At 41.6% G+C, this 72,089-nt stretch overlaps 3 protein-coding genes and 1 pseudogene across 3 annotated transcripts; 3 read left to right on the top strand and 1 right to left on the bottom strand.

Moving 5' to 3' along the window:
* Nucleotides 1-14,279: 14,279 nt before the first annotated feature.
* Nucleotides 14,280-28,080, bottom strand: LOC124269588 (leucine-rich repeat-containing protein 74B-like). The gene is made up of 14 exons (XM_046704612.1): nucleotides 27,237-28,080; nucleotides 26,092-26,279; nucleotides 24,834-24,941; nucleotides 22,231-22,324; nucleotides 21,577-21,626; nucleotides 20,690-20,771; nucleotides 20,141-20,226; nucleotides 19,426-19,620; nucleotides 18,883-18,975; nucleotides 17,835-17,952; nucleotides 17,045-17,181; nucleotides 16,218-16,315; nucleotides 15,329-15,899; nucleotides 14,280-15,252 (listed from the first exon to the last, which is right to left on the bottom strand). Exons 1-13 carry the CDS (start codon nucleotides 27,427-27,429, stop codon nucleotides 15,422-15,424), a joined length of 1,920 nt encoding a protein of 639 aa, XP_046560568.1. The 5' UTR covers nucleotides 27,430-28,080; the 3' UTR covers nucleotides 14,280-15,252; nucleotides 15,329-15,421.
* A 10,097-nt stretch (nucleotides 28,081-38,177) lies between these two features.
* LOC124269587 (xaa-Arg dipeptidase-like) lies at nucleotides 38,178-47,127 on the top strand. Its single transcript, XM_046704611.1, has 6 exons — nucleotides 38,178-38,623; nucleotides 42,296-42,444; nucleotides 43,400-43,542; nucleotides 44,193-44,347; nucleotides 45,584-45,830; nucleotides 46,525-47,127. Exons 1-6 carry the CDS (start codon nucleotides 38,261-38,263, stop codon nucleotides 46,656-46,658), a joined length of 1,191 nt encoding a protein of 396 aa, XP_046560567.1. The 5' UTR covers nucleotides 38,178-38,260; the 3' UTR covers nucleotides 46,659-47,127.
* Nucleotides 47,128-52,442: 5,315 nt separating this feature from the next.
* LOC124269583 (xaa-Arg dipeptidase-like) lies at nucleotides 52,443-59,586 on the top strand. Its single transcript, XM_046704607.1, has 6 exons — nucleotides 52,443-52,858; nucleotides 54,340-54,488; nucleotides 55,478-55,620; nucleotides 55,928-56,082; nucleotides 56,665-56,911; nucleotides 58,944-59,586. The coding sequence occupies exons 1-6, from the start codon at nucleotides 52,499-52,501 to the stop codon at nucleotides 59,075-59,077; spliced, it is 1,188 nt and encodes a 395-aa protein (XP_046560563.1). The 5' UTR covers nucleotides 52,443-52,498; the 3' UTR covers nucleotides 59,078-59,586.
* An 8,427-nt stretch (nucleotides 59,587-68,013) lies between these two features.
* The window catches only part of LOC124269586, a 7,366-nt pseudogene continuing 3,290 nt past the window's right edge, over nucleotides 68,014-72,089 (top strand).

Here is a 72,089-nt window from a genome sequence, read left to right as displayed (position 1 = left end):
GTCTACAAGGGCAGTGAAACAGCTTGTTTTGTATCACAGTTTATACAGATCATTAGCTGACTGAGAGCACTAGATAGTACAGTGGATTCCCTCTAAACCGGCATCGTTCGGGACCGGTGAAAACTGTCGGTTTAGAGTGTGAGACAATGCTCATGCTAAATTAAGATGATCTCTATGTCAATGTCAACGGATCAGAACAAGCACTTGACCGGTGATTTCACAATCTATGAATTCATTGAACAAGTAATTAACAGATAATCCTATTACGCCTTGGAAGGCCACCTCTCGCTCAAGCGTGTTGATTGCTAAACATACACCATGAGTTGGCTGATGCAATCTTTTGTAAGGTTAAATGTCGGTTCAGAGAGAGTCAATTGTCACTAAAACATTGAGTTTTTTGACCGGATTTGAGTGCCGGAATTCGGAATAGAGGGATGTCGCATTAAAGGGAGTTTCTAATAATGATATTATATAGGGACACATTCGGGACCAAATAAATATGTCGGTTTACAGGGAATGTTGGATTAGAGGGGTGTCGGTTTAGAGGGAGTCCACTGTACTACTGTCATGTTGACATAGTATGTCCAGCATCTAGCTCTAGCTGGTTCAGTCTGTACACAAGTCGTTCTGTTTGTACATGAGGGAGATAAGTGGTGAGCTATGTGATACGGGTATCATAAACAATCAGTGAAGTTTGGATCTATGTACGTCCAAGGCAAGACCTCGGGTCACAGCTGGGATAGGTCACGTATTTAGGTCATGTAGATAATCAGCACTTACTGTTTACTCTCAATCGGATTTATACATGTTTGGCTTCTTGTGCCAATCCATATTCATGTTATGTTTATGTTTCATGAATAAAATATATTTATAAAAAATACATGTTTGGGTTTTTTATCGACAACATTATGAAACCTTTAGTTTTTACTTTGTATGATATATATCGGCATTTGTGAACAATGTCCTTGACATTCATCTGGAATATAATGTGATTGATTTGTTTGAAACTGGCTTGTTTATCATATTTAATAATGTACGCATAACTAGAGATTTTACGAACTTATCTGTCTGTCAGTATGATCACACCGAATATACGCTCGGCTAGAGATATATTGCTCAAAGTTGGTGCCGTTTTAATGATATACAACAATAAGACAACAAACAAACATTGAAACAATTTGGTATGTAATGATCACAGAGGACATACATTAGCATCCAGAGGACCCGATGTTACAGGTAGCCTCGAAACGTTTTGGTTGAAGTTCGCATCACTTTGGGTATGAAGACATTCATTGTTGTATATTTTACGCAGTGTATGTGGGTTGTTCGTTGTAGGTTATACCCAGACTGAGTAAAATGTGTGTGTGTGTGTGTGTGTGTTGTTGTTGTTTTTGTTTTTTTGTGCGTGTGCGCATGCGTGCATGTGAAGGAACTGCCATCAGACTATTAGCGACTATCATTGGAAAGCTGTTATTTAGTGCTTATTTGGTGTCGTTAATTCTTTAATCTGCTGTTCTGTGCTATGCTGTGTTCCCGTGCCGTAAATTTAATTGAGTGAGTTTTGACAAAACAATCACTGACATCATAAACAGAGCAACAACAGCGTTTGATACTCGCTGCTTGATCCCCAGAAACTGCTACAGCGGCTATCAGATGAGTGTGAAATTGGAGAGACCGTTTTGTCTTGGTTTCGGCCCTATGTGACTGACAGAAAACAGTCAGAAGTCATCAAGACGTCTCATTCCTCCACTGTCACAGTTGACTACGGAGTACCGCAGGGTTCTGTGCTGGGATCGTTACTTTTCACCCTGTATACCAGGCAGCTAGAGCAGGTTATCAGCAACCACCAGGTACTGCATCATCTATATGCTGACGACACCCAGATTGTTGACAGCTTTCTCCCAGCCAGTGGCACATCACCATTGACCAATCTTGAGGACTGCTGCTCTTAAGTAAAGTCATGAATGAATGACAATATGCTTAAACTAAATGAGGACAAGACAGAGGCTTTGCTTTTAGGTCCTAAAGCCCGTGTGTCAAAGGTGAACATCAGCCACCTCACTATTGGGGAAACAGATTTACTTCTCAACTTCTGTAAAGACAAGACAATTGATTTGTAACCCAGTCACACAACACGAAGGAACAGCATTTCTTACATTTAACCATGTTAGGAAATAAACGTATCATCTGAGGCTTATGTGACCAAAGTTTGAAATATGGCCAAATTTGTATTTGTCACGCGGGACATGAAACAAAAACGCATCTGAGTGACTATGAACAAAGATGCCTCTGGTGTGTCCAAATGATCATAGAATTCATAATATCATACTGATAGAATGTGAACAGATGGTTTGTTCGTTTCTTGTTTAACACCGCACTCAGCAATATTCCAGCTACACGTATAAGACGGCGGCCTGGGACGAGACAGATCTTCACGGGTCTCTGAAAAAATTTAAAATGCTGTTCATTGATGGCACAAGTTTTGATACCTTTGAAAACATGCATGACTTGTTTTTAGATTTATCCTATATCTCACCTAAAGTCTCGGTCATAGATGAACGGGTTATAATCATATTGACAAACAAACCCAGCATTTATTTCAATGGTTCGGTACTACAACTGCATTATATTGACAATACTAATCCGTTTGCATGCAGCATCCACGGTGAAGTAAAGGAGGGGAAAGTCACATAGAAACTTAATACCCAAAAAAACATCATTCAAATGGGTTTTTGTACGTACACACACTTTGAGGATAGTGTGCACCTACATAAACAGTGAATGGGAAACATGTCAGTTAACTGTGTTTACCATACATGACCCATTCGTATTGTAAAAGCTGATTTCATGACGTTCGGAACAGTATTGGTATTAATGTAAATGCAATCAGCCATGTCAGACCACATAGCAACTCATCCCAATCACCAAATCAACATGACTGACTTCACCATCCTCGTTACAAACCAATCAGACTTTACCAAACGTAAGATAGCTGAAGGAATTAACATCAAACGATACCGACCACTGATTAATAGAGATCATGCAGGCTACTTTATCCCCACAGCATACGATGAGCTCATCCATCAACCCTAGCCGCTTGTGTAAACATTACTGGCAAACACTACTGGCCTCTACTGGCTTCCATTTGTATCCCCGTTGTCCTCTGCTACCCTTTATTCACTATCATCATATTGTTAATCGTGTATACATTCTATGCTCTGTGTATCATTGGCTTCCACAGGCCTCTATTTATTACGAGGGAGGGGTGCAAAGAGAGGAACAGCCAGGTGTACGTGGAGAACGTGCACAAGTGCCGACAATGTTAATGAACATTACCTGTGCTGTGCTGTCTCCATCCTTTCTCGCACACCTGGCTGTTCCTCTTTTTGCATCCCTCACTCGTAACAAATAGTGAACTGTGTCAAAATTTTAATGATAGTTTGAAAACAATTTTTTTTTATTTTTAGGACATAAATTCTGCAAAAGACTCACAGAGTTGGCCTGATGGTTTGATTATTATCAGTGTTTCACTGAGACATATATGTTTAGCAGTTTTCGAGTTAGATTGCAATTCATAGGTCCGATTTTTAGCCAAACGGACTATATCATCGATATCCATCAAGACAGAAATTTGTAACTCTTATGTCAACAGGAAATAGCAAAATCTTAGAAGGATTAGCCATCTTTCTGACATGCTGTAGTCATATGTTGTAAACCACGCATCACCATGCACTGTCACTAATTGTACCTGGGCCAGGGGGTGGGGGGTTGGGCACCAGCATTGAACTGTCTGTCTTTTATACCATTTAGACCGTTTTCAATTTCAAACATTATTCCAAACGTTAAAAGTAAAACGTTGCCATTAATTACTACTAATTGATGAAGAACCATTACGCCAGAAACGTACTGGTTTAAATGCAAAACATTAAGTATCTAATTTCACGGACAACTCAAAGATAGTCCTGGATAATATGTAAATAAACTGTTTGCTTCTACTATAACGTTCATAAAAATGTGTAGGCCGCCGTCTTAGTAACATCTAATGATACATACATAAGACTAACACTTAACATGGTACATGGCACCATGAACATCGATCTTCGCAAGTGAGATGGCATTCACCAAACAATGAGTCTGACCACCATTTTCCGTTAGTTTCCTCTTACGACAACTGAGTTGCCGAAGAGAAACCTAACCCTAATTTGTGTTCGAGTCCAACATATTTGTGGACCTGTGAGAAACGTTAATGAATATATGTAATTGTCAGTCTCACGATATGGGTTGTAGACAATCCCAAGTACAATTATAGACAGTTAGGTTAACACAAAGTATGTCGCCATTATCGACTGGTCACTGCATAAGTTAGACCATATAGCGGGAATTATTACATGTAATCACTATCAGGTATTCAATACATGCACACAGATTGGTACAGACATTGGCAGATGTGTTAGAAATAGGTTTTACGCGGAAAACCTTATATTCACCTTATACGTATTGACAGAAGTGGATGGTTTCTAGGTTTCAGTATGTCGCGTGATTGTGTTGTTAATCGAGCGTAGTTAGTAAACCGTCAATATTTCGCGCATCATGGAATTTGCTCACGTGAAGCACTGGCTTCAACAGCTGATGTACGTCAACAAAACAAGTTTGTTAAATATTGACAGTAACGGGTGACCTCGCGTACATGACCATTACTAGCTAGCTGTCGTTCCTTGGATGACTAGTCGACTCAAAATGCACCGAAAGTTCAGAGCACGTCCATATTAATCCCTTTTCAGCATCAACTGGGTCTGAATGTCATTCCAGATCCAGGTTTACTGGGTGTATCATTCATTTGAAGTGAATGGAGCCGCAGTTTCGTAACGTTGGTAACGTCAAGCGACGTAAACCCGATTGGACTTTTTAGGACGGATGACGTCACGGCAAAAACAAATCATGGCACGCTCCTAGAATATATTTTAGCATAAAATCCCGATTGGAACTTATAGGATGGATGACGTCACGGCAAAAACAAATCACGGCATGCTCCTAGCATATATTTTAGCATTATCCCTTTCCTTTCCACTTTTTGTCTGTTTTCCTGGTGGGGCGGAGGGGTAGCCTTGGTTTAAGGGTTCGCTCGTCACTCCAAAGACCCGGGTTCGATTCCTCACATGGGTACAATGTATGAAGCTGAGTTCTTGCATATCCCGCGCCGTGATATTGCTGTAATATTGCTGAAAGCGGCATGCAACTAAACTCACTCACTCACTTACTCACTCCTTTTCTGGTTATGTAATTATTAAGTTCTTCAACTTGCAGGTTAAAGAACAAAGAAAACAAGCACGAGGAAAAATACTGTTCATTTTATCACACTGCAATTCATGCAGATGCTTTCAAAACGCTGAAACTCAAGAAATGTTTCATAAGGATTTGTATCTCCGCAAGCTCGTGCGTTTAGTTCATTCCTGCCCTCATAATTATGAACTTCTAATATGAATATCTTTTTCGTAATTCATTTGTCTTTTGATACAAAGATGAGTATGAGTGGAATCTCTGGGCTCCAAGCATATATTTTGACATATAGCTTACAATAAATATCGTTTCATTTCAAAGACTAACCAACCTTTTGATTCATACAGTAAAGTCAAATTGTCATTGTATCCAAATTGCGTAGATCGATGCTGTGGATAACTGGATTGTCTGTTTCAGACTCGATTATATACAGACTGCTGCCATGTAGCTGGAATACTGCTGAGTGCGGCGTTAAACAACGAACCAGCCAGCCTATGTGTGGTTAACATTCACATTTTCCCAGCATCCTCTCTGAGACCTGTTGCTGAAGCTTTAAATCATGGAGGCTTATGCGTGTCAAGATCACAGTTAGCATTATGTATTAAGTAGTGAACGGTTGTCCGTGTCGTAGATATTTGGTTTGGTATGAGAGACCATTTTATTACCCACGTGGTCAAACGTATGGGTAGTTGCATACTAATCTCGTACGTCACACGAGTGTCGTATCGCGTTGACCTGTGCCGCAACGACTTGACCTGACATTCTAACGATTTGATTGGATAACCGATGACCTCTCAATTAGGTCACGCTGTAACGGAACTACTTTCTCATTCATAACAACACGTGAACACATTCATTCTACAACTTATAGTACACGTTATAATAGTTCAGGGCAAACGTGTACTTTATTACACTATACATAGATATAGAGCGAACTGTATATCTTTAATACTTAACGACGATAAATCAATGGCAGAAAACAAATAGAAAAGTGACGGTGTCGGTGACCTAAATTAACAAGGCTAACTGAGGCGCTGTTCTATTGACGTGACTCCCCGTGACCTTCCTACTCGTTTCGTATAATACGTATGTGATGAGACCTGTAGTAATCTCTGTGTATGTATCTGTGGAGTAAACTTGGAGACCTGTCACGTCGTGTAATATAGCTTGAGGGTATAATATGAACTGATTTAAAAGGTGAGAGTTTGCATTTAGTTTGAAATTATATACTAGCCACATAAAGAAACTGTGCACACAGAGAATTCCTTCAGAACTGGAATACAACACAGAAAAGACGAAATGATGATCTCGACACTTGATAAGCTGAAGTATCGGGCCACAACAACATGTCGTCTGGAACCTGTGTCTGAGATGAGTCTCCCGAATCCATCTGTCCTGTCTTGGCGTCGTTACTCGGGGACGCCCAGAACGTGGGTGGTCGGCGACGCCATTACTGTTTCCATAACGCCTGACCAATGCAGATATCCTGTTACGATGGCATTGGAAATCTGCTGCCACCTGTTGTTGGCTCATGCCTGCTCGAATCATTTCAATGGCTTCATGACTCATGACTTTGAGCAGATGTTAATCTTGGCATGATGTGCATGTGATTTCTCATGTGAATTTGTGAACGTTTGAATGACCAAAGATCAAGCTTTCGACAGTGACAGCAATTTCTGAGTTTCACATGTTGTGTGCAGGTGCACAGGATGTACGTGCAGTAGCACATTACAAGTCCATAGGCCACCATCAATGACGTCACGTCGCCTGGCACCTTCATGAGCGTTTGATTGTCTCCAATACTTGCTATGTTCACACCTTTATTTATGTATGAAGACACTGCCTGAATATCATTATATTTTCTGTGTGCACAGTTTCTTTATGTGGCCAGTATATGTGCGTGTCAGGCTGCTTGTTACTCCCGTATCTTCGACTGGTGTGGGTATTATTGTATAGAATATGTCACTGGAATATGTATACGTAGATTCAATATTAAAGTATTCACATTAAAGTATGTAATGATTAAGTCGGGTGAAATATATTTAATATTATCGTTGTAGAGATATGATGGCAATGCCATTTATGTAAAATCATGCTATAATGTCACCGATGTGGTATACTGGAGTGTTAATGCTATTCTCTTATCAGGCCACTTGTACTGTACAGTTGTAGTAACGCAGCCATAAGGAGGCTCTGTGAACTTGTCCTGTGTGTCTGAAAAGTATAACTATGAAGATGTCCATCTGGTACGTGTAAGGTCACTGAGCACATAGTGTGTTTTTGTATCTAGTGTCCGGAATAGTTGATTACCAGTGGGTAAGGCTGCCCCAAGAGGAATCGAACCCTACATTCCGCCCAATGGTTTTGGACTGTCTGACATGTCAGGTTTTCACGTATGACAATGTATGTTGTTTATTAATAATAGCATTTTTTACTAATGATTCTAAACGCACTAAATGATGAATGGTACTTTTTATGCATGTCAATAAGTAGATTGTTGGTTCCCAAGTACAAAAAGAATCAATTATTGACAATGCGTTCCAAGGTTTTATAAACGCAGCTTGTTAGTGAATTTATCGATAATTTGAAGGATCGGCTTAGGTTTAGGTTTAGGTAATATGGCAATTAGAGCATCATGCCACGAAGATGGAAATTTCCCCGACGTGCAAATGTCATGAACAATATGTAAAATGGTCTCCAAATGCTAAGTGCTGCCTGAGTGAATACTGACTGACTGACTGACTGAGTTTAGTTTTACGCCGCTTTTAGCAATATTCCAGCAATATCACGGCGGGGGACACCAGAAATGGGCTTAACACATTGTGCCCATGTGGGGAATCGAACCCGGGCCTTCGGCGTGACGAGCCAACGCTTTAACCGCTAGGCTACCCCACCGCCCCAGAGTGAATACTGACTGAACGTAAGTATCCTGTATTTAAGCGGACAAATGTGTGACTATCTCGTGTGATTAATGATAATTTGAGCATATAAAACCGTTCAAATTCATAGCCCTGTTATCCGGAATGATACACAAGATTCCAAGGCATGAAAACGTTTGGAAATATACAAATTTAGAAATGTTTACCCATAACGGAAATGTCCATATTTCCAGCCCTACTACACTTTGAAAATATTAAGAATTTTCAGCACCTATAACAATTAAAAATAATGTTTTTGAAATACTCTATGATGAGATGAAGAGTATATGTATCAACGGTTGTAATCATGCTTGGACATGTCTGCAAATCCTGTCTTAGCATACATGAAAAAGGTGCTTGTACATACGGCAGTATGCGATGAGCATATGTTTCATTGATGTATATTCGTATGAAATAAGCGCCCAACGTTCGGAAATATCATGAAACGTACGCAAATACGGTTATGGCATGTAAGGATGCCATATTTGCGTTTGTTTCCAAAGTGTATAATTCGTCTTTTTGTCCGTTGTCAGCGACATTGTTCTCCCGACCCCGTTAGTTATCCTTTCAGTACATTCTCAAAGTAATCTTTATAATCCGTCTTTATAGCTAATCATATCATATATGACAACGAATGGGATAGAATAAAATTGGTTGCTATCGAATTTCGCCAACAGAAGCAACAAACAGACATGGCTGACCGATATCTGTTGTACTGCAAGTTCTCCATTAGTTGTACTAAATAAAACTTTCAAAAGTAGCTATACACCGGTATTTTAACGCCGTTCTGCATGTTCTGAAAGAATTGTCCGGGAGGTGTCCTTCACCTCCCTGACAGAACAAGTAACATGTTTATGGTGAATGTCCATAGCCCAAGAAATAGCAGTCCTACAATAACCTGAAAACTCATTCTCCAATTTCAGCGATTCTGCGATAATCCGGTACCTCTCCTCCCGGACCATTATGGAATGGGCTTCGATTATCGAAACATTTGTTTATCCGGATAATTCACAATCGACATATTGTTGAGTGAGTGAGTGAGTTCAGTTTTACGCCGCACATAGAAATATTCCAGTTGTATGGCGGCGGTCTGTAAATAATCTAGGCTGGATCAGACAATCCAGTGATCAACAGCATGAGCATCGATCTGCGCAATGGGGAACCGATGATCAAGTCAAAACATTGATTACAGAACAGTCTCGTTTCCTGTTGACTGGGTTCCGTCCTATTGTGCAACTTAGTACAATAACTAGTCCAGAATTTTGAGACCAATTCTTTTAACTGGATACATACATATTAATCAGTATTATTTGATACATCTAAGCACTTGTATATTGCAACACTATGCTCCTTCTAATCCTTGCAAACACGTCGTTCAGCGTGCTCTGTCGTACAGCGAGCCCTGACTAAAATCGTGGTAATCTCAAAACGAGGCTCCGCCGCTAGAAAAGTTTGGCGGAATTGATATTATATCAATCACATTGTGCGTTACAGAACTACCCTGAATAAGCGCAAAAGCCACATAACAGGTGTAACCAGTGAGCCAGATGCATTGTGAATCATTGTGACGGATCTGCTGAAAAGTAGGTCATTGTCTGAATAGGTTAATGAGACTCAGGTTTCGGTTTGCGTGTCAACCCAGTCAGCGAACCTGACCACCCGATCCTGTTAGCCGCCTCTTACGACAAGCATGGGTTACTGAAGGTTCATTCTAGCCCGGACCTTCACGGGTCACACACTGTTTGGATTAGCGAGGTGTAACTGTAAATCTGATACTGTTTGGATATATAGAATATATGGATTTTTCCGTATTTAGTAATTACTATGGCATTTATGTCAGCATGTATGTCTTTACAGTTACCTTTTGATATTTTGAATGCAGAATCTCATAAGTCGGTCCAGGGTAGTATGTCTCATAGTCCCTGAACTATATTATTTTCCCTGCTGCCTAGCCCTCACTGCAATGTTAAAGCCCCAAATGAAGCAAGTCTAGATTTCCTCACTCTGAATCTCTGGTCTCCCTGGGGCTCCTTTTCAATTTAAGTGGGTCTATTTGTCTCAATCCAAATTATATGTATTCAGAGACTAAGCCTTAGTCTAGTCCAGGGGCAGCTACTGTGTAAAACCTTTTCCGTGAACGTGACATTCAGATCCACTCGGCTATTCCGTTACCAGCGTAATATCTAGGGGAAGACTGTAAACCACAAATGGATACCTTTCATGCTCGCGGATTATCGTTCAGAGAAGAGGATGGGAGAAATATTCGTTTTCTGGTTAAGCCACATTCGGTACACTTTGAGTGAGTGAGTATAGTTTTACGTCGCAATCAGCAGTATTCCAGCTATATGGCGGCGGTCTGTAAATAATCGAGTCTGGACCAGACAATCCAGTGATCAACAGCATGAGCATCGATCTGCGCAATGGGGAACCGATGACATGTGTCAACCAAGTCAGCGAGCCTGACCACCCGATCCCGTTAGTCGCCTCTTACGACAAGCATAGTCGCCTTTTGTGGCAAGCATGGGTTGCTGAAAACCTATTCTACCCGGATCTTCACGGGTCGGGTACACTTTGATATCGAGCAACATATGGTTAAGGGCCTCGAGTTCAGTGAGCATACGACACTCACATAGTTCATTCAGTGTGGTCAGATAATCAATAAATTGTTTGTACTTTTAATGCTTCAACCTGGCAGTATGAACATGACAAGTACGTATTCAATGTAAAATCAACATAGGTGTTGGTTAACGATGTATTGAATTATCGACCTGTCGATGCATCTAAATTGTATGTGTACTGACCTAAATACATCAATACTTCACACAGACCCATGCTAGACGATCAGTGTTGACAGACTGAACAAAACGAAAAAATCATTTACCTTATTTGTTTTAGATAATTCATTTTTATCCAAAGTACACATATCGGTATCGATTGGAAAAACATTCCTTGTTAGATCTGAGACAATAACCAGAGATAACGTTCCAAGGACATTGTTGTACCTCGGACGTGGCCGAAGTGTTTGTGTTGTTCATGATGCTGCATAACGAGAGATTGGAGGGCAGTACGTGTATTTATCGAACTATCGCAATAGTTGTAACAGTGAGTCAGTTTAGTTTTACGCCGCACTCAGCAATATTCCAGCTATATGGCGGCGGTCTGTAAATAATCGAGTCTAGACCAGACACTCCAGTGATCAACAGCATGAGCATCGATCTGCGCAACTAGGAACCGATGACATGTGTCAACAAAGTCAGCGAGCCTGACAACCCGATCCCGTCAATCGCCTCTTACGACAAGCATGGGTTACTGAAGATCAATATTCTAACCCGGCCCTTCACGGGTCTGTAGTTGTAACAATGCACACTAGTGTTGTAACAACTGCACTACTAAAAGCGTCACAACTAGTATTGGTGAAATGGTATTTAACGTCGTGTTAAAAAGTGCATGCGTGCGTTCGTGCGTGTGTATGTGCGCGTGTGTATATACATACGGATGTATCAGAAAAAAATAGATGAATTGTATATACATTATGGACTAACATTTTATATGCCTAATTCTGCAATTTGTTTTGAGAAATATCTGCCAGCTTTTACCCAAATCCCACCCTGTTCCAAACAAAAAGGGATAAGATCACTCTACAGCCACCTTCCAATCAAAGGGTTTACATTAGGGGTAGCTGGGTAGCCAAGTCGTATATCGTACGCTCGTCACACATAAAAAAGGCCGGAGTGGCGACGGGGAAGCCTAGTGATTAAAGATTTGGCTCGTCACGCCGAAGACCAGGTTTCAATTCCCCACATGAGTACAATGTGTGAAGCCCCATTTCTGGTGTCCCCCACTGTGATATTGCTAGAAGTGGTGTTAAAAAATCTAAACACACTCACTTAATCACTAAACAAGGCTTGATTCTGTGTAGTGGTACTCTGTGAGAAACCAATTCTATCCCGCCGTAATGTGCCCTGGATTCTTGCCAAAATGGCGAATCACAATCACCATTACCCCCAAGTTCGTTCCCTAATGGAGAGTCCAAGTTATCCTTAAATACACAACAAAAAGATAGACATCAACATTGGCCTACATGACATAGTGTAAGCCCAATGTCGGTATATGGGTTACCTATTGACTCTCTCTGGACATTGCACAATGGATTGAGGTCAAGTACACACTGTCCGCTCTACAATACTGAAAGAGTCATTTTAGCGGCCCAGTGTAAACCATGCCTGAAGTCTTAATGTATGCTAAATAATAAATCAAGGTTCTTTAAAGATGAAAATGTACGTGATATTCATGTTTACACTGAGTGGTGACAAACAAGCGTGAACAATGGATTGCTTCTTTCTTCGTCAGGCTTTGATTTGTTGATTGATGATGTCAACAAGTACATCCGCATCTCCAATAGAGTATCGTATAAACGCGTAATTCTCTGTGGCGCCTAAAATCCTACCATTTCTTTGATTTGATTCCGTCTCTTGTGACATTCTACTGAGTTGATCTGTTAAACGATATTGATAGTGCAACAAATAACGGGATCGTCAACGAGTGCGAATATGGTTTTACAGCTTTTAGCAATATTCCAGTGGGGGACACCAGAAATGGGCTGCACATATTTACCCATGTGTGGAATCGGACCATGGTCTTCAGGGTGACGAGTGAACGCTTTAACCACTAGGCTACCCCACCGTCCCCAAAGTACTGATTGACCACATTGCACTATACATTGTTAACCAGGCCTACCAAAGAAAACTTTCCCACTGTGCAGAAAAGTGCAGAAAAGTCCACATTAATCGTGGAAATAGCAACATAAACATAATACCTCGCTACTGTAACAGTAAAAACGGCAACTTTAAATCGCTAAAACCGGATAAAAAAACGAAGGGCCTGCAACTTCGATTTTACCGCATGCGCACATGGAAGAGGAAGTCTCGATCGCATGTTGACATTTTCCAGCTTGGACAAAAGTTACATTCCCTTTTCAAAGTATTTCTGTTTTGCTATTTGGCATTTATCACCGTGATACATCTGTGCACACTTGTTTAATTTGCTTTCCATTCGTATGAAAAGATTGACAACAATTATTTCGACATATTCAATTCTTTTTCTAGGCGAGGCAATTCACGGTTGCTCGGAAATAGTTTTCCAGGTCAGATCTTAACGCGCATGCGCAGTAGAGGTCAAAGTTCGCTGATATAAAAATGTTGCGGTTTTATAGTCTTTCGTTGTCGTTTTTACTGTTTCAGTAGCGAGGTAATATTATGTTTATGTTGCTATTTCCACAACATAAACACAGTGGGAAAGTTTTCTTTGGTAGGCCTGTTAACGTAACAATTAGAAATTAGGTGATTGAGTGAATATGGTTTTATACCGGCAATATTGGCAATATTCCACCATCATCACGACGGATGGCACCAGAAATGGTTTGACAGTGTATATTCCACATGGGCAGGCCCAGGCCTTACCAACTGCCTCCATTTACACCAGCTAGCAGATGACACAAAAGTAGGCACTATCCAGCAATTGTAAACAGCAAATAGCATATTCAGTAAGCACGTGTTATATGTATGCACAGTACGGCCATATTTGGAAACCACCTACTGATACCCGTGTAGATCCGGGTTAGAATTGGTCTTCCTAACCCATGCTTGTCGTAAAAGGCGACTAACGGGATCGGATAGTCAGGCTCGCTGACTTGGTTGACATTGTATCTCAGCTGCGTAGATTTATGATCATGCCGTTGATCACTTGGCTGTCTGGTCCAGACTCGATTATCTGCTCACTCGCTTTAAACAACAAACTTGTGTATACAACCAACTACAGTAATAGGCCAATACACTTGTTCGCTTTGCTATTCCTTTCCGTTGTCCCGGCTCACTAACTACGATGAGATACCAATGTATCAGCCACATGTAACTGTAAGTTTACACGCAGTGATATACTTAGTAATGTTAAAGCTCCATTACGCAGAACTCACTTACCAGAATTGTGCCCCAATAATCTTACTGTTTGGTGTAAGCATATTTGTATACAAAATTGTCTTTCCAGAGAACAAATTCTTATGGTTCATGTTCTCAGAATGGCGAAAGGTTAGAGTTATGTTCTCTTTTATTCAATAAATAAAAAACACATAATCGCATTTACATATTCCGTGCAAGGATATCACATTTTACAAATCGAAAATCCATAAACTAATGGCAGCTATAATAGTTCCCTCAGTGTAATAATGAAATACTGCAGTAACCCAAAGCAGTGTAAAATTCCAAGTCACACGCTCCCTGCACAGTAGCGCAGTCGTTGTAGTTGCCACTAAAAAACCCCGGAGCGGTACATGATATGCGATACTGAGTGGTTATGGTGGTACATCCTTGATGCATAGTTTAACCCGTTGTCCATGGTTGACACTTGCTCCTGCGATTGAGGGTTCGAATCCCAGATTTACCGTTATCATCATTACTGGTTTGCAGACCCATGTACTTGAACGAAGTGAAACAAGTTGATGAGAACACAAACCTGAGTGGTAAATACTGTATAACATTGCTGTTGGGTTGATGTAACTCAAACATGGCATCATGACGAACGAACACAAAATGTTACAGAAATCCACAATGCAGTACTGTAGCCACTATACTGTAACCAGTCTTGGTAGCTGGTGTAGTCAAAGTGTCTTTCCTATCTGATGAGCACACAAGGCCATTTAGAAAGTGACGAAATGTAACAAATGTTTTATCTGTAATTACACTTTACTGATGTAGCTCAAATTCTGGGACTGGTATGGAATCCAATCCGGAATTCGAAGTGACACATCGCAATGTGTCCAAATGCAATCTGCGAACGTCTTACACTGTAACCCTGTCCGTCTGATCCCGCAGTGATATACTTGTAGCTAGAAAAATAATCTCAATACTGTGCTACGAAAGGCCGAGGGAATAATACTGAGATAAGAAGTTCAATACGCTTACATTAAAGCTGGCCGACGTAAGCGAGGAACATTTTTCAGAAGTTCCAAATGCATTTTTGAGATCCATAGGGCATTAACTGTGACCCCTGTTTTCCATAGGATATAATAATAAATAATAATAAGTACATTTATAATGCGCCAAATCCAGACACAAAGTGTATGCTCATAGCGCTATGATATCCATGGAACGATATCACATTTGGGCATACAAATGTAAATACTCTGTATTTCCGTTTCTTAGTTAATCCAGTTCAGGTAGCTGTTGATGGCATCAATTTGATTTCGAGATCCATGTTTCTACGTGTGTTTTAGACTTCGACTTCTTTTTTCGAACTGATTTGGACTTCTTTTTCTTCTTCTTTTTCCCTTGATCACCCAGATCCGCACACATTGATATCGCCTTTGGTTTTGGAGCAGACGTATTTACGGTCTTCTTTGGCCCAAAGATCAATGAGCTCTCAAGGGATTGGATGTTCTTGTTGACATCGGGTACACTAGGTAAAGACGTATAGGACATGGTGCCAAGATTAAGTTGGCTGAAGTTTATTGCACTCATGGATGACGAGCCGCTGGTTCTGGAGGTGCGTTGTTTGCTGTCTGTTCCATTACCTCGGTCATATAGTACCTCTGGCAGTCCGCTTGCCAGAATCCTTTTGTGGTGCTGTTTGGTCTTTCGAATCTTGCGCTTTTCACTTTTAATGCGGATTCTGTCCTCCAGTATTTGCTCAGTGACAGACTCAATCAGTTTCCTGAAAAATTGGAAAATGATTAAGAATCATTTGTTCCGTTAATGATGAAGTAGTAGCAGTCTTTAAAGTCTTTGATTTTTATGCTATAGGAATAATCCACTTCAGTATATATACACACTCACAAACACCATTGTGTCAATCGTACGATTGTCTCGAAGTGAAAGCGTGTTGTGCGTACAAGCGTGCATTCCTTCTTTATTCCTTGTTGTTTCGGATGTATCGAACCTAGGATACCTCGAATAGTCCCTACAAATATCTATCACACACTATATATTAATAATATCCATTCAAATAGAGAACCGATGAAGAAATACATACACGTAGTCGATCTTGTCTTTATTTTCGCTGCTTTCATTTTCCGTTATAGCCCTGGCTAATGCTCGCATCTCAAACTTGTGAAGAGGCACATTCGCACGCTGAAAGATGCATATCATTATATTATTAACATTAACTTTATCTTACAAAACGCAAGTGAGAATTAGGACATGGTGATTCAAGCAGATCCCATTTGACTGGAGTAATAATCGGTTGATAAAATATCCGAATGTGGAAAATGAACGTGAAAACGACTGCCATCAACAGCTCATTCGCTGCCATGGCACATTGTTGAATAGGACCCATACTTCGCGAGACCTTGGTACTTCCGGTGACAATGTTTCATACCTTTTCGAATGGTCTCATGGTTGTCAGTTGACAGTAAGGAACCGACAATCCTTGCAGGAATAACAAATTCCCGATCTAACCATCCCCAAATTAGCCAACTATTACGACTGCCAACAGCTGTGACAGCCAAGCATGGATGTACACTTGGTCCGGTCTAGTAATGTCATATTTGGCGATGGCGCAATTTGGAACCAGAACTTGTTCTTGAATATATTACGCTTGTCACCGGAAATTTGGTACCGGAAGTACGCTGGGCCCCGTCTCACATATCGCAAGTTGACGCGCGTAAACGGAGCCGGGAACCAGCTTAGTACCGGAAGTAGCGCCTCGCGAGACTTACAGGCCCTGTTATTACAGGCCCTGTTATAGGGGCAATGTTATTGATCTGTCTGCACATGAATGTATGGCATGAATTGGATGTCATTGTAAACCCTTGCCATGTTGTGGTAGGATACAGAATAGTGGACAGAAAATGATCTTACCACAAGTCTGTCGACAAAGTTGTCTTGGGCTACTTCGAAGTTGACCGACTTGTCGTAGTCTCGGATGATTTCCATTGGCCGGATGCAAGTCTTTCTCATGTACTCCATCAACACCTCCATGTGGCTCTTCTTCCGAGCTGCGAATCACAATAAGTGCATCGTTATCACCATTGCCTGACTGGGAATGAGTGATCATTACCCAACATTTTCCACCAAAGTGAACAATCACGGAAATGGGGCTCCCAAAGATAATAATAACCAACACAACTATCAGCGGATCGTGACGCAACTAAGGGATGCAACTCTACAAAGAGAACTGAAACGCATTATAATTGGGGCCAACTGATGTTACAGTGAAACCTCCTGTATTCAATACCCTAATATCAAAAGTGTACAGAACGTCGGGGCAATCGATGTGTAGTCATTGTGCTGCTGTCGCGATCAATGTTATTTCAAAAATGATATTTTTAGTCGAGTGACCTCGGGTTTTGGATGTTGCTGTATATGAAATTCAATTTATTACTTACTCTCTTTCTTATTACTACTTTATGTAGTGGTACTGTATTTTAGAAGAACGTTTGGAATCTATTACGCCAAAACACACAAATCAAGAATATCGTTCATTAGAACCTATAATTAAACATCCAACAACTGTCCCCTCGAACATGGTAATGCAAACGGTTTCCTATTGAAGCTTTATTTAAATACATAAACCACACCAAGGATGTTTTATACATGTATTACTGTATATTACGGTGAAAAAGGCTTGGTTATCATCGTGTTGTCTAACCTTTTCGCTCCCCAAACTTATCTGGGGTCATGACTATCCCTCCGTGGAGAAACCGGAATCCCTTCCTCATTCTGACAGCGTCAGCTAACACCTCGTTCTCGGCGATGATGGAGACTCCCTGTTGACAGAAATGAAATGTTCTAATACCATTCTGTTTTCAAGAATGGAGACACTCGATAGTGACAACATTCTGGATATCTTTGAGTGGTCAACATACTATAAGCCCTGTTAGGCGGTGGGGTAGTAGTGGTTAAAGCGTTGGCTCGTCACGCCGAAGACCCGGTTCGAATCCCCACATGACCTTTCTGGTGTCCCCGCCGTGATGTTGCTGGAATATTGCTAAAAGCGGTGTAAAACCAAAAACTCAGTCAGTATAAGCCCTGTTAGTTGTTGCTGCTATATTTGACCTTTCATGTAAACATACAAGTGTGTGTCTTAATACAATCGTTTGATCCTTATCTGATTTCACAAATAGCTGTACAGGGACCGATTTCGTGGTTAACGTTCAAGTTTAAATTGGGAATCCCCCAGTAACAATGTACAAATAGACATTGACCGATATGTTTTAAATGTACTTGTGTGTACAGTGATTAAGAGCCAGTGAAGCCCCATTAATCTGTACTGTTCGAAGTACACATGTCTGTGTATGTATTCGGTTTAAGTTTTTCAAGATTACTTGCGCTGTGGGAATAACGGGCTGGACTTTGTAATACCCTTGCTTCGACTTATGGGTCGGGTTGGCATCCTTTGTTGATGCTGAACATAACAGTCGCTGGATTGTCTTGTCAGAATTTGGGCGGTGGAGTAGCCTAGTGGTTAAGGCGTTCGCTCTTCACGCCGAAGACCCGGGTTCGATTCCCCACATGGGTACAATGTGTTAAGCCCATTTCTGGTGTCCCCCGCTGTGATATTGCTGGAATATTGTTAAAAGGCGTAAAACCAAACTCACTCACTCACTCACTCGTCAGAATTTGAGTCCGTCACTATGTAGTGTGAATATTGCTATGTCGGCTTTACCAACCAACACACATTTCCAATCAAAGTTTACCGTTAGATCCAGGAACTTTACTTTGGAGTCAGGATACGTTATTGCCTCTGTGATGTCCATACATCCAGTAGTCGAAAGTGGGTTCTTTCCAAGCTACATGATGAAAACGACTTGTAAACAGAAAGCACCTTCTGTGAAGATCGATAACGACACATGTCAGATAGACTCACATCTGAATAAATCCAGTTCAATCATTCAACCATTTAGAAACCTAGGTAAAATATTTACGGATACATTCAACCTGTCAGCAGAGTAACATATATCACCTTTTTTTCAAAAGAAGGTGTTGAAAACTGCAATGTAAAGTAACCTTGTTTGACACTATTGAATATTAAAATTGAAACATTTGGAATTCATACATAAAAGTTCAACATTCTTGTAAAAAACGACGCTTCAAAAATATCTTTGTTATATTTCATCTCAAACCAGCTAAAGCTAACGGTTACATGTCGGATGATAATATTTGTCGCGTTAATGATATGAGCCATTAAGTATTCTCAATGCACGACGTTAAATCCAATTTCACCTCACCTCACCTCTTACCCTGAGTATCTCAAGGCCAACATTATCCTTGAGACCCCTTGACATGATGAGGGCCCCATTCCATGTGATCCTGTTGGAGGACATGTCCAGCTCTCTAAGGGTCGTGTTGACCTTCAGAGCTTCTGCCATGGCGACCGAACCTTCGTACCCGAATCCATTCATGGACACGTCGAACAGCTTCAGGGTTTCGTTGTACTGATGATGAAATGTTCAAATCATTGCATCAAAAACAATCTGGTGTTACTATTATAGTTCTGAATGTCAGCTCAGCTGAGTGTACACATTTGACCTGATGATTGTCTTCTGATCACCCAATTGTATACGATGTCGTATGTAACAATTGTTTCGGTATGACTAATTGAATAATCGCGACAGTAATAGTTCATGTAGGACATAAACATTCGGTGTTTCCAATTAAGACGACACTGTAGGGATCTGAACCCTCTCGTCTCCCGAGAACCAATCATATTGCTGTTTTCTAAATGTCTAGGATGAATGGCTCATTACGCTGACATATTGTTCCAGGGATTTGTCATTATATGGTAGTAGGCATATATGCTAGCAACTATTATGTTCTGTAACACATGTTACTGTAAGGACATGGACCATCTACATTTACCGCAGTATTTTATTTCTTACGTTTTATTGCAAATGACTCGGGCAGGATTATTTGACCAACTCTTCCTTACAAGATGCAACCTTCACACAAACCTACCTTCAAACTCTGACACATTGCCACAGCTCCCTTTCCTCTGACGTGGTTCCAGCTTATTCGAAACGTTTCCAAACCTGTGTTGAGACCTGGAAGATGCAGATAAACAGTTATCACACCTATCTGTTTGCTATCATCTCTTATTTAATAGCATGAAAATCTATTGTGTCTCTTCCTTCACATCATCAACTCAACTCATCAACTCATACAGCTTATTTCCATCACCCTCGCGATTAGAAATGAACACCGTTGAGAAATGTACCGTTATAATATGACCATTTAGTAAGAGGCCGTATTGCAAATGCTGTTAAGTCTCGATGTGAACACAGGTTAACTCTCAAATATACTGGAAATTTTCACGTTACTTGAAGCCGTTTCAGGAGTAAGAAAAGTTGTGTCTCCGGTTTTCTTCGATACGGTCTGATGACAAGGACGAATATTTTGTATTAAATATATTGCTGGGCGGATCATGTTACCTTTAAACCGGCTACCGTTACAAGAAGTGGTTACCGTTACAAGAAGTAAAGAGAGAGATATAAACAACGGACTCACCAAGTGCTGCTGCTAGAAGCTTTGCTCCATTGTCGCAGAATTCGTTGTGGCTTAGATCTAAAATACTCAAACTAGTGTTGTGCTGAAATGTAAGAGTGCCGTTAACTCATAAATTCCTGTCAGACTAATCATCTGCTACCCAGTAACATGAAACCCTAATTAAGCAATATGTACATGCATTGACTTTAAGTTCGTTTATGTAAAAGTGCTTTCACAAATTTACAATCATTCCACTCCACTAAAATAATTAGCACAACGGGCATATGATTAACTGTGTTTGGCGAACAATGATGAGTTGCGTCCCACTGTGATGAGTTGTATCGCAGTCATGATAGTTGGCCCTGCACATGCGTGTCAATCAAGTGATTCGACGTTCATAACATTAATATGACCCTTCCGCAATAATCCTTTTGGGAAATCAACAGAAACCCTTGTTTGCCGAAGAAAGCGACAAGGAAATTGGGTGATCAGGATCGTTGACTTGGTTGATGCATGTCATTGTAAATTAATTACGTATACTGAAGCACATGTTGTCAATCATTGTTTTCTCTGGACTGCAACATTTACAGACCGCCGTGAAGTAGTTGGACTGGGGCTAAGTAAAGTTAAATAGCAACCATAAAGTCCCTTAGAAAGCTCACACGACATAATAAACTTAAGTACGGCTCAAAGCGACATGGGGCGGTGGGGTAGCCTAGTCGTTAAAGCGTTTGCTCGTCACGCCGTAGACCCGGGTTCGATTCCCCCACAAAGTGTGAAACCCATTTCTGGTGTCCCCCGCTGTTATATAGCTGGAATATTGCAAAAAAGCGGCGTAAAACTAAACTCACTCACTCACTCAAAGCGACATTATTGCTCCCACACATTCAAACATTCAGTTGGCTTACTTCAAGCACCATAGCGAGGTGAGGAGCGGCATTGTCCGTGAGTTTGTTTCCTGAAACGTACAAATCCTTAATGCTAATCATCAAATATGACAGGCGTTTGTTTCCTGAAATTTACAAATTTTAATCCTTAATGCTAACCAGCAAATATCAAATGTCCTTTTTTTAATCCTTAATGCTAACCAGCAAATATCACAGGCGTTTGTTTCCTGAAATGTACAAATCCTTAATGCTAATCAGCAAATATCACTGGCATGAAATTCAAATGATCTCATGCCCGATCCATTTGTATGAATATATGTCGATTGAAATCTAAACAAAAAATAAAGTGCAGTACATCGGAACAAACAGACTGTACAAGACAGGGAATATTAACAATATACCAAAACGTTCACTATGGATTTTATGCCTGAATTGATATTTCCTTTGTTTAATATTCGTGACCATCCAATGTAAATGATGTCCATTGTGAGAGTGTCCTTGACATAATATCATCAGGAACAGTAAAACGCAATTAATATTTGCTCATTCATGCTGATATGCAACATGTACAGTTGGCATGGCTACACGAAAAGTGTTTGTCATGTTCTTAATCCGGGATTGTCAAGCAATCACTGATATATGCAAAAAATGTAGATAACGTGTGATTTAACATACCTTCTATATTCAGGTGTTTTATCAGCTTGTTCTTCAGAAGCAGATATGCGATCCACTTTGTCCCGTCTGTGCCGATGTCATTGTTTCCAAGGTTCTGAAAGAGACAACATTGTGCAAAGTTAAGGGTAAGGGTAACACGCTTGGATTCTTTCGGATACTTTATACACATGGAATTATTATATATTAGACGTCTATGGAAGCTCATTAGCGCCACTTACAGATAAAACTAACCCTATAGATAACACATACACGATGATGCAATATGTCGATATTGTGTCGATATTATGGGATGGCTGAGGATAATAACGAACTCTAAAAGCTACAATAACGACTTAGGAAGATATATACGCAAGGTTTTAGGTATAATTTGACATTGACGGAGCTTTATGTTTCTGCTGATGATAAGTAGTTGAAATATCGATATGTATTATGCCACACAAATATATGAATTACGTTTTCAAATTCTTCAATTAAACAATGTTGTTGTGTTTGGTATAAGCCCTTGTGGAATAAAGGTAGTGGTGTAGTGGTTAGCATGCTTGCCTCTCACGCCAAAGGCCCGGGTTCGAATCCCGGTGGATACACCAACATTGTAACCTGGGTGTCATACTGTGTTGTGTCCCTGGGCAAGGCACTTCGTCTACATTGCACTCAGTCCACCCAGCTGTTTAAAATGGGTAACTGAGAAGCGGATGTACCGACCTATACGGAAGCTGCTTTGAAAGTACAATTCCGTCAGATTAATAATGTAACGCCAGAGAGCAGCATCGTGTTGGATTCTAGGCGCACAAATTAGCATTATTATTATCATTTAACGATCACAACAATCTATGCTCGTATATCGAGTTGGAGGCCATTGCTGTTATTTAAATAGGTTACGTTGGCTTTACTGGATTCGTTCTCGCCCTGTATTCTTACACTCCTACAAGGTATATGAATTATGGATATCATTTCCTGCGCTTTGACTTGTGTCAAATGAAGCAGCACAAGAGACAACAATACCCGATACTGGCGTTTTTGTCATCACAACAAGAACAGTGACTGATCCCATCGATTGCAGACTTAAAGGCAAATGTAACAACTGACATGGAAAGGGTGTGCTAATGTTTGTCACGATACCAGAACAGAATACTGATACCTGCGAGTATAACACCATTCAGGCAAAAGCTGCATGAATTATCCATGGAAACGCAAATGTGTATTTTAACGAATATACTCTGCTAACTTCAAAGTGTGATGACGTATGCAATTCTGAATCTTTTTAGTTCACTCGGTCGGTCTCGGCATTCGACCTTGGGGAATTCTGGCCTGTTTATCACGCAATGCCTGCGGCAGTTGATCTAACGTCATGGGTGCCGTATGACGTTCAAGAGCGTGTCGGCCGAGGTCATCCCACAAATGCTCGATGGTGTGGTGGTCTGGCGATTTGGAAGGCCATGGAAGCACTTCGTTCTCTCATTCTAAACATATTGAGTAGTGGCATGTACTGTGTGAGGCCTGGCATTGTCTTGCTGGAACTCTCTCTGCCGGGAACCATGTGCATATTTAAGATTTGCTCTGTACCCAGTGGCAGTTAAATTGCTGTGCAGATTATGGAACCAAACAACATGACACTCCCATCACCACATCGGTGAACCTTAGAGACAAATTTCTCGGCGAAACGTAATCTTCCGTCACGGCACTGAAGCAGAAGCCGCGATTCGTCACTGAACGCAACATGTCGGAAGTCAAGTCTCGAACGTTCTTGCACCATTGAACCGGTCCACGTCCATGAGTCGTTTCAGCACTGGGCCGAAATAGGGTCTTCCGGCTCGAAGTCTGCGAATCGTTTGTGCCGTCTCGCTTTCCAAACCAGGAACACCACATACAAAATCGTTTGCTGTGACCGTTCGGTTCCGCAAATGAAGTTCTCGGATGCACCTATCTTGTATTACAGTGGTAATCCGAAACCTTCCGTAGAGTTGGTTTGCTATGGTGGCTCACATATCGCAATATCGTGTCGTACTATCGCTTTGTCGCAATATCGCCTAGATGTTTCTGGGCGATAAAGCGATGGCTCGAATGTGGCTCGAATGAGCCACCATAGTTTGCTGATAAATAAATAAGTGACTGATCAACAGCACGACCATTAAGCTACAAAATTGCGATACGATGACACGTGTCAACCAAGTCAAGTCAGTCTGACCACCCGATCCCGTAGTTGTCCGTTACGACAAGCGTGGGTTGCTGAAGGCCAATTCTAACCCGAGTATTCACGGGTCTTACACAAAGTAGAGTTATAATGGTTACATTATCACAACCTAAAACTAATTTCTGAAAAAAATATAATTTAATGTCACGTTTGCGTTTCTTTTGGGGATGAGTATATCTAAATATCACTCCTCCAACCTTCAGTAACACGGTCATAATTGCCATGATCCAAAGTCCATCTGAACTTGAAGTCTAATGGGAATAACGTTTCATTCACATAGTTACATTACCATTTTCCCTTTACGCCAAATTTTATAATAGCAGATTATTCTCTTGTGCTGACGTATCAAAGGTTTAGCTTACAGATGACCATCCGCACACGGCTGCCATACAGCGCACACCTTAATACCTACCAAGTAAGACACAGTGATGTTGTCTGAGAGCGCCATGGCGAGGTCCTTCACGCCTTCAGTCTTCATGTCTGCGTATTGGAGATCCAGGCGTTCCACACGCAGGTTGTTCTGGAAGAAGGTCCAAGACATTGATGGTGTGATTTTCATTTGTAACAATATTTGTTTTAGTGATCTCCTTCAAACTATATAATGGTGGCCTGAAAACAATCGATTTATAATCTGGAAATATATGGAACCTGTCGATACAAGTTGCAGTTACAGGCAGCAAGAATGGTGATACTTGTAGTTACCCTGGCTTGCACTCAGCATTAAGTGGAAAAGGCAACTAGTTCGGGTCGGTGAGAGTATACTGTGTGTGAGTGAGGTATCAATTTCAAACTAAGCCATGGCATCTCAGAAACCAAGCGTTATAGAACCCGAGTAGTATAAACAGATACACGCACGTGCACATAAGTCGCTATGTACGTGTAAGAACTCTTTGAACTCCAATTCACCTAGTTAATTCGGAAATGTAAATACATGCGCTGATTAGTGAGGGTTTACTGTAAAACGGGACTTTACTCCCGAAGGAATTTCTGTTAAAGTTTCACTATTTCGATTATGTCGTGGTTTGATCATTCAACACTTGATTCGACAAGGAACCAATCTACAGGAAGCAAGTATGCCATGCACGAATAGCGTCGTCTTCTGTTGTTTTAATGCGACATATGGACAAGAAGCTGGTGTTTTTTTCAGGACAATCCTATCGCAATTGAGCGAGTAAGTGAGTTTGGTTTTACGCCGCTTTTAGCAATATTCCAGCAATGTCACGGCGGATTACACCAGAAATGGGCTTCACAAATTGTACCCATGTGGAGAATCAAACCCCGGTCTTCAGCGTGACGAGCGGACGCTTTAACTACTTGGCTACCCCAACCGCCCCCTGTCGCTATTGATGACATAACTGATAATAATGTCACTTAAAGACATTATATGCCTTGAGATCATCATAACGAGGCACAATATGTTGTAAGTGCTGCAGGTGTATTTATCTATTCCAACATGGCAACATGTTTCATGTGATGGCAGAGGAAGGTAACCAGGTGTTCAAGTGTGTATCCAATTTGCGATATTCTCCACCGAGGTATAGTATTGCTTGATTACTATTAAAAGCGGTGTAACACCGAACTCGTTCAGTAAATTGATGGCGGTTAGACACATGTAAATACATTTTACACCGCGGACATTTTAATATGTGCCTTAACATATGTGTACTTACCGTCAGGGCAACTGACAGAGGTCGCGTGGCGTTACAACCCAGTGTTCGGTACTTGAGATGCATGGTCCTCTCGGCCAACCCGTCATCTATCCTGCGCTGTGGGTACGTCTTGGCAGGGGTCTGGCGACTGCATGCCCTCCGATACACCTTCCTACAGATCACGTCCAGTTTGTCTTCGTCTGGTGTTTCTGAAACGAATAATCCCATATTATAGTTACTACCCTCAACAACAGTATACCTATATCGCGGTCTGTAAAATCGAGCCTGGACCAGACAATCCAGTGCCTGGCATCATTGGCATCAATCTTTGCAATGGTGAAACATGGCATCAAACCAGGTCAGCGGGCCAGTCCACTCCATCCAGTTAGTCACATATGACGACAATGCTTGTCATCAGATGTGCATTGCACGCCTATTTTACTATATTTTCCACACAAACCTTGTGTCCGCAATGCTTTAATAGATCCATTCGTATATTAGCCATCACTCGTTTGTCGCCCTACTAAATTTATGCAACGACTGTAACACTACACGAGTATAAAACGCCTTGTTGTCGATGCATTATTTGTGCGTTAGAATGACATCCGACTCGATTACTAGACATGCGCACGGGGTCAGTTATGACGTGACAAGCAAATGACAACATCAAGCATTATGACGTCATGATGACAGAACATGGTGATTCGCTGACATTAGATATTTTTCAGTACCGCGACGGACCAATGAGACACATGTTTGATCTGTTTGACTGGCATTTTAGAAGATGGTGAGTAATAATTAAGGCAAGGTACTTTTATGGATGACAACTTTTACTGATGGTTTGTAACTGTTATCCATAAAAGTACCTTGCCTCAATAAAGATACATGTAATTAGATAATTCATTATAGTTTTAATGTTCTTTTGTGAACATAACATTCAAAAGGAATTCATTCGTCTCGCCATCAAACAAATGATAATTTCAAAGCTGTCAACTCAAATCGAAAATCACATATTTGTCGGTCCATTTAATTTAGATTGATGCATATTAAATCCTGACTATCTGATTTCCAATTTCGACAGTGAGATTAATCTTTAGGGAAAAAATGTGCCCTGAACCTTGTCGTTTTGTAATTATGAACAAATTCCTCAGATGTTTAATATTTACCAGGAGGCGGCGATCTGGCATGCAGCGGTAGATCCAGATCTGTGTCATACTCGTCCGAGGAATCAAATGGTCCTTCTTCAGAGAAGTACGTCGTGTTGGTCATCCTGTCATCCTCGTCGGGACTGCCACAACATATAGTCACGGACTTGGCCGCAGAGCTCACACCACTGTCCGTTAATACCTGGACACTCATGGTGACTAAATCTGCTCAAGGGACCAGTCGCCAATATAATGTATGTCCGTATGATCCAGTGTTGTTCAGATGTCAATAACGTCGATGTAACCACTCCACAATGTCCAATCACCAACACAGTAGATTCATCAACAGATATACAACATCTATAATTGTGGTATCAATATGTGATAATCAGTCTTCAAAATTCCTATTTCGTCCAGACGAATAGTGGTTTTCTGCTGTCCCATACAAAAGGTGTTTGGACAGATGAAAAGTCCGAAATAGGAATCAATGTATCTGTTTTAGAAATAGACAAATGCGATGTTCAGTTGTCCTTTTCTTTGACGTCCCATCTCGCTGCTCTCATTTTCGAGGCATTCACGGTGTCACGTAACGATCATCATTTCTCGCGGAACATCACACGTGAAATGGCACATTGATGGCACGGAAACATACAACTCAATGTTGAGTCTTTCCTTTAAGACGATGTTCACTGTACATCAAGGGGCATGCATCAGGAAATGTTCTCAATAATTAATTTGGGATGTATATAATCACCCAAATGCTACCTTGACAACAAAAAGCAACATCCAAGAAAGTTCCAAACAAATTTGATCGATATTTCACGCTGTGTTGCTTTCCAATGGATGTCGTCTGCCTTAGCAATGTCATCTGCTGAGTGACTTGTCGTCTGCCACCCACAACACGAGTGCCGCCATGACAACGCCATTGAGCGGAACCGTTGTGTTTTTGTGTGATTGCAAATCATTGCGAATGTATGACATAACACATTTTATTATATGCATACAGTTCTTGATATGGAAAAATTTAGAAACTGATCATTAGGATTGATTCATTTCAGCACGGACTATTTTCTGAATGTCATATGCTGGATAGTAATGATTTTGTTGATCTTTGTTATAGAGAAGGATTCGCACGTTACATTCTATTGTTTCTTCTATCGAACCTGAATGCATATACAAAATATTGAAGTTACGTTTCAATGTATTAAATTTCAAAACAGTAACTGTTTCTAGATGTGAAACAGTCTGGTGCCATTTCATGGTAATAGATATATATTTCCTTCTCAATCAATATAATCTATGTTGACTGTAATGTCCCTGTTCGATTATTTCAATTTTTATTTGATTCTGTCGTAATGGTAATGTACGGACACGTTTATGACTTTGAAACTAGATGTCGAGTATTTGTTCCAACAAGAGGGGTTGAGGTTTTTGTTTTAGGCTAAAGTACTGAGTCTGGCAAAGTTCTATTAATGATTGATTAGATACATGTAAGTGTTCAGTGACTAATAGCTAAACTAAGTAACCTTTTAAAGTTCTCAACGTTCCACACATAAAACGGGTGGTGGTTAGCCCAGTGGTTAGAGAGTTCGCTACGCCGAAGACTCGGGTTCGATTCCCATCTTGGGTAATATTAAATTTGTAAAGCCAATTTCTGGTATCCCTGTCGTAATATTGCTTGAATATTGCTAAAAGCGGAATACAACCAAACTATTTCCAACGTTCCACACGTTAAATGGGCGGTGGTGTAGCTCAGAGTTCGTTCGTCACGCCGAAGACCCAGGTTCGATTCCCAACTTGGGTATAATTTGTAAAGCCCATTTCTGGTATACCCCGCCGTGATATTGCTAGAACATTGCCAAAAGCGGGATAGCAGCAAACTCACTCATTCATACATGTAGACGTTCCAAAGAATTCCGGGTTTCCTGACTGAGGAGGAATCACTCAATACACACATTTCCTTATGCCAATACCTCAAATTTATTTAGGAAGTTAATATGGTTGCCACGGCTGCAGTAGCGAGGGCAAAACGCATTGGATGTACTGACAGATTATAATCGATACTTGTGTGTTCCCACGTCTGGTTGTCGTGGATCTATATTGATTTAATATCAGTTTAATGCAGCCTGGGAATAAACAGGATGCTTGTAGAAGTTGGGTACTGCACGATGAAAGTTTAATGTTATCAGCAGAGCGTGACAAAAGCCTACCATCACCAACTGAACATATCGACAGACATTATCCTTTGTGTGCAGTGAAGAAAGAACTCACTTACATTACAATAGCTCAAGAGACAGCAAACAATGTGAAACAAGTGTGCTAGTCACTGAATCGAAGTTTACAACAATCTGTCATCTTCCCGGTTGCCTCAGCCACCACTAAGTCCGTTAAGAATCGATCCATTATCTATATAAAATGGGGTTGTATTAAGTTTGAGTGACATTTACATGAATAAGAGAAATATGGCACTCGTTCAGGTCATAATCTTTGGTAAAATGCCTTCAAGGAATGAAAGTGAGTTCTTAATTTCGTCCACCTTTTGTTTCATTGATTGAAGGAGGTGTGAAGGAGACTGTAATTCAGTATATGTGGACACGCGTCGACTATTGTCCTCTGCATGCTTCATAGATGCCACTGTGAATAGCTACTGATGATGCTAACCTGACAGGTTTGTATGGTACAGAGCATTGGTAGAATCGATCGTCCTCGGGGCGAGGATGTTGGATCACCCGCATGCACGTATGCTGCCAACTGCCTGGAGCCCTGCTGTTACGAGTACCTGCTAATGAAACATTTCTAATGAATCCAATGTTTGTGGACAATTGTTGAAATACAAAAACCCGTCTATACATGTACACGTGATTGCATCAGTATAAAATGCCTAAGCTATTAGCCTTGATCGATTTGTTATTGCAACTTTATTTTAATGGAAATGTACCTTGGCACCGAGGACTGTAAATACGACGATTATCATTGTCTGACGCAAGTGCTATTCGTTTCATGCAGTGGAAGGTCGGAGATCAGAAGGTCGGTGTTCGATCCCCGGCCACGTCATGCCAAGAAGGAGTTAGGCGATAGAGCAGTACTTGTCGTTAGCCCACCCGGCGCAATTAAAGCAATAATCGAGTACTGGTCCAATCGTAGTCAGAAAACCGCCAGAAAAGATCTCAGTGGGATAACAATATACATTTGGCCGCACATGCAAATAGACGGATAGAGAGACAGACAGATTTAAAGGATTTTGTAATTTACATCCAGTTACGTCTACGAAATCAGATATTATTTATTTGAAAGTTATTTATGTAAACTTATTTGAATACCTGGGGAACAATCTTTCTTGGATAGAACCCGAACAAGTACTCCACCTTCTCTTCATCACGTGGTCGTCACTAATCTTTCATCTCTTCGTGTACATCTTTAACTGAACAAACGTCATACCGGAATATACCATTTGAGGTGTCAGACTTCAGAATACAACTACATCTTCGGTCTAGCTAAGTGCAGGGGTTAAGGGACAGAGTTGATTACCAGTACCCAATGTTTACCAGGGCAGAACAGATCCCATGTATCCCATGTTTGTCTCCCTACAGGAATTCCAGGACAGACCAAGTCTCCAGTACCCCATGTTTGTCTCCCTACAGGAATTCCAGGACAGACCAAGTCTCCAGTACCCCATGTTTGTCTCCCTACAGGAATTCCAGAATAGGCCAAGATCCCCTTGCTGGTCTCCTTAGAGGAATTCCAGGAGAGACCAAGTCCCCAGTACCCCATGTTTGTCTCCCTACAGGTATTCCAGGACAGACCAATCCCCCAGTACCCCATGTTTGTCTCCCTACATGATGTCCAGGACAGAACAGATCCCCAGTACCCCATGTTTGTCTCCCTACATGATGTCCTTGACAGAACAGATCCCCAGTACCCCATGTTTGTCTCCCTTCAGGAATTCCAGGAGAGACCAAGTCCCCAGTACCCCATGTTTGTCTCCTTTGCATGATGTCCAAGTCCCCAGTACCCCATGTTTGTCTCCCTTCAGGAATTCCAGGACAGACCAAGTCCCCGGTACCCCATGTTTGTCTCCCTTCAGGAATTCCAGGACAGACCAAGTCCCCAGTACCCCATGTTTGTCTCCCTACATGATGTCCAGGACAGAACATATCCCCAGTACCCCATGTTTGTCTCCCTACATGATGTCCAGGACAGAACATACATATCCCCAGTACCCCATGTTTGTCTCTCTACATGATGTAGAGGACAGAACATACATATCCCCAGTACCCCATGTTTGTCTCCCTACATGATGTCCAGGACAGAACAAGTCCCCAGTACCCCATGTTTGTCTCCCTACATGATGTCCAGGACAGAACATATCCCCAGTACCCCATGTTTGTCTCCCTACATGATGTCCAGGACAGAACATATCCCCAGTACCCCATGTTTGTCTCCCTACATGATGTCCAGGACAGAACAGATCCCCAGTACCCCATGTTTGTCTCCCTACATGATGTCCAGGACAGAACATATCCCCAGTACCCCATGTTTGTCTCCCTACATGATGTCCAGGACAGAACATATCCCCAGTACCCCATGTTTGTCTCCCTACATGATGTCCAGGACAGAACCAATCCCCAGTACCCCATGTTTGTCTCCCTACATGATGTCCAGGACAGAACATATCCCCAGTACCCCATGTTTGTCTCCCTACATGATGTCCAGGACAGAAGATATCCCCAGTACCCCATGTTTGTCTCCCTTCAGGAATTCCAGGACAGACCAAGTCCCCAGTACCCCATGTTTGTCTCCCTACATGATGTCCAGGACAGAACATATCCCCAGTACCCTATGTTTGTCTCCCTACATGATGTCCAGGACAGACCAAGTCCCCAGTACCCCATGTTTGTCTCCCTACATGATGTCCAGGACAGAACAGTCCCCAGTACCCCATGTTTGTCTCCCTACATGATGTCCAGGACAGAACAGATCCCCAGTACCTCATGTTTGTCTCCCTACATGATGTCCAGGACAGAACATATCCCCAGTACCCCATGTTTGTCTCCCTACATGATGTCCAGGACAGAACATATCCCCAGTACCCCATGTTTGTCTCCCTACATGATGTCCAGGACAGAACAGATCCCCAGTACCCCATGTTTGTCTCCCTACATGATGTCCAGGACAGAACATAGTATCCCAGTACCCCATGTTTGTCTCCCTACATGATGTCCAGGACAGAACATATCCACAGTACCCCATGTTTGTCTCCCTACATGATGTCCAGGACAGAACATATCCACAGTACCCCATGTTTGTCTCCCTACATGATGTCCAGGACAGAACAGATCCCCAGTACCCCATGTTTGTCTCCCTACATGATGTCCAGGACAGAACAGATCCCCAGTACCCCATGTTTGTCTCCCTACATGATGTCCAGGACAGAACATATCCCCAGTACCCCATGTTTGTCTCCCTACATGATGTCCAGGACAGAACAGATCCCCAGTACCCCATGTTTGTCTCCCTACATGATGTCCAGGACAGAACATATCCCCAGTACCCCATGTTTGTCTCCCTACATGATGTCCAGGACAGAACAGATCCCCAGTACCCCATGTTTGTCTCCCTACATGATGTCCAGGACAGAACAGATCCCCAGTACCCCATGTTTGTCTCCCTTCAGGAATTCCAGGATAGACCAATCCCAGTACCCCATGTTTGTCTCCCTTCAGGAATTCCAGGATAGAACAAGTCCCCAGTACCCCATGTTTGTCTCCCTACATGATGTCCAGGACAGAACAGATCCCCAGTACCCCATGTTTGTCTCCTCCCCTAAATGATGTCCAGGACAGAACATATCCCCAGTACCCCATGTTTGTCTCCCTACATCACGTCCAGGACAGAACAAATCCCAGTACCCCATGTTTGTCTCCCTACATGATGTCCAGGACAGAACATACATATCCCTCTCCCCTAGTACCCCATGTTTGTCTCCCTACATGATGTCCAGGACAGAACATATCCACAGTACCCCATGTTTGTCTCCCTACATGATGTCCAGGACAGAACATATCCCCAGTACCCCATGTTTGTCTCCCTACATGATGTCCAGGACAGAACATATCCCTATAGTACCCCATGTTTGTCTCCCTACATGATGTCCAGGACAGACAAGTCCCCAGTACCCCATGTTTGTCTCCCTACATGATGTCCAGGACAGAACATATCCCCAGTACCCCATGTTTGTCTCCCTACATGATGTCCAGGACAGAAGATATCCCCAGTACCCCATGTTTGTCTCCCTTCAGGAATTCCAGGACAGACCAAGTCCCCAGTACCCCATGTTTGTCTCCCTACATGATGTCCAGGACAGAACATATCCCCAGTACCCTATGTTTGTCTCCCTACATGATGTCCAGGACAGACCAAGTCCCCAGTACCCCATGTTTGTCTCCCTACATGATGTCCAGGACAGAACAGATCCCCAGTACCCCATGTTTGTCTCCCTACATGATGTCCAGGACAGAACAGATCCCCAGTACCCCATGTTTGTCTCCCTACATGATGTCCAGGACAGAGAACATATCCCCAGTACCCCATGTTTGTCTCCCTACATGATGTCCAGGACAGAACAGATCCCCAGTACCCCATGTTTGTCTCCCTACATGATGTCCAGGACAGAACATACAGATCCCAGTACCCCATGTTTGTCTCCCTACATGATTCCAGGACAGAACATATCCACAGTACCCCATGTTTGTCTCCCTACATGATGTCCAGGACAGAACATATCCACAGTACCCCATGTTTGTCTCCCTACATGATGTCCAGGACAGAACAGTTCCCCAGTACCCCATGTTTGTCTCCTACATGATGTCCATCCAGGACAGAACAGATCCCCAGTACCCCATGTTTGTCTCCCTACATGATGTCCAGGACAGAACATATCCCCAGTACCCCATGTTTGTCTCCTACATGATGTCCAGGACAGAACAGATCCCAGTCCAGTTTGTCTCCCTACAGACCCAGGACAGAACAGATCCCCAGTACCCCATGTTTGTCTCTCCTACATGATGTCCAGGACAGAACAGATCCCCAGTACCCCATGTTTGTCTCTCCCATGATGTCCAGGACATGAATATCCCCAGTACCCCATGTTTGTCTCCCTACATGATGTCCAGGACAGAACAGATCCCCAGTACCCCATGTTTGTCTCCCTACATGATGTCCAGGACAGAACATATCCCCAGTACCCCATGTTTGTCTCCCTACATGATGTCCAGGACAGAACAGATCCCCAGTACCCCATGTTTGTCTCCCTACATGATGTCCAGGACAGAACAGATCCCCAGTACCCCATGTTTGTCTCCCATGATGTCAGGACAGAATGTCCAGATCCCCAGTACCCCATGTTTGTCTCCCTACAGATGTCCAGGACAGACCAATCCCCAGTACCCCATGTTTGTCTCCCTTCAGGAATTCCAGGACAGACCAAGTCCCCAGTACCCCATGTTTGTCTCCCTACATGATGTCCAGGACAGAACATATCCCCAGTACCCCATGTTTGTCTCCCTACATGATGTCCAGGACAGAACATATCCCCAGTACCCCATGTTTGTCTCCCTACATGATGTCCAGGACAGAACAGATCCCCAGTACCCCATGTTTGTCTCCCTACATGATGTCCAGGACAGAACATACATATCCCCAGTACCCCATGTTTGTCTCCCTACATGATGTCCAGGACAGAACATATCCCAGTACCCCATGTTTGTCTCCCTACATGATGTCCAGGACAGAACAGATCCCCAGTACCCCATGTTTGTCTCCCTTCAGGAATTCCAGGACAGACCAAGTCCCCAGTACCCCATGTTTGTCTCCCTACATGATGTCCAGGACAGAACATATCCCCAGTACCCCATGTTTGTCTCCCTACATGATGTCCAGGACAGAACAGATCCCCAGTACCCATGTTTGTCTCCCTACATGATGTCCAGGACAACATATCCCCAGTACCCCTATGTTTGACAGAACATATCCCCAGTACCCCATGTTTGTCTCCCTACATGATGTCCAGGACAGAACATATCCCCAGTACCCCATGTTTGTCTCCCTTCAGGAATTCCAGGACAGACCAAGTCCCCAGTACCCCATGTTTGTCTCCCTACATGATGTCCAGGACAGAACAAGTCCCCAGTACCCCATGTTTGTCTCCCTACAGGAATTCCAGGAAAGACCAAGTCCCCAGTACCCGATGTTTGTCTCCCTACATGATGTCCAGGACATAACAGATCCGCAGTACCCCGTGTCTGTCTCTTTGCAGTAATACTGGGAGAGACCAGGTACAGGATCTTTTTGTATCCAGAAATGTACCGTAACCAAAATCAGAATACAGAGAAACGTACCCTAGGACGAGTTCATTCTGCATTGTGCCGTTTATGAACGGAACTGCCATACTGTTGTATTAGATTCATCTTATTGTGTTATATAAGAAACAAGCATGCACAGTAACGAATATTTCGCGATGCACAATACCACTCGCAATCAGCTGAACGGGAACAACTACATACGGTTTCGGTTTTGGGTTGCGGAATATAGACATGTCCCCTGTTTGGAGTATCGGGTACGTTTGTGTATTTTGATTTTGTTTAGGGTATACTTCTGTATACAGAATTGGGGTACACATTTGTAGTGCCTGTGTCAAAAACGACCCTAGTCTGTGTCACAGTCCCTTAACCACATTATTTTCCCTACTGCCTAGCCCTGTCTGCAATGCTAAAGCCCTCAAGATTTCCCCAGGTTCAGAATCTCTGGTCTCCCTTGGGCTCCTTTTCAATATAAATGGGTTTATTTGTTACAATTAAAATTATATAGTCATAAACTTGCCACTTGCCAACTTGCATGGGCTTTCTTGGATATATTTGTTTCAGGGTCTGTATGACAGACTAATACATATCCAATACAATGAGATTGCATTCGTGAATAAAGAGTATAAAAAGACAAAGAAAAATTAAATATCGACATTGATGGATGTCCACTAATAGGTCTGTACAACACATATCACTCTGGTATGTTTTGAAGGCACTGGATGGTGTCTTCGACGGTGACTATGGCATCATATACGATCAGTGCACACCGTCACTGAGGTATTGTACACGCGCTTCCTTGAACTCACGACAGTATATATAAGAGCTCGTAAAATACCCATTATACCAAAGGTTGCTTTTGTGATATCACACACATAAACAAAATTACTTCAGGCTAAAGTTCTGTCTTTTTCTTTAGTTTCTTTGTGGTCGATCCTCGATCCTGGACCCGACAGTCTGTATTGCTACATGTACGAGTCGATTTCCAAGTTGAAACAACAAATTAATCAGAAACGTGTTCAAGAAAGATTTCGGTGTGAAACCAAACGAAAGAGAAATGTTACACAATTTTCAACTGTATTACCAATTCCACTAGGTTGACAAATCAATACTAATTAAGGCAAAGTAATTTGATAATACGATTCATTGGACTGCCTTTGAGAATCTGTTCTAAACCAGTATCCCACTGGGGGTGCTGCGTTCTAAAGATTATCGTCACATGATAGCAAGACGTGTTTGGATGTATTATAACTTGGGTTCGATATCAACAGGAATGCAACGCTTGGAGGAATTTGAAAATCAATATATTTGAGTAAAATTAATTTTATACACAATTAACCATCTTCAGATTACTTTTACAAACTGTTGCAGAAGTGAGTTATGGTTAAAACGACATAATCAAATTTAATAAAAAAAAAAAAAATTGATAACACGAAAGCAAATTCGGTAAGCTTTCCCTTGCCCCCATGTTTACTCAGGTTTATCAAAACTATACTCATGCCTGTGGGTTTCTCTAACATAGTAGACATCTATGACTTACATCACCTTGGTCCTCCCTCCTTCTTCAACCTAACAGGCGTGGTAAACCTGGAATGCTGCTCAAAGCAGAGTCAAAATTCATAATTTCTACAGAGCATACGTTAGTGCAGCAATTTAGGTTTGATTGTTGATTAACGCCGTATTCAGCAATATTCCAGCTATATGGGGGCGGTGGGGTAGCCTAATGGTTAAAGCGTTAGCTCGTCACGCTGAAGACCCGGGTTGGATTGCCCACATGCATTTGCGGATCCAGAAGGGAGGGGTACGCACCCCCACCCCACGTTTTGTCCTGAAAGTTTATTAAATGACCTTTGAAACTCGGGTGGAAATGAAATGTGCACCCTGCCTTTTCTCAATAGTATGCAACCCCCCTCCTTCTAAAAAGGCTGTATCCCCCCTGACATGGGTTCAATGTGTGAAGCCCATTTCTAGTGTGCCGCCGTCATATTGCTGGAGTATGGCTAAAAGCGGTGTATAACAATACTCACTCACTAACTCCAGCTATATGACGCCGGTCTGTGAATACTCGATTAAAGACACGTAAACCTAATGAAACCGATCTACGCAACTGGGAAGAGATGACATGCATCAACCAAGGCAGCGAGTCTGACCACCCGATCCTGTTAGTCAAATCTCGTGACAAACATGGCGGGGGTGCGGGGGTGTCCAATTCTATACAGGCTGTAACAAGTATTTAAACAATATCTGCCGATGTGGCTTTAAATTGTAACTTATCATAAAACCCTCAACGTGCGACTAATAATCAATATACATAAACAGTTTGCATTTTTATTGGGCCGTTTTAAAATCAGAAAAAGGAAGGAATTAATTATTTTTCCACTTTTCGCGTATAATTTTCGTGTGTGTAGATCAGAAAGTGAAGTAGGTATAATGGGGTTGTAGATTAATTATGTACAAAATTCGGATTGTATATGTTATGAATGCGCCCGCTGTTAGTCGAAACCATGTGCAAGAGAAGGATACCATCCGTCAAAACTCCCGCGTGACATTATCAGTCACTATACAGGCAGTCAACATATCAGGTCAATTGTCGGTGGTTAAGTGCCGTGTGCACAACGCTCCTGGATTAGTCGGCTCGGTGTTTCGTTTATCAGTTCTCATAGCTGTATCAACAACACTCGCATCACCATGTCCTTGAACGAAGTGGCCTGTCGGGAGATCGACGCGAACTCTGCAGATCTGAACACTCTTAGTCAAGAAATCTGGAAACACCCTGAACTTGCGTTTGAGGAAACCTTCGCACATGACTACATCACGGGTTATCTCGAGAAATGCGGGTTTGACGTCCAGCGGAGGTATAAACTCCCGACAGCGTTCCGAGCAGTGTACGGAGAGAGTGGCCCCGGTCCTAACGTGGCTGTCATCTGTGAGTATGACGCTCTCCCGGGGATCGGTCATGCGTGCGGCCATAACCTCATAGCTGAAGTGGGCGTGGCAGCGGGACTTGGCATAAAGGCTGCCATTCAGGCCGCGGGAAAACCCATTGGAAAGGTATGGTTGGTTGGTTTGTTGTTTAACGCCACATTCAACGCCGCAATAGGTCGACTATATGCAATAATACTACTACAAATAGTAACAGGGCCTACTGAAAATTTATATAGCGCTAAATCCAACCACTAAGTGGGTGCTCAAAGCGCTACAAAATAATAATAATGTTTGAGTAGAGTCAGAGACCATATAATAGAGGGACGGCCCTCCCCAACAGTTTATCATTAACCATCAGCGCTACGGTCTGGCATGCAACTGATACACATCGACACCCTGCTGCTAACTTCCCTCTAACGGTACACATGCGCAACAGATGCGCAGACATTCGCAAATGAGCACTCTGGTATCCACGTAAACAATATTGCGTAATATCCGGGCCGAGAGTAATTCTCTTAGCGGGATTACACTGGCTGCGTTTGACAGTTAAACATTACATGGACAGCTCCAATAAACTGATTACGGAGACACCCCCTCGCAGACACCCCCTCGTCTTGGTATCTGCGAGTTTCATTCTCAATTGAAATGTTCAGTACACGGCGCAAATATGGGTTTTACGCCAAAAAGCATAAAAAATAAAATACTGATCGTAGCCATATAAATTTGGTACGAAGCAAAAGAGGAAATCGCCGTGAATGTTGACATATTATTTTAAAAATGCTAGTAGTAAACTATTCTTGTGAAAGCGTGCGAAAATCAAGTGTTGTGGAGTAAATATTTCGGAAAACATCATATTTCGTCGCATTGCAGGAGTCAAAATAAGGAATTACGCGACCGCCACAGACTTATAAATGCCACTAAACCAATCTTTATCTTATCTGCTTTTATTAGACCCCGGTAACTAAGGATTTGTATTGAGAATTAGTAGCCGTTATTGAAAATCAAAATCGGGACTTTCGCAGATTTTACACCTCCGCCATTGTTCTCACAGAACAACGAGCACACATGACAGTATTCATCAAATACAAAGACAAATATATATGCTTTAGCACCCCTAATAAACTTCAGATGCATTGTTGCGAGTTAAGTATATACATGAGAATAAATGAAAAATATTACCTTTGCAATGAAAATACGCGAAATCGATGACTGAAGTGAACACACGTTTTCGCCAGCTTCCGGATAGGCTGCGCAGTACAACCCGTGGCGCTGATGGTTTTGCGCATTGGCTCGAGGATCGTCCCTCTATTATATGGTGTCTGGTAGAGTTAATAGGCAGTGAAAAGAGATGCGTTTTGAGATGTGATTTGAAGAAAGATGGGGGCAGTTTTAAGGCGAGGGGCAGTTCATTCCACAGCGATGGAGCACAAACACTGAAAGAAAGCTTTCCATAAGAGGCCAGTCTATAAGAAGGAGTTTTCAATAAGAATTTTCTTTCAGATCGCAGTTGTCTGGATGATTTGTAGGGGTTAGCATTTCACTTAGATATTCTTTTGACATGACTTTTAGACTCTTGAATGTGATACAGAGAACTTTAAACACTATCCTCGCCTCAGCTGGAAGCCAGTGTAATGATTTCAGTATCGGCGTATGTGAAAGTACTTTAGGGCACGTGAAACGACAAAATAGACACCAAGGGTTTTTACCCGGGGTGAGAAATTTATATCAGAGTTACCAATCACAAGTTTTAAGTTCTTGTCAGTTGACATCTGAAGCTGTTGCTTAGAGCCTACCAACATAATCTCAGTATTTCCATCGTCAAGTTTCAGTTTACTACATGTCATCCATGATTTTATCTCTGATGCACAAACACTTGTTTTCCGAAGGGATTCAGCAACTTGTGAAACTTCAAAACTACCCAGGACTTGAGTATCATCAGCATATGATTGGTGACCGAGATCATGCCATTTTATGATTCCACCAAGTTGATTCGTATATCACAAAGAGTAATGGACCCAGAACCGATCCCTGTGATACTCCACATTAAGATTGGCACAGCAAGATTGTTTGTCACCTATGATAACATGCTGGCTTCGGCTGTCAAGAGCCTGTCAATATGTCTGTTTTATGGATGCGGTCTGTAAATAATTGAGTCTGGATCAGACACTCTAGTGATCAACAGCATGAGCATTTAACTACGCAACTGTAATACGACGACATGTGTCAATCAAGTCAGCGAACGTGACCACCCGATTCCGTTGCTGAAGGGTTGCTGAAGACCAATTCTAACCCGGTTCCTCACGGGTCCCTCGAAAGAATGACCCACATGATTTAACTACAGCTAATACATTATCATCACACATAATTGTCAATATATGGAGGGTTAACATAATTACTAACTGCTTCTCAGCTGGACATTTGTATTCAATGTAATATGATCAAGTAATTAATTCCGAAAGGAACCTAGGTATACCATTCCACTGTTGATACTAGGAATATTTTACCTTTCCATGATACACATAACTGTTTCAGGAAATTGACAGACAGACAGATTTATTTCGTAGAGCGGCCATGAGGCCAAAAGTACAGTGACATTTTTACATCATGTGGAAATGTTAATTGTATATCTAGAGATATTTGATTATCCCTATCAAAAGTTCGAGTTGACCATTTCGAGCTTTGTTCATAAGGGTTTGTTTTATTCCAAGTTTTATCACGTAAGGAGGGCGTTAGTGAAAATATGCACGCACACGCTTTTGGAATATTCTCGCTCACGATGACAAACGTTATCAGGCTCGCTGACTTGGTTGACACATGCCCTGGGTTCCCAATTGCGTAGATCGATGTTTATGCTGTTGATCACTGAATTGTCGGGCCCAGACTGGATTATTTACAGACAAGCGCCGTATAGCTGGAATAATGATAATTATGATTCATTTATACAGCGCCTAGTATCCATTTGACTGGTTGCTCACTGAATCGTTATTTCGTCGGACAACCCAAGCTGCCAGGGATGCGCAGGAAGGTTAATATTCAAATGACTTATCTCACCGGTAACCCATTTTCTTCTGGGTGAGGTGGTGAGATGACATGGGGTTTAACGTCGTACTTGAGAATGTTCCGCTCATATGACGATGTGCATGCATGCGTGTGTATGTGTATGAGCGGCTGCTTGTACTAGCCCAGACTGAAGTTGGTTTTATAGTGCTAGCCCACTGAGATACCATGCCGCAGTGAAGCATGAATACCCCACTCGGACACATTATACTGACTGAGCCGACCAGTCCTTGTTGTACCCATTAATGCCGAGCGCCAGGCAGGGACCAACAAGTACCACATTTTAACGTCTTTTGGTATGACGCGGCCAGGGATCGAACCCGCTCTCCGGGCGGACGCTCTAACCACTACACCACGGAGGCGGTCTCTTCTGGGTGAATACAGGCAGTTTTGTATTCTCTTGTATACTCACTTGCCCTACTTGAGACCACATGTATCACACATGCTTCGTTGTGGGGCAGGACTGAAGTCCAAGAAACTCTCGGGAGTCAAGCTGCCAAACACGGTCACCCATCCAAGGACTGGACGCGCTGGACGTTGCTTAACTTGATTAACTTGATTCGTGACCTGAGCTCTCCGCACAGGACCACACACCACCACAACATGGGTGCGGTGTAAAACTAAACTCACTCACTCACTCACACTCACATCATATGTATTGTTTACCCTTGGTGAGACTTAAATCTATCTGGCAAATGTGCTTATTAGTTATATCATCGGCATTGACGCTTGTGTCTGCAGGTGACGGTATTGGGGACTCCGGCAGAGGAGTCAATGGGAGGGAAAATCGATCTGATCAACGCCGAAGCATTCAAAGATGTGGATGTGGCCATGATGGCTCACCCAACACCGGAGACGGCGGAATACATGCCAGCATTAGCAAGGCAAAAGTACTTATCGTGTTTGGTTCTGTTTTGCTTTTCAAGAGAATAAATTACAAATTGATATTTAAAGTTAGAATGTTTACATTGGGTCCCGTGACATTGTTTTGTCTGCATGCCAGTATTACGACTACTGGTATGACGGAGACGTTTACACGACCACAGGTGATTTTACGAAACGAGTGTCAGAATTAGTGTATTTTCCGAGTAAGAGACATACATTCGAGTGATTTTTTTTCTCTATTCAAAGATCGACATAGTGCTAAAATAATTGTAAAATTAATATTCATCATGATTCATTTAATGGAAAATGCGATTAATGTGACCAATTCAAAACCTGTTTTTCACCCCATCAAACTGTTTATTGGTTTCAGTCTCCCAGCTTAACCTTGGGATGTCCATTTTAGGAAATCCCCTTTTGGATGGTAACATAGTGCGTCCAGGACAAACGAAGCTGAAACCATTCTTGTAGTCATGAAAGTGTTCAGGAAATCCAGTTCTCAAGTTTACAGGGATGTTTAAACAATATCGTGGAATGGCGTAATAATTTTGATAATTTAATGTTTAAGTGGACCATCAAATGGTATGATGTCACTTATTTTGACAAAGGCAGGCCTACGTTACCTGGTGCTAAGTAGCTTCCTCGAAAAATTGCATTTCTGTCCCTGCCAATATTTTGTATTCCTTTTGAGTTTCCCTTTAGAGAAGTGCACCGATAACGACCGCCATTTTAGAAAACCAAAGTTGTCGAATAACGTCAATCTTCAACGTTTCTATCTTGACGTCATTCCGAACTGACGTGACAATAAGATTCGAAAAAGGTCAACAATGCCGCCAGGATGACGGAAACAATACACAGAAGTGCCTGAATTGATAATGGCACCAGGTCAATTACGATTTTTCTCACTTTTTCTAACCCCGTGGCTGTTTTTTTGATTCTGCATACGTTTTGTGTCAAACCAAGGTGCTTCATCAAGTTCCACGGTAAGGCTTCTCACGCTGCGGGGTTTCCCTGGGACGGCATCAACGCACTTGACGCCGCCGTCTTGTGCTACCAGAACATCTCCTGTCTCAGACAACAGATGAAACCTGACTGGAGAGTGCATGGTAAGTAAGTTAGGTCGGACCATAATTAAATGTAAAAGTTGTGAATTATAGAGTAAGACAGTCATGTTGACTCGGTTGAACAGTAGTAATGAGGGGGCGGTGGGGTAGCCTAGTGGTTAAAGCGTTGGCTCGTCACGCCGAGGACCCGGGTTCGAATCCCTACATGGGTACAATGTGTGAAGCCCATTTCTGGTGTTCTCCCGCCGTGATGTTGCTGGAATATTGCTAAAAGCGGCGTAAAACCAAACTCAGTCAGTCAGTCAGTCAGTAGTAATGAGAGGGCTATAGATTGTTGTGTGTAATTCAACATGTATTCCTAATTGTCTCGCTGAAAGTTTATATGCATTTTTCTTTAAGAAATTCAAAATATTATACACGTACAAGTTTGAAACCCTTTCTTAATTTACATGATGTGTTTTTTTTATTTGAAATATGTATGCAAAAGTCCGTTGACAACAATATGAAATCCATGACATTTTGAAAACGATTTTTCTCTTTAAAGCAATGCTGGAATGAATGTCTTGGCAAAAGAATATATCAGAATAAAACGGTCTTAACATTGTTATGTTGTGCCAGATATTTATTAAATGAGCAGTAGTTATTAAATGATGTTTTGACAAAATCATGATTGCCTTTTGTTTGAAACGAAGGCGTGATACACAACGGAGGAGTCAAGCCAAACATTATCCCTGAGTTGACGGAGATGGAGTTTAACTGCAGAGCTCCCACGGACAGTGAAGTGGCGGAGCTTGTCAAGAAGTTCTCAGCGTGCGTGGAGGCTGCTGCTACAGCTACAGGCTGCAAGGTGATGCTTCAACTAGTATAATAGTGAATGCAATGTACTATGTACAAACCACAAGACCCGTGAAAGTCCGGGATAGAATCTTGATCTTCAGTAACCCATGGTTGTCGTAAGAGGCGACTAACGGGATCGGGTGGTTAGGCTCGCTGACTTGGTTGACACATGTCATCGGTTCCCAATTGCATAGATCGATGCTCATGCTGTTGATCACTGGATTGTCTGGTCCAGACTCGATTATTTACAGACCGCCGCCATATAGCTGGAATAGTCCTTTAGTAAAACTAAACTCACTCACTCTTCCAAACCACAAGGTGGTGCCTCAAGTACACCTACAACTACAGTGAATGCAAGGTTAACATACTCTACGTTCTCCTACAGGCTGCAAGGTGATGCCTTAACTATACGTTGTTTAACAGTGAATGCAAGGTTTACTCACTTTGTAAGTTGTATGTTCTCTTTCAGGCTGCAAGGTGATACGTCAACTTCACGTAATGTACGGTTAATACACTATGTATGCTGTACGTTCTACTACAGGCTGCAATGTGATTCGTCATTTATACGTAGTGTAACAGTAAATGCAAAGTTTACTTACTATCTAAGTGTAACAGTGTGATGCCGTTCAACTGCATAGATGAGCCTCAACTATACGTAGACTAACAGTGAAAGCTAGGTTAACACACTATGTACATTGTACGTTCTACAGGCTGCAAGGTGATGCCTCAACTACTATACGTAAAGCTAGGTTAAGTGTAACGTTCTACAGTGAATGCTAGGTTAACACACTATGTACATTGTACGTTCTACAGGCTGCAAGGTGATGCCTCAACTATACGTAGACTAAGTGTAACGGTGAATGCTAGGTTAACACACTATGTACATTGTACGTTCTACAGGTTGCAAGGTGATGCCTCAACTATACGTAGACTAAGTGTAACGGTCAATGCGAGGTTAACACACTATGTACATTGTACGTTATCCAGGTTGCAAGGTGATGCCTCTACTATACGTAGTGTAACGGTGAATGCAAACTTAACACACAGTAACATGTAAGTTCTCTTACAGGCTGAATGGTATGCATGCAAACAGGTGGAACTGCCCTAAAGGTAAACGCAATCGGCACCAGCTGTTATCAACAAATGACATTAACGCCAGCGTCTCGCGTCAACGAATCAAGTGACGTTTTTTAATACAACGTGAGTAGATATCGCATCATCTAAGCCTACTTTTCCTGTGTTACAGGCAGACTATTACTTTCACCCAAAAGCATACGAAAGTCTCATCACCAACAACACCCTCGCGACATCCTACAGGGACCATGCCGAGTCCCTTGGCCTAGAGTTCTCGCCCAGTGAACGTGTGACAGGGAAGTACGTTGGTTCAACCGATATGGGTAACGTGTCTCACGTCGTGCCGAGCATCCATCCTATGTTCTTCGTCGGGAGGAAAAACTGCATCAACCACACAACAGAATTTACCGAGGCAGCAGGTATACATAATTATTAGTATCCCAACATTATTGGCCATCCCACACTGAGGGTCGGCAGCAAATCGCTCTATATAGTTGTTGTTTAAAGATAGTTAATGCAGCGCAGGAGCAGCCATTTGTGTTTTGGCTGCTTGCTCCCTAATGCTTTTGGAGATTTTATAAGAAAATGGGTGGTTTGACAATAGTCTTTATTGAAGGAAAAAGACCGATGCTAAAATCACAACAGTCGAGGGCTCCCCACGACTGTGGTGTCTGTCATACAGAACCTGAAACAAATATACCCATTGGAGCCTATGCAAGTCTAGAATGTGTGGCAAGTCTAGATTACCACAGTTTCTGAAGATGAAGAAAGTCTCTGGGCTCTTTTTATTGTATTTTATTAACATTATTTAGAAACTGTTTTCCCCTGTAAACTATGTTCATTTCAGAGACTAGTTGTTATTCTATGCGCTGTGTTGCCAACGCGTTGTTTTAGTGCGGGAAGGCCTTTACAACACACTCTGAAGTACTCCAAAAGAAACAAAGAAAAAATAACATAGAGAAATCAATTATGAAATAACCATTTATAAAAGTCCTTGCATACAAAATGCTGCGTAATACAATCACGTGTTTGTGCGATTCATATTTTATATGTCAGAGAATTACTAACCGAAACCGATCAAATGCCAACACCGGTTGACGTTCTGTATTTCAGGTTCGTCCGACGCCCAACCCTATACACTGAAAGTTAGCAAGGCGCTGGCTATGACGGGTGTAGACCTGCTCCTACAACCATCCTTGTTACAGAACGTTAAGCGCGATTTTCAAAGGGATCTCCAGTTGTCATAATAATACATACTTGATTCATACATTGGTTTTGTGAATATTTATACACACGCTGTCCTATATTGCATCTCATTTACAATGCACAGTTTAAATTACTTGATAGCAATAATTACTATTGTCTGTCACGTCTGGTAATCTGGTCACGTTAAGATAGCGTCAGGTTACGAGATCTGAACAATTTGGTGCGTTCACTATCCTAGACAGTCCTACTTAACTGTCCCGCTGACATTTCCGCCAATTCACTGCCTCAACACAGAATTAATTCCGCTACGAAAACAGATCAATAGATTCTGGTTGTATTGTATACTAGTCACACGTTGCTGAGGATGAAATCATAGATTCAACAGAAAAGTATGATGTGGGGTCAAATTTGGTTTAAATATCTAAGCTTATTGTAAGCATGGATCCTAGGTTTCAGTATGTCATTTCGTCTTGTGGATCCCATACCTGCTACTGACATGTGTTGTGTTATTGTCAATGACTTGTTCTATGATTTGCAAAATGGTTGACCGGTGCCATGAAAACCATTTTTATGGCTACTCGTGTATCAAGTGCATAAGGTTAGATTAAAGTGAGTGTCTGCCTAAGGAGGGTTCTACCTAATTATTTATCCAGTTTTAAATGGATACAATTTCAAATTATAAATCTACGTTTAAGTAAAGTTGTGAATTTTGTGTGATCCTTAGCAAAGTGTGAGTAGTATATGACAATGGTATTGAAAACTTTGCTCAACGAATATGACCTAATATTACCCAACGATGTTGTAGATGTTAGAGCACATGCCTGTTTGAAACATGTTCTAGCCTGGTAACTCCTGAGGACAAGATTCAGATTGTGTTTGCAGATGTCTTAGTATTTACGAAAGCAGAGATATATAAATTCTTTTGTGTCTCACCATTTACTTCAAGGAGTACAAATATAACTTTGATTGTATTTATAATATTGTATGCATCATGAGAATACAGTTCTGATTTTACTCGGCAAACGACATTTATTTTCACAATTAGGTGCGTTTTTAGCATCACAATTTTGTCGTTTCCTGTAAATCACAAATTATTGTGAATAAATTGTGTATTATATACGCGGCTGACAGGGAAAAATGAATGTGACTTGTTTTCATTGGTTTATAGAAACACGCGTTTTTGTGAAAGGTTCTAGGAAATTGTCACAAATAAAATACGAGATTTATTGTACTTTATATTGCATTGCATCATCACAATATCATACTGAGTCTATTTCTCAACATCTCAGGGATAGACATAGATTAATGTTGCAATATCTCCAACAATCTATCCCCAGCAATCCATCTCCAGCAATCAATCCCCAGCATTTATCACCAGTAATTTCTCGTTGAGTAATGTTTCTTTCTCAAAATCCTTAAGGCGAGCATGTGACGTGGGTACACTGAAACTGGTGCCTAAATTCAACAAAAACTATTTTTAGACACATATTCTTGCATTCCTACCGTGATCCGCCCAAAGCAAACCACATCTTTGTTTAGTAACTTAAAACATAAATCCACGTAATCGACATGTGACCCGCGAAGATCCAGGTTAGAACTGATCATCAGTATCCCATGCTTGTTGTAAGAGGCGACTAACGGGATCGGGTGGTCAGGCTCGCTGACTTGGTTGATACATGTCATCTGTTCCCAATTGCGTAGATCGATGCTCGTGCTGTTGATCACTGGATTGTCTGGACCAGACTCGATTATTTACAAACCGCCGCCATGTAGCCGGAATATTGCTGAGTTCGGCGTTAAACAACAAACAAACAAATAATTGACATCTGGCGCAGTACAACAGTTATGTTTGATGATGGAGGAAATCTACTGGTGGGACATTTCAGAGGATGACTCAGATATCTGCTGTTACGCAATTATTCATGGAACACAGATAATGTGAACTAACATCATTATACAAACTGGAGATTGCTATATCGTACATAAAACATGAATGATACTGTAACATCAGTCATGTACTGATGGTGGGGCATGTGGTAGGCGAGCTGTCTAAGGTGCCGCATCGATCCCAACTTGTGACCGGGTGTGAAAACCTTGGAGCTAACATTACTTTCAGTGTTGTCACAACCGTGTGTACTTAAATTAATCAACTCATCTGATGGTAGGTGACCAGATGGTGGTCACACGAACACGTGCAGACACTTAGTTGCGGGTATAGTAACGTGCAGTATCACTGGACAAAAATGTGTCCTAGTGCACCCAGCGGCAAATGGGTACCTTGTGAGGATGAGGCTGTGTCATAACTCGCTGCGCCTAACAGACTGCAAGAGTTGAATACACCCCAGGGAGTTGAGTTCGTTAAAAGAATGCCAGAAAAAAGACATCCGTTGATCACGGGAACACTCCAACTCCTTAAGCATGTACTAGTTGCGTGGATATGTGCGTTATATAAATATCCTATAAAAAAATATCTTATGATAATAATATCATTAATCAGTCACCTGGTGTTACAGGTATAGAAGACAGAAGTAAGAGGATGGACGTGATCAACAATAAGTTCACCAACATTTACCATCGATTCTAATATGCTAAACCCGATGGCTCAAATTAACCACCCATGTAAGGTAGAATAAATGATGTACATGTATATGTATTTCAGGCGTTGCCCAACACCTTGTTTGTCTGGTGGCATCAGAAAAACATTAACATAGTGAAGAATAGTATTTGAAAACAAATTGTCTGGTTATTTTATTCATTACATATTTACAGTTACTGTCGATTCACGATTCAAGTTATTTTTCTCTTCATAATATTTGTGTATATGTTTACGTCATTACAATGACGACAACGTAATCTGTCTCAAGACGTAACATCTGTGGAATGATGATCATGGTTTGTCGTGATCAACGCGGGTTCAACGATTACTAACGTCGAAGGTATTCAAGCTGTCTGTCTCCTTATTCCCCAGGCTAATTACTTTTCCAAACTACAGATAAGGGATGAGTTCAAATACATGCATTATGAGTTGTTTAGCAAAGATGACACTTTAAACAAACATGCATACCCAATGCAGACATCTCTGGGCCCTTTTGCAGCAAGAGAATGCTGCATTTGCGTCATCTGATACAGTTGTGAATACACTCGTAGGCTTTAAACGGCCATCGACTTCGACGGAGAACAAGTGATGGGCAACATACGACACATTGCCCATGTCTGCGGACCACATTGCTATGCCTTGAAACGTCTCCTGTGTAAGTTCTATCCCTAGGGCGTTAGTGGTGAAAGCCTTCGCCAGAGTCCTGGATGAAAGTCACACCTTTAAAGAAGGTAGGTATCTATTGTCTTAGATTCCATACAGCGTGACAAGTAAAGAGGAAAAGCCAAAGTGTCTCATGTCGTTTTTGTTCTCCTTGGTGAACCACATGATCACGGCTCGCTTGGATTGGAAATCACAAGTTTCGAATTTCTGGTAGAAAATGCGTATGGTGTGTAAGAGAATTTAATGCCGACACGGCTGTTTGCAGAAAGAAGATTTCAAGTACAGTGTACTGTTAGTGTAAAATAAGATTTGAATTTACCCCCAAAACAACAACAACAAAAACAACCAAAAACAAAAACAAAAACAAAAACCCCAAAACAAAAAAAAACAACAAAACTAAAAAAAAAAACCCTCCCCAAAAAATAATAAATAAACAAATATAAATAAAACAACAAAACAAAAAAAACAAACAATGAACAAAAAAAAAAAAACAAACAAACAACAAAACCAAAACAAAATAAAAAAACAAAACAAACCAAACAAACAAAAACACAAGACAAAAGCAATAAAAAAACCAACCCCTGAACAATTAAACAAGACAAATCAATAAAAACAAAACCAAAACAAAACAAACCAAAACAAGAAAAAAAACAAAACCCAAATCAATGCAAATAGAAACTGTGTTTTCCATTATCCGTCGACTTTGTTCTAACTTTAACAAACTTTGCTCCCGACCACCAGCATCCGGGGATAGACCCCCATACGTGCGATATTGCTGACTTCATGTGTGATGCTTGAAGAGGGGTTACGTTATCACCTTTGTTGCTGTTGCTTTTTGCGTACAGATGTGCGACTGACGATACTGCTTTTTCTCGTGTTTGGCCTTACATGTTATACAATTATAGACTGGTGATGAGGTCAATACCTGTTTTTATGGACCTGCGAAAAGCAAAATTGACCGAGGACGAAGTCCATATCGCTTTTCGCGGGTCCATAAAACAGGTATTGACCGAATTCACCAGTCCATAATTGTTTTATTATGTAATTACCGAAAAAAGCTCCTAAAAACAAAAACATGTTCATTTAGTCAAGAAAAGTCAATTTATTTTCACTACAAACCAATAACGTCATGTCAACAATACTGTGATATGTAAACAATAGAATGACGTCATAGCTTGACAAACAAAATCTATTTTTAGTAACTCAAGTCAATATGACTGGGTTGGAGTCTGTCACGTGACCGCCTCTAGACCACGTATCCGACACAATTGCGACCACGGGTAGTTTACCAAAGTATTTGACACCGTTTCACTGACATTCTGTGTACACATATATTGTCCCGATACCTTGACCTCATCTGACCTCCAACTGTTCAGCTGTACGATATCTGGAACACATTACCAGCCATTAAAGGTGTATGGTGCACCAATAGCAGTGCGCATGCGTATAGTTTAAACACTATAGGTGTCACTTTCACCCTACATATTTCGTATACACATGTTCATCCAGGGTGTTGAATTCCACCACATATGGTGAAACATCCGTTGAAAGGGTGTAATATAATGAAAATAGATAGGCGATATATAGATTTACGCCGATACTCAAAGCGTATTCTTTATTTATATGGCGGCGGTCTGTAAATAATCGAGTCTGTAAATATCCAGTGATCCACATGTGATTTTGCGCAATGTAATATAATTGTCAAAATAGATAGACGATATATAGACAGTGACGATTTCAAAGCGTTTTTATTATTACCAGAGAGGGTATCCAAATGTTAATGATATTGTTCAGGAGATAATTGTATTCAGCACGCAGTTGTTGTGAATTTTTGCGGTTTCATGTATTCCCTGAATTCCTTGCCTCCTTTAAAGTATTCAAGAGACGACAGCTGTCGTAATGATTATATCTCATATACATTATATTATTCAAAGTTGAAATGTTATACCGAACTGATATGTCCGACTTCAACTTAACATTGTTGTACTTACATAACGTCAATTCAGACCAATGACAACGGAGCGGCCAATCCAAATGTATGAGAAATTGTGGATTCCAAACAACGCGGAACGGGCACTCTTACCTCAAAAGAGCACAAGTAAGACACACGGAATCTATGCTTATACTTAAATTACAAGACCAGTGAAGATCCAGGTTAGAATTGGTCTTCAGTAACCCATGCTTCTCGTAAGATGCGACTAACGGGATGGCTTGGTCAGGCTCGCTAACGTAGTATCCCAAATGCGTAGATCGAAGCTCATGCTGTTGATATCAAGATTGTCTTGTTCAGATTCGATTATTTACAGACCGCCGTCATATAGCTGGAATATTGGAGTGCGGCGTTGAACAAACAAACAAACAAACAAACAAAACACAAACAAACAAACAAAACACATTTAATTACATGCGATAACACATGCATTCTGAAATATAGATAATCTTTTCCCCTTGCTTGTTTATTTTCTTGAAAATGATACTGTGTGGTCTCTCACCTTTAAATAACGTGGATACTCTCTGTTATAGTCACAGTAACGCTTCACAAATGTGGTCAGAGCCGTGTGCAGCGGGGAGAACAATAGCAATATTCAGCAACGTCAGTCAGCTATTTATCACCCAACTGCGATGTCAGGGAAAGATGTGGCTTGTCGGGAGATCGACGTTCACTCGTCAGATCTCAACACACTCAGTCAGGAAATCTGGAAACACCCAGAACTTTGTTACACAGAAACCTTTGCCCACGATTACCTGACCACATTTCTTGAGAAACATGGATTTGAGGTTGAGAGGAATTACATGCTTGATACAGCCTTCAGGGCAGTGTTTGGTAAAGATGGAACAGGTCCTCACGTGGCCATAATGTGTGAATATGATGCCCTGCCGGAGATCGGACACGCCTGTGGCCACAACCTGATAGCTGAAGTGGGCGTGGCAGCGGGTCTTGGTGTGAAGGCGGCGCTACAGGCAACAGGGACGGGAGGGAAGGTCAGTATGAACAGGAGAATTGTATGACCAGTGATTGAGTTAAAGTGTGCTTAATACTGTTCGTCACGGCGGCCGTTAAAACGTCGAGTCTGAACCGGGCAAATCATGTTTTTTCGACAATCTTTTGGCCTATATTTTACATATTGGGGGCATATGCCCTCACTTTAGCTTCCTATTGATGCAATAAAAGATTTATTATCCCTTACAACTTGCCTGGAATCGATAATTGAAACTTCGAGGCGAACAGCTTCCAAACAGAAACACTTGCCATATATGGAATGTCAACTATTGCTCCGTTGTCGATGTTTGCCGAACTGGTTTCAATCACAAATTCGGCGTAGGATAAAGAGCGCTGTAAGGGACATAACTCTATGGGGTTCGCTTGAAATAGTGTTCGGCCGGTAGAGGGCGCGAAAGTCGATTTAATGCGACGTTCGAACTTTTTAAATTAATATTGCAATCTTAAATACGTAAGTTTTGGGGGATAAATTAAATGGTAGCTTCCCTGAAGGCTGATAGTTAGTATTCTTGAGAGAAATCCATTATGTATTTTTAGAGAAATGTGGTGTGACATTGTGTGATAGGTTTTAATGACTATCGCATATTGATTTTTTGTTGTCCTCTTATGATGTGTCACGGAGCTGCACTCCTAAGAACAGGCTGTCTTCGTATTCCAATTGCGTAGATCGGTGCTCATGCTGTTGATCACTGGATGGTCTGGTCCGGTAGAGGGCACGAAAGTCGATTTAATGCAACGTCGCATTAATTCATTCGAACTTTTTAATTTAATATTTTAATCTAAATGCGTAATTTTTTGGTGATCGATTATTAGCTGGAATATTGCTGAGTGCGTCGTAACTCACTCAACTCACTCACTACTAACTGTCCAAGTGATCAACCCCAGAAAACACTTACAAGCCTCAAGAGGAGGAGAGGAACAATTTATATTAAATGATAACGTCTTTATGGCATTGGATGTGGCGTTTTGGTGACGTTTCGGTAATATCAAGTAACGGTGTTATCATCTCCACGGAACTGTCGCAGCCATTGTAATAAAGAAGCTGTCAATGAATATAACTTGTTCCTCTTCATGATTTCAACTTCCAAAATGCCACTTACAGAAACTGACAAGCGTCGCTCATTACCAAGCCATGAGCTAATATACATTTCATGTGCCATTCCTATTATTCGATACTGGTAAAGGCATCTCATTCATTATCACCCTTTCTATGAGGTATTCGAACCGTGCCTGAATAGCGTGAACGAGTTGAAATACATCCAGTCGAATATGTTTCTTGCACAAGGTACGGGGCGGTGGGGTAGCCTAATGGTTAAAGCGTTCGCTCGTCACGCTGAAGACCCGGGTTCGATTCCTCACATGGGCACAATGTGTTTAGCCCATTTATGGTGTCCCCCTCCATGATATTGCTGCAATATCGCTAAAAGTGGAGCAAAACCCAACTCACTCACTCATTTTACAGGTAACTGTTCTGGGCACGCCAGCAGAGGAAGGCGGAGGGGGCAAGGTTGATCTGATCCATGCCAACGCGTTTGAAGGTGTGGACGTGGCAATGATGGCTCATCCTGCTCCATTAACAGCTGTGGATGCATCTTATCTGTCGAGAGAGCAGTAAGTGCATGCTCATAACACTGAGTGTTCAAGTACTTTCTGAATCATTACTTATTGAATGTATGCCTGCGTTGACTTGTGAACTGTTAAAAAAACTCTGCGAGCTGCAGTGGTGATATTTTTGGCAATAAATGGATGAATAAGTTGGGTCTACTGCGACTTTGAAATCTTTACAATTACATCACATCATGTCATTTCCCAACAAGGATCAGGTATAATCAGTCACATCTGGTATTCGAATAAACGATCATCGGAACCTGGCGCGACCAAGGGACGCAACTCCATGCTAACTCTATGGCTTAGATGGCATTAGATCCACTTGTGTGTTCAGATATATATACAATTAGCACAATATTTAGTTATTGTTTGTGAGGAATTTTGAAGTGGCAAGAACAGTGTGTCTTTACGATGTCACACAGAGAAACAACACACACAAATACACACACACACATTCATACATACATGTATCATGTTATTCTACAGATATACAACAAACATTAGATTAAGAGAATCGACTCATTCGTTTGGAAACATACAAAATGTATTATAATAATGCGTTATAGTACTTGATTCAGAACATAGTGCAAAACATCAGACGAAACAATTTAAATATGTATTCCGATTGCTATTAGGTGATCAATGTCGTGTCTGTATATCAGCATGTTTATGTCTATATAGACACATATTTTCCGTCAGACAGGATACGATTACTGTGGCTGCTGTATATGTTAATTCTTTTGCGATCGTTTTCTGAGTGTTATTATGTCATGTATGTCAGTATGACACTTGCGTGCAGATGTTACAGCTGGTAGTAAGTGTATTCTTTAGCCACAAAATCAGCGTTTGAACTAGAGTAAATGATAGAGACACTCCATTGTCATAAGTCCACGGAGTGCCCATTGAAAGCTTTCGTGAGAGAAGCAAAACTGTTATTCTGATGCCTTTAATAGTTTCTATGACAGCTTCAGTAATGACCTTTCTTGCTGAAGGTGCAACATCAAGTTCCATGGCAAGGCGTCTCACGCTGCAGGGTTTCCCTGGAAGGGCATCAACGCCCTTGACGCCGCCGTCTTGTGCTACCAGAACATCTCCTGTCTCAGACAACAGATGAAACCTGACTGGAGAGTGCATGGTAAGGGTTCTATATTTACAATCAGCTAATTCCAAACATGACCGGAAAGACGAGATACTTATTCCGGTATGTGTGTGTGTATGCGCTCGTGTTTGCGCGTGTGTGTGTGTGATGTGTTTCATTCTGTAACAACAATACGACTGTATTAATTTACCTATGTCACGTTTACTTTTTCTTTTCTCTTTATAATTCACAGAATCTAGGGCGGATATTACTGCTGATGCAGTCAAACATTGCATTTAGCCTACAGCTATCAATAAATTGTCGTGCTGCACACTGAATATTCTTCACTGACCTTGTGTTTTAGGGATAATCAAGAATGGTGGAGCCAAGGCTAACATCATTCCAGAGCTGGCGGAACTCGAATACTACCTGCGGACACCTACCGACGAAGACATGGGAATTTTGAAGAATAAATTTATTCAGTGTATCATGGCGGCAGCAGCAGCAACCGGATGTAAGGTAGATTGTATAAGATGATGTCCATTATGGACTCGCCCAGTAACTTTATGGCATTCATCACATCTTAGTTGTTCAGTGTGAGCGACTTGGGCTTAATACACTCTTTGTCAACTGTGTTGAAGTCATACCAGGGCAGTTCAGCATATCAAATGCCAATGGAGACACACACTACCATGTAGTTCATTGTTATTAACTGGCACATCCGATGTGACCCGTGAAGATTCGGGTCAGAATTGGTCTTCAGTAACCCATGCTTGTTGTAAGAGGCGACTTATGGGATCGGGTGGTGAGGCTTGCTGATTTAGTGGACACCTGCCATCGTATCTCAGTTGCAAAGGTCGACGCCCATGACGGTGATCACACGATGGTCTGGTCCATACTCGGTTATTTACAGACCGCCGCAATATAGCTGGACTATTGCTGAGTGTGGCGTTAAACAACAAACAAAGAAAACATCTGATGTAAGAGACAGTTTATTTGGGCATGTGACAATCATCCGTAGGACATATCACCAAAAATTGTATATTTTGTTTCTGGTGAAGATTCGGGAGGGGTATTCATGGATGCCTCTTTAATTTTAAGGCGGAATACGACTTTGAGCCAAAGGCATATTCTAACGTCGTCACGAACAGATCTCTGGCGAAGTCATTCACCACTAACGCTAACACCCTAGGGATAGAACTTACCCCGAAGGAGAAGTATGCAGGCATGTCAATGGGGTCCACAGACATGGGCAATGTGTCGCATGTTGTACCCAGTATCCATCCCCTGTACTACGTGGGAGTCGACGGCTGTCTTAACCATACAAGAGAATTCACTACAGCATCGGGTGAGGCAGAAATAGGGAAAGGTGTAAACAAAAGATCCATGGTTTAGTTAATGAGCCTTGTCGCTTTCGCAATATTGGTATTCTAGATGAGGGTTGAGGGATATGTCAAATGGTCATAGCAAGGGTACAGTTCTCATTAGAGATCAATTTAGGAACAACACATGTTTTGATTTCACTGTCATTAAATCCTTGCATTTTTGGTCTTTTCTAGTAAGTAGGTGAGGTACAAATGATATCACTCTCAGACAATAGCCATGGGAATAAATTTTACACGACCAAGAGGTTGTGACAAAAGAAAGTTACATGTAAGGTAAATGCATAAATTATGGTTATAAAATAACACAATACAATAGCAAGACAAAACCTTAGACGCGAGAATATCTACGCATTTCATTATTGCTGTTTGCAATGGGTTATGTACCACCAGCAATGTGTAAAGAATATTGTGGTCGTTGGTTCGGAAACCTAGATTCCCCTTGGTATTGATCCTTGATTTGTTAGCCAAAGCGGATGTCATTTACAACATCTAAAGTGTCTGGAAAGGGTGTTACGATATTTTATCCTTCCTGAATACAGCAAAGTTAAATCCCGTACACAAGTAAAGATGCATTATTGTTAGACCTATAAAAAAATTAAGACATGTGTACATGTTGTTATACAATATAACCCTTTACAACAATTATATTGATTAAGAGCCGAATTACACCCTTCGAAACCAGATATGCGAAACCCAAATTTGAAAGTAAAGAGGATGTCCATTCATCGTACAATGGACTGCTCCGAAGTATAAGGAAGTTTTCCAGTCATCGTACAATGGACTGCTCCGAAGCATAAGGAAGTTCTTTCTTGATCTCTGATCAATGTTGGAACTTCTATGGCGTGTATTGCACGATCATTATAACCTCTATTTGGTTCCCCCCAAAACTTTAAATTTTCACGTACCAGGTTTTTAAATGTAGTATTTTTGTTCTTTTAAATTTCGGCTAAATTATCCTACAATCGCCAGTGGCTGAAGGGATGGTGTAAATCCAGCTAGGCTCCATGCAGGTAGCAAAAGTAATGTAAGTCCCCATGGTTCCTAGTATGGTGATCTACCTTCAGTTGTTGGTGATCTATAGCCTGTGTTTTATATTGTATTGTCTTCTTTAATTGGAATGTTTCAGCTTTGCTCGCTAGTTTTATATTATATCTGTGATTATTTAGTATTTGTACTGTCCATCGTCGACAGGTTTTAATCTTCAAAATGTTTTCACTTTTTATTGTATAAATTGTTTTCGTCACGATATGGCTGAGATATTGCCGATGTGACGTTAAATATTATTGATGTCAACTTCTTTATTGTGAATAACTAAATCTTGCTTTTCTTACAAACCAACCAACCAACCAGAAATGATACAATGCACCAATTTTATTTTTCTTAGTTAGAGCATTGCACAATAATGGTGACAACAGTGAAAGAGTTCCCTAGTAACATCTGTTGTGTTGGCTAAGGATGCAGCTCATAATCCCAGTGCATGCATTAGTATTATTTCCATAACCTAGATATATTCTGAAGCATACTGGCAATGTTCGTTGTGTGTTAGAGTTACTCTCTATCCACCGGATCGCCTCCGTGATGTAGTGGTTAGAGCATCCGCCCGGAGAGCGGAAGGTCGCGGGTTCGATCCCCGACCGTGTCATACCAAAAGACGTTAAAGTGTGGTACTTGTTGGTCCCTGCCTGGCACTCGGCATTAATGGGTACAACAAGGACTGGTCGGCTCGGAGTCAGTATAATGTGTCTGAGTGGGGTATTCCTGCTTCACTGCGGCATGGTATCTCAGTGGGCTAGCACTATAAAACCAGCTTCAGCCTTGGCTAGTACACACACATACACACGCATGCACGTCGTCATATGAGCGAAATATTCTCAAGCACGACGTTAAACCCAATTTCACCTCACCTCACCTCTATCCACCGCTGCTACCATGTAATGCAATTGAAATGCTATGAATTTATCTAATTTACAATAGGAATGCAATCATTGCTTCCAGGAGCTCCCGAAGCGCAACCCTTGACACTGGAAATCAGCAAAGCTCTCGCAATGACAGCTGTCGACGTTTACACATCGCCGGAGATGCTGACGGACATACAAACAGACTTCAGGTGTGACATAAAGGGCAGCTAAACATTCGTCTGTGGTCAGAATTGATAAGCAAACTGAATATACTGAGTATATACGTTTAAGGATAATTATTTAGTGCAAATGACTCTGGACCTTATAGTATATTTTCCTCATCAATACGTATTAATATAACCAGACATGAATGATGAAGCGTGGGTGATAGTAAAAAGATCACTTCAATATTGCGATGAATAGAATATAGGATGGTATTATTAACACGGTAAAACTAGACAAAGTTTTACCAATATTTATGACAGTATATATTATTTGAAACTGGACATGTACAGATTAACTGACCACGGTTCACAATCTTCAAGCTGCCAAGGGTCACATCGATAACGAACATCCGAAACCAGTATCTGGTCCGGGTCTGCAGATAACAATAAACTAATCAAATTCACTGTGAACTTCACCCATCAACACCGATGTCTTCAATACGTTTATGAAAATTATCATATAATCCGGTCAAGATAGAGTAGCTTAAGTGCGCAGTTGGCACCGTATCGTCAGTCGAGTTAGGCAATAGGATTTAGATATAGCAACTGAAGTTCACAACAACAACTTTATCGTCAGTGTATCAGTAAATGGGATTATCTATGATAACTGGAATAGGTATAAAACAGGGACAACACACAGTCACAAATCGTTCAGTGACTGCTGTGTAATAAACTCCTTGTTTATTTACTCAGGTAAGAAACTTTACTTTCTTCTACTTTGACATATATACCATTGTTATTCTAGGTTAACTTTAATCTATTGTAAATACCTTAACTATAAGTTACAACCCTGGCAGTACCTTCAGGTTTATGTGGAACGAGGCATCCCTTAGTATGTGTCTCATCTCTTCTGTATTGCAGTTTAGGATTATGTATTTCATACTGATTGACACTACACTGTTTTGTGACGATTATAGAATGTATAGAGTGTGTCGGATATTTTAACTATTGTATTACGTTTTGCATGAATACTATATGCTGTTTGGGACCGTGACAGAATGTAGATTGTATGAATCCCCACTGGGGTGATGTGTAGAGTTCTGAACTATTGTTGTGTACATTGGAATATGTATCGCGATTAATGTAGTATGTGTCGTGTATAACGAATCTACATGTGATGTTTATGTACTTTGATATCTGATTGCATTCTGATCATGTTCTAATAATTAATTGTAAACTATGCTATTATTGACTGATTATGTAAAATCGTTCAGTGACTGCTGTGTTATAAACTCCTTGTTTATTTACTCAGGTGTTGTGTTGTGTGTGGGTAGGTATGGGCAGTGGATGGAGAGGTGCTCTGTTAGGATGCCGTGAAACTTTGGAGACTTGACATTTATGACATGACTTGATGGAATCATGAACGTACTGATACATCCCAGACCAATAGTACTTTAGTTTGAGAGCCCCATACACTCTGTCAGCGCCAAGGTGACCACCACCTGCTTGAGAATCATGGTATGAGAGAAGAGCATCCCTGCGGAGGCTCTTGGGAAGGGCTAACTGACGAATGAGTTTATCAGTTGCTTCCATCTTGCGAGTACGCGGCTGATAAAAATGGTAAAGTACCCCATCTAACATGTCATACTCATGAGCAGTGTTTTGAATCCTTTTCCTCTGGTTCATATCTTGTGGTAAAGAACCATCTTCGAGGAAATTTACAATGCCTTTGAAATCAGCTGCAGGACACTGCCGTTGCATTTCTCCAATATTTTCCCGATCAGGAGAAGAGGGAGTAGGGGTTGTGTCCATAATGGTATCCACAGCATAGATAGATAGGGATGGGGTGTCGTAGAAAAACTGAATTTCGAGAGATTCAGTTTGTGTGTCATGGTTGTCATTGACACCTAGCGTCTGTATAGGAGGGTAGGTTCTCCTAGATAGTGCATCAGCATTGGTGTTCACTTTCCCAGGCCTGTGAACAATGTCATACGTGTACTCTTGCAGTTCAAGAGCCCATCTATGGAGACGGCTGGTGGTGTGCTTGATGCTCTGCAACCAGACTAGGGCCTTATGGTCTGTAATGATTTTGAAGGGTTTACTCGTGAGATAAATGCGGTTGCACTTTACTGCTTCTACCACAGCTAGACACTCCTGTTCACTGACGGTCCAGTTCTTTTCATATGAATTCAGAGATCTTCCCCCATATGCAATTGCTCGTTCCCTACCCTGGTCATCTAACTGGCCTAAAACATAGCCGATTGCTGATCCTGATGCATCTGTAGTGAGGATAAATGGTTTCTGCATATCAGGGTAGGCCAAGACAGGAGCCTGAACAAGATTTTGTTTCATTTGTTCAAATGCAGTTTGGCAAATGTCCGACCAGTGAAATGGGCTATCTTTCTGTAAAAGGGCATTTAGCGGTGCTGCTAGTTTGGAATAACCCTTGAGAAACTTTCTATAGTAATTGCACAATCCAAGAAAGCTGCGAAGGTGATGGATGTTTTTAGGAGGAGGAAAAGTACGAATAGCTTCTGTTTTGGATGGATCAGTTCTTATACCCTTTTTGGAGAGGATGTGGCCAAGGTAGAGAACTTCAGAACGAGCAAAGTTGCATTTATCTGGCTTCAGTTACAGATTGGCTGATCTCAAGCGATCAAAAACTGCTTGTAAATGGGAAAGATGCTCTTGAAAAGTCTTGCTGTAAATCAAAATATCATCAACATATACCAGGACATGTTTCCATGTCAAGCCTTGCAGGGCTCTAGCCATGACCATCTGAAATGTGGAGGGAGCATTGCGTAACCCAAAAGGCATAACACGCCATGTATACAGGCCACTCTGCGTGACAAAGGATGCCTTGTGAGCTGTTTCAGAATCCATAGGAATTTGCCAGAACCCTGCTGCCAAATCAAGCGTGGAAAATATTTGAGCATGGGAATCACCAGTAGCATCAAATGCATCTTCCAGGCGAGGCAAAGGATAGGAAGCCGGAACGGTAATCTTATTCAATGATCTGTAATCTATGGCAAAACGGAACTCACCCGATTTCTTCTTGACTAAGACCACCGGACTCTACCATGGGGACATGGAGGGTTCAATGAACCCAAGGTCAAGAAGTTCCTTTGTCTGTCGATCAGTTTCTGCTTTGCCTTCAGGGCTCTTCCGATAGAACGGCAGATGAACAGATTTGGAGCCAGGTACTGTGTCTATCCCATGTGAATATAGGTTAGTAACACCAAGTTCAGTTTTGTCAGCAGCAAACACATCCCTGTTGGCTTTAAGAAGTCTAGATAAGTCTGATTTCTGAGTATCATTCAGATCTGCCTTACTGAGATCAAAGTTTAGGTTTGAAGGCTTACCTGGAGATGTAGGCAGGGGTCTGTCCTCCAAGGGATGTATGAAGGCAACATCGACAGGGTGGGCAACTGCTATGACCTTGCGGGAGGGTAGGACAACTGGTTCACTAGTTGGGTTCAAAAGGGTAAAACATGCCCTACCCTTTTTTGACTGTACAAGACACTTAGCACCTGCCAATTTGCATGTAGTCAATTGAGGGACTGGTTCGAATAGAAAGGCACATGACTGACCTTTGTGGTTACTCAACCTAACGGGAATGGTGACTTGCATGTTAGGACGTATAGTGACAGATGCACATGTACGTACAAGACCTGACCCGGTGGTTTGGAGAGGGACCATGACTAAACCATGATGTAGGGCAAGAGTATGTGTGGTATAATGTATGATGGCATCATTTTGATTAAGAAAATCTTGCCCTAGGATGATTGAATGTTGCACTGATTTGAGAACTAAAAAGTTGTGGTCGATTGTCATACCACCAATGTAGAGGGAAATCCTAACTGACCCAAGTACTTTAATGTGCTCTCCCCCGACACCTCTAACATTTGAGAGGGTACTGGCCTGCATCAGGGACAGAGGAATACCTGCCCTTTTCAAAGTGGGGAGAGATAGAACTGATAGAGTGGCACCTGTGTCTACTAAGGCATGACAGCGAATATTACTAATCTTTACATATACTGTATTCTTAATCTGGGACTGATGGGACAAACTCGATGATTTCGAGGTACTGGTATGCCTACTGAGAGAAGATATGGACGTTTTTCTACCCCTAGGGGCCCTTAAGGTGTGCCTGCTCATAGGCCAGGGCCTACCAACAGGCGCAAAGCCACATTGCTGATTCAATCGTAGGCAACATACCCTAGCAAAGTGATGTAACCCACTTCAATAGCTACATTGCTGATTGGAGGATGGACATGAAACTCTAGACCTGCAGTCGTTACCACAACCCCGGCAATTACCTGAGATTTGTCTGTAGTTGTTCCGCTGTTGTTGTTGTTGTTGCCGTTGTTGTTGCTGCAGAGGTTGTGCAGAACGACGTGTGTTGACTCTGGGCTGGTGAGACTGATTACGGTTGACATATGTGTTGACATTCTGCCTCTGGGGAACGTGGGCCATCTGTGCAGTCAACTTGTCAAGTTGCTGCTGTTGTGATGCAGCGATGGTGGCCAGTTGATCGTTGTCAACCACAGGAGATGTCACAGATGATATGGATGGGGTGGCATCCTGGGTGGCTTGAAGAGCAGCTTCAGCCAGTCTTACCTGATGTGATAATGTCTCTAGTGATTGTGGATCATGGGGAATGACTAATTCCTTCAAAGGAGGCTGCAAACCATTGATAATGACTTGAACAAGGAGGGTCTCAGGGATCTGGAGGCCAGCTGTCACATGCATCTCGTGCACACGTTCAATGAAGGCAGAACCGGGCTCAGTGTCGTTTTGGCGGGCGGACAGGAAAGCCGTCTGTGAGGAAACGTCGTTGAACCTACGAGTGAAGACGGCTTCGAATTGGGCTTCGGTTGTTGGGGCTGGATGAAGAGAGTCCAGCCAGGTAGCAGCGGATCCGTCCAAGTACAATGGCAGGAGGTTCAAGTAGACGGAATCTGTGAGTGATTGATACTGTCGAAAACAATTCATTTTCTTCAGCCATTGTCGGGCGTTGCCTGTACCGTTGAATTTTGGCACCACATCACTCACGTATGCCATATTGGGAGACAGTGTGTCTTGTCGCACGGCTGAAGGATGACCCCTCAGTGTTTGGGCCCGACGCAATCCTGTCCTCGTTGATAGTGACTGGAGGATTAACGCTGTCTGTGTTTGGGCCCGAAGCTATGGTTGTAATGTCCTGCAGTGGTTCGCCAAGGTCGCTGTATTCGTCGGCGGGGATTGGAGGTCGATGTCCGGCTCCTAGTGTTGTAGTTTGTGGGTTGGTATGTAGCCATAGGTCGATTTTTGATTCTCCGCCACCTATTAAAACGCGAGTTTTGGGGAATCAGCTCGCTTGGCAAGAGGTCTGCCCATACCAACCCACACACAACACAACACCTGAGTAAATAATCAAGGAGTATATTACACAGCAGTCACTGAACGATTTTACATAATCAGTCAATAATAGCATAGTTTACAAAATTAATTATTATAACATGATCAGAATGCAATCAGATATCAAAGTACATAAACATCACATGTAGATTCGTTATACACGACACATACTACATTAATCGCGATACATATTCCAATGTACACAACAATAGTTCAGAACTCTACACATCACCCCAGTGGGGATTCATACAATCTACATTCTGTAACGGTCCCAAACAGCATATAGTATTCATGCAAAACGTAATACAATAGTTAAAATATCCGACACACTCTATACATTCTATAATCGTCACAAAACAGTGTAGTGTCAATCAGTATGAAATACATAATCCTAAACTGCAATACAGAAGAGATGAGACACATACTAAGGGATGCCTCGTTCCACATAAACCTGAAGGTACTGCCAGGGTTGTAACTTATAGTTAAGGTATTTACAATAGATTAAAGTTAACCTAGAATAACAATGGTATATATGTCAAAGTAGAAGAAAGTAAAGTTTCTTACCTGAGTAAATAAACAAGGAGTTTATTACACAGCAGTCACTGAACGATTTGTGACTGTGTGTTGTCCCTGTTTATACCTATTCCAGTTATCATAGATAATCCCATTTACTGATACACTGACGATAAAGTTGTTGTTGTGAACTTCAGTTGCTATATCTAAATCCTATTGCCTAACTCGACTGACGATACGGTGCCAACAGCGCACTTAAGCTACTCTATCTTGACCGGATTATATGATAATTTTCATAAACGTATTGAAGACATCGGTGTTGATGGGTGAAGTTCACAGTGAATTTGATTAGTTTATTGTTATCTGCAGACCCGGACCAGATACTGGTTTCGGATGTTCGTTATCGATGTGACCCTTGGCAGCTTGAAGATTGTGAACCGTGGTCAGTTAATCTGTACATGTCCAGTTTCAAATAATATTTACTGTCATAAATATTGGTAAAACTTTGTCTAGTTTTACCGTGTTAATAGTATGTTTAAAAGATGAAGTAAGGCTTATGAATAGTATTCGTTGCACCGAAAAAAAATATGTCGAAATGTAGTATTGCCTTGCAGTTGTCACAAAGCGCATCTGATAAAAGATAATGAATAAAAATAATGGAAAAATAAGCTAATTTAAATCTGAAAAGGGACAAATCAATGGATAGACAACTTCTTTATTTCAGTAGATGTGACGTTTGGTTGTTGTTGGTAACGGCGTTAGCATCTTCTCCAAAACACGTGCTTGATAACGGTGTTAGCATCTACACCGAAACACGTGCTTGATAACGGTGTTAGCATGTACACCGAAACACGTGCTTGATAACGGTGTTAGCATCTTCACCGAAACACGTGCTTGATAACGGTGTTAGCATGTACACCGAAACACGTGCTTGATAACGGTATTAGCATCTACACCGAGACATGTGCTTGATAACGGTGTTCGTATCTACACCGAGACACGTTTTTGATAACGGTGTTAGCATGTCTCGGTGTAGATGCTAACACCGTTATCAAGCACGTGTTTCGGTGTAGATACTAACACCGTTATCAAGCACGTGTTTTGGAGAAGATGCTAACACCGTTATCAAGCACGTGTTTGGGTGCTTGATAACGGTGTTCGTATCTACACCGAAACACGTGTTTGATAACGGTGTTTGCATCTTCACCGAGACATGTGCTCGATGACGGTGTTAGTATCTATACCGAAACACGTGCTTGATAACGGTGTTAGTATATACACCGAAACACTTGCTTGATAACGGTGTTAGCATGTACACCGAAACACGTGCTTGATAACGGTGTTAGCTTCTACACCGAAACGTCGTATCTATTGCAATAAAGATGCTCCGAAACACTTGCATCTCCTAATTTCAACAGCCCAAGGAGCTATTTTCGACAGGTACTGTGCTGTACACCAGGTCAGTGCTTCAGGTGAAATGCCATCTTACGCAGATAATGACATGATTCCGATGCATGGAAATATAAACTCTTTAACATTCATGGAAATAAGACATCAGCTCCATTCGTACTGCATATTGATAAGGACTGGCGTCATGAACATGTGGCATTTGAATCTTAATTCTTAACGATAGTTTCCTTCCCCCCGACCCACTTCTCCTCCACCAGCTAAACACCTCTGACTTAAAGCTAGATAATGTCTCCTCTGTTGGCGAGTGATACAACATTTCTTTCCACACACAATTGGACATAAAGTAGATCACTGTTCAGGTTCTAATTACCACAGGTATTGTTGGAGGAGATGATCTGTACTGGCGATGTATGTTTGAAGGCATCTGCTTTCCAAGAACATACCTTATTCCTTCTGCATTATATATTTCAAACGGTATGCACTCTATGGTATGTAATCTGATTATTCATATCATGTCATATCTCATACCGTTAGTTTGTTTGTTTAACACCATATTCAGCAATACTCCAGCTGTATGACTGAGGTATGTACCAGACAATCCAGGGATGAACAACATGAGCATCGATCTCCGCACTTGGCGAGACATGCGTCAACCAAGTCAGCGAGCCTGACCACCCCATCCCGTTAGTCGCCTCTTACGACAAGCATGGGTTGATGAAGACCATTTCTAACCAGTCAATGAAGACGTTTGAGGGTCTAAACGTATGTGTACAAATGAACTGAGTATAAACCCAACTTAACCCAAAATGTCTAACTTGAATACAGAACTAAATGTTATTTGTTCAAATGTCAACTAGACCGGAATGGGGATAAGACATATATCCACACTTGCCAAGGTGTTGCTGTCGCCATCAATACACTTATGGAGTTGGAGCTTTGCCTTGCAGGCATCTGTCCACAACTGGGCTGATATTGTCCGATACAGTCATGTCGGAGCTGTTGGTAAATGAACGGATTTCATCTATAATTACTATGCAGGAAATGTATGATTCATGCGGATATTGAAAACACATGCTGCAACATCTTGTGTGCACCTACGAAAAGGTATTTGAAAATAACAAACAAACTGCAGATAACACATGCCAGATCTCGTTATACATCATGAAAGTACAAAGTAATTAAACACCATTTGAACCAATGAACGTAGGTGTTGGTGCGTCCAACGAACACAACTCAGCACAGCGACACGGCAGACACATGGCCTCCTCCACCCCACACCCCACACCCTCAAACCCCACCCCCACCACACACACACACACGGCCGATTATTTTCGAACTAATATGATATGTGAGTTTGTACCACTTGACCTATAAATAGTACACAGTCACGGTAAACATGATGCATTTGTGTGGTATGTGTATTATAGATATAGTACATGTAACTTCAACGATATGCGCATGCCAACCTTCTTAGGAACAATGATATTATCGTCCACTCGTATTTAGCGTTGGATGCGCGTAATCGCGGTGGTCCAAGGCAATCCAGTGCGTTGGTCTATATTCAAACTCACACACCTCAAGCGACATTGCAGTTGACCTGATTTGGTATGATGTGCAAGCTTACCGTTTACTGATCAAGATCCCCGCGACACTGTTTCACACAGAATGACAGCTAAAACAATGAAAGAAACAGCATGTGAGGAAATAGACAGATATGCGGCTGACCTTAACGAAATCAGTCAGGCTATATAGAAAACTCCTGAACTATATTATGAGCAGGTAAGTGCGCATCAAGTACTGACAGATTTTCTTGAGAAGCATGGATTTGAGGTTGAGAGGAAGTACAAGCTTGATACAGCCTTCAGGGCAGTGTTTGGTCAAGATGGAACAGGTCCTCACGTGGCCATACTGTGTGAATATGATGCCCTGCCGGAGATTGGACACGCCTGTGGTCACAACCTGATAGCTGAATTGGGCGTAGCAGCGGGTCTTGGTGTGAAGGAGGCGCTACAGGCAACGGGGACGGGAGGAAAGGTCAGTGTTATACAATGCAGTGTCAATATTACTACATGTGAGATGAAGTGCCGTTCAAGCTTATTGCATTTGCGTAGAGACGAGGCTACAGGGACGGGACGGAACGGGAGGAAATGTCAGTGTTATTCAATGCAGTGTCGATGCTACGACAACTCACACGTAAACCAGGTAGTTATCATTTGTCAAAGTAGTAAGAAAAAGTGGAGAAAAGTGTTTTATACAATCGGTGATTTACAATGTGATTAGGTTGTCTGACAAAACATCCACTTGCACAGTTTGAGATCGACTGGATCATTGGATGAAGAGATATTTACAAAAAACCGGGTCCACATGCATTTCATGCCAAACTATAGCAACTGCAAACCAAGAAACGGGGTGCTACGGAGTAGTTTACTGTAGAAGGCTGTACGAGGCGATGACAACTGACATGAATCGTGACGTCGGTTACCAAGGCAGTGAGGTCATTACAGTGTGACGTCATGCAAATATTGTACTACATTACAAAACTCTTCCGCAACCTCTTTATGAAACCGGTTTCGGTTTGAAACCAAAATATTAACAAAAATACGCTATTCTGTCAATTTAATGCATGTAAGACGTGGGTAATAAATAAAATACCACACTCGGTCTCATTACATACGAATTATACGAAACTCGTGACCTTCCTATGGACACGAGTTTCGTATAATTCGTTTGTAATGAGACCGAGTGTAGTATTCTCTATATCTCACACAAGCGATATCTCCTGTGGAACACAGTTTTGGATGATAAAGAAAAAATCTTCACTATGTATAGCGATTTTATCATTCTTGAGAATGCGCATGCTAATCCAAACACTGCTCTTCCAAACCATTTAAAGCAATAAGGCCAAGGTCAAATATCAAGGTCACAGTAATCCGATTAAATGCTATTTAAATTCTATGTTTTACCGCGCATCTGTCTTAACTGCTGAATAAGGTATAAGAACAGCACCATGTATTTTGTGTCATAAGACACCTCACTGCCTCAGCTTTCTGACAAAATGCATTTGAGACCAGTAATTGTTAGGAAACGTGGGATTCAGGGCGTTTCCATGGTTACCATGCATTTATAATTATTGTATCACAGAAATGCATTACATCATGCCTTTATGTAACTAAATATTGCATTTCAAGAATGTTTACAGGTGTTCATGATATCATGCTCTCTCTCGATCTACGCAATTGGGCTACGATGACATGTGTCAACCAGCCTGATCAAATATCAGTAAAGCTAAAAACTAATACCATCAGACTTTCAGAATGAACTTGTATAAAAAGAAATCCACCCTTTAAATCTAAAACGCTAAAACTAGAACAACTGTGCTAAAACCTAATAGTTGTTCATGTAGACAACATTTCAAGCTATCACAATCTACTAAGGCTCTCCATGCTTTACTTCAGAGACGTGTGTAATAATTTGCACGGGCTGACCAATAATAAGTACAGTAAAATTCTGCAGATCACGTGCCAACCACTGGCACTTTCTTGAAGGATACATCGACTCTTTCATTTCTAGTGGAGCAGTATCTTATAAGAACATGATGGGAATATGAGGTCTTTTCTCTCATTCTGTCTCCATCTTCAGCTGGATATGGTACATATGGCTATCATAGCTGTGACTCAAGACATGGTACTGTCGTTTCCTTGTGTCCATGGGTAGTCATCACTAGTAGATGGGAAACACTATGCTGGCATATCTATCACAGCCATGTCAGCCCGCCATATTTGCCACATCCTACTTATAATAATAAGTCATCTTCTATAGCGCACAGTCTCCAAACACCAAGTGGTTGCTCGCGGCGCTTAATCAGAATGTGATTCTTATTACCCCGGATAACCCAAGCTGCCTGTTAGGCGCTTGAAGGGTATAGTCACATGACTTTATCCAACCGGGTACCCATTTTCTGCTGGGTGAACGGAGGCAATTTGAACAAACTCACTTGCCTAAGGTGAGACCACATGCATCACATGTGTTTCGTTGTGGGGCAGGACTGAAGTCCTAGAAACTCTCAGGAGTCAAGCTGGCAAACACGGTCACCCATCCAAGGATTGTCCGAGCTCGACGTTGCTTAACTTCGTCATCGAGCACTGTGCACAGAACCACGCGCAACCACTTGTGGATGATCAATATGAAACCATGTCACTAGTTTATTTAAGACGTAGTCTTAAACACAAGCCATCATCCGAGTATTAAAAATATCGTTTGGCGCATCACTGCCGTCCGTAACCGATGACTGCCGTCCCAAAACATAAGACGATTTAAAAACTGTATTTATAACTGCCAAATTTATCATAACGATAACGACACTGCTCATTGTTGAAGTATCCAGCCGTGTTGTTTCAAATGTTTCAGCTTCAAAACATTTCCAATGTTAGCTGGACAAGAAAACTTCCAGTGTTGAAGTGTTGAGTTATAATCTGTTAACGAACATTCCACAAGCTGATGAACTACACGTATTGTTCCAAATCCTCAGATGTCGAAATTAGATTGGCAGTGCACCGTCATCTCCGTTCACTCCATATGAAAGATAACTTAACATAGAATATATAGGATATAGAATTTTAAACTTCAAATACTGTTTCCGCGGGGGCCTGGTGAAGCTCACCATCACATTGCCAAGCTAATTTCACAGAGTACCATGTTTAAAGTTCGTGAAATGCTCTCAGTTGACGATCCAATGCTTCGCGTTCGGTTTCAGATAACAAATTTACCGGCATCGATTTCATGTAAAACTCAGCTGATCTTATAAAACTGTCCGTTTATCTCCTAATGGAGGTTGGGTATTATTAATAATTGTGTATTTAACGTTTTAACAAATGTGCTGGGCAGATATTGATTTGGTTTTCCTTATTCAAATTGTTGCAAGTTAACAGAATTTAATGTGAGTGAACTCATACTAGTATACTATTAAGTACTGTTTGGCTAACAAATAATAGCTATCTGACATGAAACACAATATTTTCTAACTGAAGTGAGTGAGTGAGTATGGTTTTACCCCGCGGCTTTTTGCAGTATTACAGCAATATCACGTCGGGGGACACCAGAAATAGACTTCACACATTATACCCATTTGGGGAATGCAACCCTGGTCTTCGGCGAGAAGAGCGAACGCTTTAACCACTAGGCTACCCCAACGCCCCTCCACTTCACTGAAGACAAGTGGACCACGGGCCCACGTTTTAGAAAGACCAGAATGAATGCTGCTGGTGACGAGCACAAACAGACATTTTCATCTGCATATGAATACTTGTACTGGCCGTAACTTGGGAAAATTTATGGTTGTGGTTTACCATGGGTACTCCACTCACACTCCGTTTCCTCATTCCGACCAAACCCGGCCTTGTTTCAGCCCGTTAATACCGTGAGCCAAAGAGGGAAAGAGTAAGTGCAATCTGTCTTTTGGATTGCTTGTCTGAAAAACTGAACCAATATTAAAAGCGGATAGTTTAAGTGGAATGCGTTTGTTTCGACGAATATTTATGTCAAAATGTCGTTCTATTTAAGTTAACTATACTGGGTACTCCAGCGGAAGAAGAAGGTGGTGGTAAACTTGATCTCATCAACGCCAAAGTCTTCAAGGATGTGGATGCTGCGATGATGGCGCATCCAACGCCATATGTAACCGCATTTCCTGTCTTCCTATCCGACGTAGGGTATGATACACACATGGATATACTTGTCACTTATCATTATGATCACAC

The sequence above is a fragment of the Haliotis rubra genome, unplaced genomic scaffold (genome assembly GCF_003918875.1).
Source record: "Haliotis rubra isolate DU_JTF1 unplaced genomic scaffold, ASM391887v1 Scf1458, whole genome shotgun sequence".
Lineage (NCBI taxonomy): Eukaryota > Metazoa > Mollusca > Gastropoda > Lepetellida > Haliotidae > Haliotis > Haliotis rubra.
Note: the sequence above shows the minus strand (reverse complement) of the source record. Positions and strands in the feature narration are given on the sequence as shown.

Coding starts and splice junctions, on each gene's coding strand:
- LOC124269588 (XM_046704612.1), bottom strand. CDS start 27,429: ATGAGTGTCCAGGTATTAACGGACAGTGGTGTGAGCTCTGCGGCCAAG. Junction 21,627..22,230: donor AAAACACCTGAATATAGAAG/GTATGTTAAATC, acceptor TGTACGTTTCAG/GAAACAAACTCACGGACAAT. Junction 17,953..18,882: donor TAAAGTTCCTGGATCTAACG/GTAAACTTTGAT, acceptor TTCTGTCAACAG/GGAGTCTCCATCATCGCCGA.
- LOC124269587 (XM_046704611.1), top strand. CDS start 38,261: ATGTCCTTGAACGAAGTGGCCTGTCGGGAGATCGACGCGAACTCTGCA. Junction 42,445..43,399: donor CCAGCATTAGCAAGGCAAAA/GTACTTATCGTG, acceptor TGTCAAACCAAG/GTGCTTCATCAAGTTCCACG. Junction 43,543..44,192: donor ACCTGACTGGAGAGTGCATG/GTAAGTAAGTTA, acceptor TTTGAAACGAAG/GCGTGATACACAACGGAGGA.
- LOC124269583 (XM_046704607.1), top strand. CDS start 52,499: ATGTCAGGGAAAGATGTGGCTTGTCGGGAGATCGACGTTCACTCGTCA. Junction 52,859..54,339: donor CAACAGGGACGGGAGGGAAG/GTCAGTATGAAC, acceptor CTCATTTTACAG/GTAACTGTTCTGGGCACGCC. Junction 56,083..56,664: donor CAGCAGCAACCGGATGTAAG/GTAGATTGTATA, acceptor TTTAATTTTAAG/GCGGAATACGACTTTGAGCC.